The 72,089-nt window shown below is 35.1% G+C and overlaps 5 protein-coding genes across 6 annotated transcripts in view; 4 read left to right on the top strand and 1 right to left on the bottom strand.

Moving 5' to 3' along the window:
- The window catches only part of LOC132037073 (fasciclin-like arabinogalactan protein 1), a 2,844-nt gene extending 840 nt beyond the window's left edge, over nucleotides 1-2,004 (top strand). The window contains exons 2-3 of the mRNA XM_059427511.1: nucleotides 305-712; nucleotides 1,206-2,004. Coding sequence (XP_059283494.1) covers nucleotides 305-712; nucleotides 1,206-1,612 — 815 coding nt within the window. The 3' untranslated portion in view covers nucleotides 1,613-2,004. The remainder of the gene's footprint in view (nucleotides 1-304; nucleotides 713-1,205) is intronic.
- Nucleotides 2,005-5,078: 3,074 nt separating this feature from the next.
- Nucleotides 5,079-8,828, bottom strand: LOC132036322 (nudix hydrolase 2-like). The gene is made up of 9 exons (XM_059426638.1): nucleotides 8,617-8,828; nucleotides 8,259-8,441; nucleotides 7,619-7,684; nucleotides 7,140-7,277; nucleotides 6,499-6,576; nucleotides 6,358-6,408; nucleotides 6,167-6,201; nucleotides 5,605-5,713; nucleotides 5,079-5,519 (listed from the first exon to the last, which is right to left on the bottom strand). The coding sequence occupies exons 1-9, from the start codon at nucleotides 8,656-8,658 to the stop codon at nucleotides 5,310-5,312; spliced, it is 912 nt and encodes a 303-aa protein (XP_059282621.1). The 5' UTR covers nucleotides 8,659-8,828; the 3' UTR covers nucleotides 5,079-5,309.
- Nucleotides 8,829-26,705: 17,877 nt separating this feature from the next.
- On the top strand, nucleotides 26,706-37,664 carry LOC132036341 (NAD-dependent protein deacetylase SRT1). Its single transcript, XM_059426663.1, has 14 exons — nucleotides 26,706-26,985; nucleotides 28,408-28,437; nucleotides 28,528-28,620; nucleotides 29,634-29,753; nucleotides 30,978-31,078; nucleotides 31,253-31,361; nucleotides 31,641-31,720; nucleotides 31,873-31,951; nucleotides 32,913-32,966; nucleotides 33,703-33,799; nucleotides 34,290-34,372; nucleotides 35,135-35,202; nucleotides 36,001-36,106; nucleotides 37,142-37,664. Exons 1-14 carry the CDS (start codon nucleotides 26,887-26,889, stop codon nucleotides 37,433-37,435), a joined length of 1,413 nt encoding a protein of 470 aa, XP_059282646.1. The 5' UTR covers nucleotides 26,706-26,886; the 3' UTR covers nucleotides 37,436-37,664.
- Nucleotides 37,665-50,307: 12,643 nt separating this feature from the next.
- On the top strand, nucleotides 50,308-54,738 carry LOC132037425 (nuclear transcription factor Y subunit B-6-like). 2 transcript variants are annotated; one of them, XM_059427941.1, is made up of 3 exons: nucleotides 50,308-50,492; nucleotides 53,685-54,186; nucleotides 54,437-54,738. In XM_059427941.1, the coding sequence occupies exons 1-3, from the start codon at nucleotides 50,453-50,455 to the stop codon at nucleotides 54,537-54,539; spliced, it is 645 nt and encodes a 214-aa protein (XP_059283924.1). In that variant the 5' UTR covers nucleotides 50,308-50,452; the 3' UTR covers nucleotides 54,540-54,738. The 2 variants fall into 2 exon arrangements, with proteins under 2 accessions (XP_059283924.1, XP_059283923.1); XM_059427940.1 differs by having other exon boundaries at nucleotides 50,312-50,492; nucleotides 53,658-54,186; nucleotides 54,437-54,737.
- Nucleotides 54,739-58,015: 3,277 nt separating this feature from the next.
- Nucleotides 58,016-61,831, top strand: LOC132037642 (nuclear transcription factor Y subunit B-10-like). The gene is made up of 3 exons (XM_059428179.1): nucleotides 58,016-58,151; nucleotides 60,967-61,501; nucleotides 61,699-61,831. Exons 1-3 carry the CDS (start codon nucleotides 58,112-58,114, stop codon nucleotides 61,802-61,804), a joined length of 681 nt encoding a protein of 226 aa, XP_059284162.1. The 5' UTR covers nucleotides 58,016-58,111; the 3' UTR covers nucleotides 61,805-61,831.
- Nucleotides 61,832-72,089: the final 10,258 nt, after the last annotated feature.

The following is a 72,089-nucleotide window of genomic DNA, read 5'->3' as shown; positions in this document are numbered from 1 at the left end:
CTTATTTTAGAACACAAGTTTTAAAATTCTTATTTTTTTCTTAAATTATGTACATAGTTAAATTATATCACATAAATCGAGACAAAAGAATTATAAGTCACCATACTTAATAGGAGTAATTTAAAATATCTAAAAGTCATATAAAAAAATTACTGTAAAAAAACAACTCGTTTGACGCTTAAAAAGCGAAAAGTGTCGCATAAATTGAGACGAAGATAGTAAGAGTTGGTACGGCCGTGAGTTTTCTTTTTATGTGTTGCTTTTTTTGTTGTTATTGATTTCATACATTGTTTTATCATAACAGGTAAAGTCGCGTTCAGCCCAGCTGATTACGATGGTGTTCCTCCCGCCAAATTCGTCAAATCCATTGACGAGATTCCTTACAACATATCCGTTATTCAGATAAGTACGATTTTGCCCTCAAACGAAGCTGAAGCTCCGACTCCAGGACCAAGCGAGATGAATCTTACTTCTCTAATGTCAGTTCATGGCTGCAAAGTTTTTGCTGAAACTCTTTTGGCTAATCCAGCTGAAAAGACATTTGAGGACAATGTTGATGGTGGATTAACAATATTTTGTCCTGGTGATGATGCAATGAAGAGTTTTTTACCTAAGTTTAAGAATTTAACCAAGGAAGGGAAACAGTCGTTGCTTGAGTATCATGGAGTTCCTATTTATCAATCGATTTCGAGCTTGAAATCTAATAACGGAGGTACTTGAAGGAAAATATCTTATTTATAAATTTCATGAATCTGAATGCTCTCTAATTTCCGCAATTCTCCCCACTAGCACCCGTACTCCCAACATTTCAATTTATATGACATCTTTCAGATTTTATGATTCAGCCAATTATTTTTTTGACCGAATTTTTTTTATATGCATCTGAAATATTTTAAGCTGTTAATTAGTGAGATTTATAGCATTTTTTTAACGTAATTTTCAAATATATAATTTTTATTTCAAAACACGTAAAGCTTCTATGTCTGAATTCTAGATCAAAATTTTAAAATTTAAATCTCGAAACTCCAACCGTGTCACATAAATTGGGACAAATAAAGTATAATATTACGAAATTTATTTTAACTCAAAATAGAAAATCAATTCTTATATAAATTTGACTATAAATCCTAACTAAAAATGAATTAAAATATCAAATACTAATCAATTTTAATCTCTTACGGCTTTGAATTATTTTTTCCTAACAGGTATGAACACGTTAGCTACCGATGGAGCTAAGAAGTACGCTTTCGTAGTTCAAAATGACGGTGAAGATGTTACTCTAAAAACAAAGGTTGTTACGGCGAAAATCACAGGGACTTTGGTTGATGAACAACCACTAGCAATTTTCTCGCTTGATAAGGTATTATTACCTAAGGAATTGTTCAAACCTGCTCCTACTCCGGCACCAGCGCCGGCACCGGAACACTCTAAGAATAAACACAAGTCGCCGCCGGCACCTGAATCTCCGGCGGAATCTCCAGCAGATTCACCGGCGGATGGTCCTAGTGATGATTCAACGGCAGATGAGGATAACGGCGCTGTTAAGTATAACGGTGGGGCATCGATTGCTGTTGTTTTAAGTATATGGTTTGCCTTCAAATTGTTGATGTAAGTTTTAATTTATTTTCCTTAGGAATAAAAGGAAAAAAAGAAAAAAAGTTTGTTTTCTTAGGTTTTTAATTTTATTTTTTCTTTGTTAATTCTAAGGGCTTTTAACTTGAAACAAGTTGAGCCAAAATCAAAGTTTGCAACTGTGTTAGAATAGCATAGGTTCTACACTTTCTATCAGGCTTTATGGTTGTTTCTTCTTAAGTTTTTTTAGAGTGATTTTCTTCTTTGTTAGTGTGTCTTTGATTATCCTTTCTTAAGTTGATTTTTAGACTTGGGTGTTGATTCTGTAATATGAATCATCTTTTGCGTGTGAACCATTAATTATGGTAAACTTTTCATATATTTCCATGACCATCATATTATATATTGTCATAAAATTTTACTTTTTCCTTTCCCGTTGTCATTTATCAGACTCTGGTTATTAAATGATTGGACAATTGGCAGAATTTATTTACGATACTTAATTGACATTCATAAAAAGCATCTAATGAATTATGAGTTCAATTCAAGATTCGTTTGATTGATGGTTTGAAATAATTAATCTCTGCATACAATAGTTCTTCACTAGATAGTGTAGTTAATAGTGTTTGATTCGCCTTAGAAAAGAAATAATCACCGCATAATTAATGTAGTGTTTGGTTGGTAGTATTAAATAATATTTTCATTAAATTATGTAAGAACTTACATCTTATGTTATGCACATAGAATGCAGAACAAGGATAAGAATACATATATTAACAAGTAAGTACTTCCTCCAGATTAAAAAAAGAGTTCACTTAGCTTTTTTTTTTTATCAAAAAAAGAGTTCACTTAGCAAATCAAGAAAGAATTAACCTTATTTTTTCATATTTGCCCCTATTAAGTGTTATATGATCAAATCCCAATGCCTATTTAATTAGAGGTAGTTTAGTCAAATTATCTATTTTTATCTAAGAGTTAGTATTTTTTTAAGGGGTGTGCAAATGGCTAAGTGGGCTCTTTTTGTGATCCGGAGGGAGTACCAATTAACCTATTTGAAGACAATATATCATTTTCAAATTAAGTAATTCATGTATGATAATTTGCACATAATTAATCATTGCATACAATTCCTTTATCATTAATAAAAATAAATAAAGCACGCATTAATAATCGTTACATTACAACTCGATCTAACGAGATATTCAGTTACTCGGTGACAATTTTTGGACCGTTGTAACAAATTGTTTATTTATACTTTCTACCTTGCTTTTTACGCTTAAGAAATTTCGCGTAAGCAAATTAATTGCTACATTAACAAATCGATGAATTCTAAATTCATCTTTGGCATTGGGGTTGCGGAAAATGAAAGAGATGAACTTTATTAGTGCTAGTTTTTGTACTTTTAAATTTGGCACACTGATCTCCATGTTAAACTCAAAATTTGAGATTCTAGAAAAGGTCATTGAAATTAGAGCGCTGAGTCACTTGTCTAGAGAATTCTGACTCTTCAATGTTTGACCACGGGATTAGCAGTTAGTTAGGCACCGTTGCAAATCCTGTGAGGGACCTTTTCCTTTTCTCTTGTTCGGGCTCAGTATTCACATTGAGACTAGATTAAATTGAAGTTCTCACCGAAAAGTCCCATATACCACAAACGACTTTACACCACGGGCTGAAATTTAAAATCTTTAGTTAAAAATTAAAAATGAAAGAATATTTACACCCTTCAGTAACCTTGACTTGCGAGGAACTATGACTTTTGACAAAGTTGCTAAGGCCCACTAACTGGAAAATGTTGAGCCTTGCTAAGGCTCATTTTTAGTTAGCAGTTCATGTGACTGATGCAAGTTGCAAAAGTAGATCCTACTGTGGACCAGGCTGCAGCCACATTTAGAATAGCCTCCCACTCCCACTACAGTATTATCATACCTATCAGTTCAAAGTTGGATATGCATTTACTCTTCAAACTGTCCTCTTTAATGTACATACGAATGATTGACTTTCGGATCTCCCAATGTTGATTCCCAAAAATTTCATGAATCATTACAGATTCACGAGCTTGTCTTTACCAAAGCTTTTGTTCACCAACGAGGCCCAAACCAATAGTTTGGCTCCTAAAGACTCGGATCAGATCAATCATAAGAGTAAAAGTACAGCAATCTGAAATAGTAGTCGGGGATATGCTTAAGTCACTTTTGGTTTATGTAGCATTAAGCACACTAGATAATTTTTTATTATCTATGTAAGCATAGCTAATGGGAGGTAATATACCCCATGAAACTAGTCAAGAGGCTCATAAGCCGGGCCAGACACCATAATGGTAAGAAAATGGTGAAAACTAACAACTGTAACTTTTTGAAAAGGACGGTAACTTTGAAAGAACTACCCAAACATAATATTTTTTAAGAAAACATTGCTAAAAAACACTCTTAACAAACATGTGCTAGAAACGCCCAACGGCCACTCTCCATCTTACATCAGATTATCATTGGCTGTAGTAGCTACAGTCAGACCTCTCTATAGTTGTGTTCATCCTTTATAACAATATTTCACTATAACAACCATGTAGCCCTAGAACCAGAGGCGGACCCAGGATTTTAAGTCGACGGAGGCATCATTATCTGAACATAAACGCCAACAAAAATTTTAATGACGATTGAGGGATAATATCGTGTCGAACCGATCACTAATAACGTAATATAGTATATATATTAAGGCATAATACAATATATAGATCAACTTGTGTAATAAATAAAATTTAACACATTGTATAAAATGAAAGAGATAGCCCGGTATATATAACATATACATATATATGTATATATAGTATATATATTAAGTTATACCTATATATGTATATATAGTATATAGACAGTGCGTATATCGATATCTATATATATTAAGCATATATTTAGTATATATATTAAGCTCATTTATACGCTATATTATATATCAAAAAAATATATTAAAAGTGACATTCGGTTCGAAAAATCCGGTGACATGTAAGAGAAGCAGCAGTATGCTATAATACAAAAAAATAAAAATAAAACAACATCCCCAAAAAAACACTTTCGTTTGTTAGATCACAATTAAATATATACTAATTTCTCAAGGTATATACACATATACATAATTTTTTTACCAGTGCACTACCATCCGGGTCCTAAGCCCAGCCTAGACCAGGCTGCAGCCACATTTAATATTTCATATTATGTTATAATATATGCTCTTTATAACAACCAAAAAATATCCGGACAAACAACGCTTTTATAGAGATGTTTGACTGTATATTATCCTTTTATACATTAGACCTCATCAGAATTCTCTCTTTTTGTTTTTCGTATTAAGTGCAGTCAATAAAATTATAATACCTCAAACATGTATTCCGTAAGTTCCAAATGGGGCAAGAATTTTACATGATAAAGTAAATGAATAAAGAATAAGAGACGAAAGCAAGCAAATTGGAAGAAGATATGCTTTCTGCGTTTCATCGGATTTACATAACATACTTGGAAAGTACATATTGTTTGAGTTTACGAGCAATCGATCGAAATAACTATAATTAAACACCAATTATCAAATTAGGTGAATATAATTACACAGAACTTATGCAAGCACTTATCTTACGTCTTTAGTTTTGGAGGACGCCTATAACTAAATGGACCTAAATGGACCTAAATAGATGAAAAGGAGACGTACAGTCAATCTGGCAATTTTGATGGACCTACTCTGTTACTTCATAGATTAATTGCAGAGTTTTCCTGGACCAGATCATCCTCGTTGAAATAGAGGTAACTCGTAGGATTGCCAAAATACGATTTAATCGGCACAGGCGTAAACCCCAGGTAATCCCCTTCTGCCTTTGCCAAGCATAGATCTTTGATGTATTTGAAAATGCCATGTTTCTGAATAAAAGGTTGAGAAGCATACTGTTCTAGTGACATCCACTGCAAGGCAGTAATATTGCGAAATATTTGTTAATTAGGACTTGAGGATAGTGTAACACATCCGTAAAATAATCTCTAGAAATACCTGAACTGCCTCAATTTCTAAATCTTGCTTTTGTAAGTTAAACGTAAGAGGGCGCATCATGCAAATGAAGAACAAGTCTGACTTTCCAAAGAATGACTTGTGCATCTGCCTGCCAACAAGAAATGTCATGATCCCATATATTCTAGGTTCTGAAACATCAAAAAAATTTACATCAATTCTCCAGATACTCCACCTAGTCAATAAGTCCATTTAATCGTACATGAATTCTCTAACGCATACAAAAGTTGCAACTTATAGAACTTTTAATAGTTTAAACATATGAACATTTCATTTCAAAAAGCTATTTAATTATCTTTTGATTTTCACCATGGAAAGTGGTTAACCTCCTAGGTAAACCAAACAACATAGTCAAATTAGAGGAAAGGCAGTAGTTGCAAAATTGTCTGCACTTGCACTATTTTTCTCTTTCTTTACACATGATATATCGAAATGAGTAAACCCGCGACCAAGTGAACAAACAACTAAGGTATATCACATTGAACTTGAATCAATTCCTTTCTATTCCCAGTCACAGAATCAAAGAAAGACACGAATTTCCTACCTGAATGCAAGCACTTCCAAAAATTCTGTTTCAATCTGCATCAAAAGAAACCCAGGATAATCTCAGAGAAAGGATAATGGTCATATGTATGACAGAAAATTTAGATGCATTGATTGATTGATTATGTAGCATTTCAGGTCAACTTCAACTGCTGAATATTTCGGTCTTCTCTGTAGTACTTATATACTTACTCCTGTTTCTTCTTTCACTTCCCTTACTGCACCTTCAAATATATCCTCTGCCTGCAGGGCAAAAATCTTAATCAGTTTAAGATTTCAAGTTGATATATGACTTCTTTTTAAAGCTGACTTTAGCTTCAACATTGAGCATACCTCTTCAACAACACCAGTAGGGATCTTCCAGATCCCTGTTCCCTTCATTCTGCCACTACTTTCTTGGACAACAAGCAACTGAAGCAAGAATTTGCAATTATAGAATGGATGGCGAATCTACGAAATAATTAACTCCAAGATGCTTAAGCATAGTAGTCCAAGACGAGAGATGTTTCTAATGATAAAGATATTTTCATGGAGAGTTACCACAGAGGGCCAAAAGATCTAGTTAGACAGAGATATCTGCAAAATAGGTTAGTGGAATTCACCAACTATGATGCTAAATAGCTCTTTCTTTTTTTAAATGCTAATTAGTGGCAGGTGCATTCACAATCATTATTCTTTGACTAAGAAGGGTAAGATGTTTGCAGAGAAACAGATTTGACAAGTAGGCAGTTAAGTGACCAAATATATCAAATGACAATAATACCAGCTCTATCAGAATGGCAGACTTTAAAGCAACCATTAGACCATCTTCAAAAATCATTTGATGCATCAAGACTATGATATACCATTTTAACATAAGTCTGAGATTCAAGGGAATGTCATATTGAGAATTGGAACAAACACATTCTAAGTGAACTACTATCATGTCCACATGGGTAAGTACTAGAGCAGAACGAATAGCAGCTTCTAACTACCTCTCTTTTCTCATTCAAGACAATAGCACCAATACCCACTCGATGTGAAGCATTTGCAGGGATCGTATTCTCAGTTTCAGGAATCCAATACACAAGCATCAGGTAATGAGGTTCTGCATGGTGGTACCAGAACCCTTCCTGCACCCAATGTTAAAGATTTGGATCAATGACTGCACAGTTAATAAATTGTTTCGCAACTGAGCATTAGATAAGCGGCAGTTTTGACTTTTGAGTTTGTGAAATGATTGGTAAATACTTTCTTGCAGTGGATTTCTAAGGGCAAAGTTAAGTTCAGAGTTATAGTGATTATTACACTTCAATTTGGATCAAGAAGACAATGTCTCATCATGCAAATACTTGGGATTTGAACTTTATTTGTGTGTAATAATACGTTGAAGTATCTTAGCTGGAATTACATGAACTTCATATATCAAGATAAACTATATCATCCAAATTACAAGAAGTACAGAATACATTACCTTAACTGCAGTTTCAACCAGATTTACAAGTTCAATCGGCATTTTAATCCACACGCCTTTTTTCCCCTGCAAGATAATAAATGTCAACTACTTGAAAAGAATTGAAAGAGAAAAAGGGAACCCAAGTCAACCATGTATACACAAGTACCCAAGCACACTGCTCTCATTGACTATATCATCTTGTTTATGTGTCGCTATAAAATGCCACAACGTCATGCAAATTGAAAATTTTCAAAACAGCCGTAAAGAATGCAGTTCCACACATGCCAATGCACAGAGTCATTTCTTGTAACAGCTTAAATCTTGTAGCCAAATAAGAAAATACTGGTATCTAGCTGATTTGATGCTGCCGTGACAGTCAAAAGAAAACATTTCTACTTTATATAATGCGACCCACAAACTCAGTGGTTACAAAAGTTCCCCGTGTAGGAGAACATTTGCTTAAAGCACGCTTTACAAATAACTCGTTTTGAAAATCCTCCAAATGGTAGTAAATGGAAGACGTGTAGCCTATTGAACTTGCAAAGAAGAGCTAAGGAAAATTTAAAACCATAATTAAAAGGGCAGCTCTGATCTGGAGCAGAGTTAACAGAAAAATCATGCAAATCTTTGCTCCTAATAAGACTAACAAAATATATACCTGCAACTTCCATTGACGTAATGAACTTCTAAGCATGTTATGGAAGACATTTGGGTCCATAGGCTCCTCTAGTTCTATTATAACTCCTCCATGATCATCATTTACAGCTGGAAGCAACTGTACCTTCTTAACACAATTTTGAACTAACATCTGCTCCATAAGATCTGAATTTAGTCCCAAGTTCTGCAGCCAAATTTCCTAATTAAGCACCTAACAAACACAACAGGCTAGAAATGCAAGGAAATTCACGTGCCAAATCGACTTCTGATAACAATCTTGCACCAAACTAATTGAAATTGGCAATAAGCAAAAGCCAGAACCAAAGCTCCTGCACTAAACATTTTCTCGAAATATATACCATTAATGACAAGTTACACATCTCATGGTGCTTATGAACCATTAAAATAGGACTATACTGTTGAATTGACTAATCTGAACAACCTTGGTCTACTATATTAAACTTCTAGAGGAGGTATACTTAATCAATTTTTTTTCTTTTAATGCCTGCAACACACTCTCAAGTGAGAACCTGATTTCCATCCTTTTTTTATTTTTATAACCAAGCATGTAAATCTCTTTTTAATTTTTCTTCTCTTGACAGGCGATGGTGAAACTCTAACCAAAGCATCTGTCACGTTGAATGGGTGATGAAATTTAAATACAACAACAACTACATACCCAGTGTAATCCCACAAGTGCGATCTAGGGAGGTAGAGTGTACGCAAACCTTACCCCTACCTTCCAAGGTAGGGAGGCTGTTTCTGAAAGACCCTCAGCTTAAGGTAGGGAGGCTGTTTCTGAAAGACCCTCAGCTTAAGAAAAAGTAAGGCAAAAGGTCAGATAAGAAGTGACGAAAGTAAAGGAGTCATGGCACACTACTATAAACAAGCATTATGAAGAAAAGTAACAGTAACTGCAGCAAACTAATACGATAAACGAAGTACAAGAGATAGCAAAGAATCAAAGCGCAGAAAACTATAAAGATAATACTACGCCAACTAGTATGCAAGCATACACGAGACAACGCTCTACGCTCAATTAAACTGTCAAATTTAAATATGACAATTTAATTGACATAATGAAACATATAGTATAGCAGCAAAGACAATTTTCATAGGTGTTTTCTGAAACAGTAGAGATTACATAGTTCAAAAAGAGCAAGGCAGATGATAAATTTCGAAATGCCAACTATTTGATAAAATTGTTCCAAACCTAATGAATTATAGACTGATAAGCTTGAAGAGTACCTCCAAAATGGAGCTGATACGCACTGTTCGTCTCTCACAAATCAAACTGCTCAGAACCTAATGAATGAAAGTCACACTGTTCGTTAGTCACAAATCAAATGTACTTCAAGAGGTAATAAAAGCAAAAAAAAAAAAAATCAAATATAAAAAAAAAAAAAAAAAAAAAAGAATGATATACTGTCATACTGATAAACTTGAAGAGTACCTTCAAAATGGAGTTGACAGCACGGTTCTGTCTTTTCACTAATCAAATTGCTCGGTACCTAATGAATGAAAGTGACAGTGTTCGTTTGTCACAAATCAAATATACTTCCAGAGATAATAGAAAAATATCAACAAGTAAATCAAGGAGAAATTGGAAGAATTTCATTAAGCATATATTCCTCGAAGCTAACTAGACCAAGTGTTTGAACATAATTGTCAAAAGGCGCGTGACAACTTAATTTTCCCTTCAAAATTTCGTCTATATATGACAGCTGACTCATTAATTTTGAGGTGTGCTTGGATAGATATTTGGTGACAGTTCAGGTTGAAAAAGTAAACACCTAATAGTTTCAAGTAGAAAGTTCATAAAAAAGTGATATTTCAGGTGTGTTTTTTATCACAAACAAAAAACAGAACAATGATGCTGATCAGCACGGTTCGTCTCTCACAAACCAAATTGCTCAGAACCTAATGAATGAAAGTGACACTGTTCGATTCTCACAAATCAAATATAATTCCATAAGTAATTAAACAAAAACAAAAACTAGAAAAATGATATATTGAAAAACTTGAAGAGTACCTTTGAAAATGGAGCTCAACAATTTGAAAATGTGGTGAGTGCTAATATGATAGTGGTGCAAAATAAAGTTGAAGACGAGGAGTTTAAATAGACAGTGACTATCATGCGCCGTGTCCGTAATGATGGGCTTTCATTACCCGCGCTCCTTTGTCACTTCTCCGTTCCATAACAAATGTCACATTAACAAAAAAATTACGTATATTAAAAAATTAATAATACAATACAAAATTTATTAAATTATCCCTATATAATAAAAATAAATTACCCCTATACATAAAAAGTAAATCTTTTGATATTGAGAATTGTATAATATCAAGTTACTATATGATTTTTCTAATCATCATTTAGATGTTACTATATTATTTAAAGATAGAATTAAAAAAAACTAATCAATTTATATCTTGATTTTCTAAGATGACACTTATTATGAGATATAAAAATTTAACTAAAGTGACTCTTATTATGTGACGGATGGAGTAGTTGATTGCGTCATGTGGACCCAATTTCAAAAGCCGCCAGTGGAAGACGTGGTGGGGGGTTTATACGCAATTAAAACAGGCCGCACTCGAATTTTTGAGATATTGATTGGCCACACATTTATATCCCTTCTTTTGTTTGGGCCTTCGGGGGAATTGCACGTATAACCGATTTCAAGGTAAAAGATTGAGGGACAACCTGTTTTGATACCAGTCATTTATAGCCTGTTGTGGCCAAGCTTATTTTTCTCCCAAAAATATTTATTTTTTTAATAAGTATTTATTTTTAAAAAAGTAAGGTATTTCATCAAGCTTTTGGAAGAAAATAAGTACTTTTGAGGTATAGTAGAAGCAGTTTTTTAGAAGCTAAAAAAATAGCTTTTGCCCAAAAGTATTTTTTTAAAAAGTACTTTTGAGAAAAATACACATAAAAGTACTTTTTAAAATCTTGATCAAACACTAATTACTGCTCAAAAGTACTTTTTAAATTAATTAGCCAAACACAAACTGTTTTTAGCCAAAAATACTTTTTTGAAAAGTATTTTTTAAAATAAGTTATTTTTAGAAGCTTGGCCAAACAGACTATTAATATGTATCCGTTTTTAAAAACAATTTACATGCACCAACTTCAGATTTCCGGTAACTGAATTTAGGCTTGACAAAATCAAATTTTAACTAAAATGTCTGAAGTTACAGCATTTCTATTTGGAGTTCATTCAAAGATGGTTGAACTTCAGTCATTTCTGCCTTCAGTCTTATGCCCATGAACTTCTGATAGAAATAGCTGAACTCCAGGCAAATGAAACTTCAAATATTTTATCTGAAGTTAAACTTTATCAAGACTACTTGTAGACATTGTATGTCTAAATTTGTTTGGAAAAAAAAAAAAGAGGCACAGGTTAAATGACAGCGCCACATCGGTATCCGTGCACTTCGCTGGATTTCAAGACCCTTATCTATTGCATAACCAAAATTCATAATTTTCTTAAAAATGTTGCCGCTTTGAATTTATTTTCATATGCGTGAAACTTTAGACATATACGTTTAAAGTTGAGTTTGCAAGTTCCAAACTTCAGGCTCGTGCTTGAAGTTTGAAGTATTAAACATAGAGAGTTTTTACATGTTGAATTTTGATTTCAAGATCCTTCAATCCACTTTAAAACTTGCTTCACGATTGAAAATCATTATATGTGCACGAAAAAGAACATGAATAAGCAATTAGATATTGAGCATGAGATCCAGAGAGTACTGTCTTAAAGCATTCATTTTCATGCTTTTCATTTTTCAAAAAGCAGTCAATTAATTCAAAGTTGGTACTTTAGTGTTGTTGGGTTTAAATGATAGATTGAATGGAAAATGGAGGGAAAATGAGTTGTTCACTCTTTTTTATGAAATGAGCGTTGTCCTCTTACTTGGTAGTGGAAAGAAAAGTTATCCTCATTTAAAAGTAGAAAGCTTTCCTACTTAAAAGTAGAAGTACTCTTCTTGTTCTTCAAGGGTTAAGGAGAGGATCTCCCTCGCGCATCGTTGCTCGGCTTCGAATTTGGATTTGGATTTGGATTTGGTCAAATGATCTGATTGATTGATTATCTTTTTGGACCAAATTTTCTTTAATTTTAATTATTTAATTAATTATTATTTATTTAATTAATTAATTAACTTATCCAATCCTACCCGTTAGTGACCCGGATTCGCGTGTCTGACCCGCGACCTGGTTTTAAAGTGACTATTCTGAAGGGTTGCAAACCTTCAGAAACAGTACTTCCATGGCTATAAATTCGTTTGATTCCTCAAAATTTTCTGAACTTCAAAACTTCTTCTTCTTCTGCACAAATAAATTCCAGTGTAATTTACTGCCGTTGAGTGGTTCGCTGACACCGTTGTTTTAGGTACCGATACACCGAGTAAGATTGTTCTATCCCGAGGAAGATATATTCCATTAACCTCGAGTACTTGAGGGGAATAATTTCCTTAAGGACACACCGCATTCAAATTACCGATTTTTATTCTTAAATATTTTTCGAGACTATTCTTACTTTTTCAATTTCTCGTTTTCCGTTTTCTCTCGGTTTTTCGAATCGTCAGATTTTTTGTTTTCTGTTTTCAGAAATTATTTTTTACTGTTTCAACGTTTTTGCAATACAGTTTAATAACAAGTGTTGACCGCCAAACAACTCATCTACGTACCATGTAAATTCATTATCTCAATGTCATACTTATATGTTTATGCCAGTACGTTAAGTTTCGTGAATCTTTTATATGTTGGCCAAGGTGGTAGCAATGTCGAAAATCGTTGTTATGTCTCGCAACAATTAACACATCTGGATATAACAATCTGGATATGGTGCATGTATTAATTGGAGTAATATTTAGTAGCATATGTTTTCAAGAAGGAAAAGAAGGAGAAAGAGGAGAAGTGGAGGAGCAACAACAACGTTTTTGTATGAAATTTGTTAATATTAACTACTCCTATATGTTAAATCATTTTAAGAAATTGAATATAACTTACATAGCATGGTGAAAACTGACTATATGATGCAATTTCTACAATTATTTTGAAAAAGCTGGGGTGCTTGGATTGGATTTAGTTTTACAAGTTTTAGGGAAATTAGGTCTTTCGGGAAAGTACATAGTAATTTATTGTTTTATTTTACATGACACTCCATTTCTTGTTACTAAATTTATGGCATATTTTTTTTCAGGACTTTGCAAACCTAAAACGAAATCGAATTCCATCAAAAATTTAATTTTCGCAAGACCGAGTATTTTCGGGAGGAATATAAACAGCTGGCCATGTCTTATTAGTTGTATACGTTTAGGAGGTGTAAGATAATTACTGCATATAATAGTTCTAGACTCTAAGCGAACATGACTCATCTTACAAATATTTTAACAAGTCATCTTTTAATTTGATTAAAGTTATAATTTTCCTTCACTCCTCTTTGTATTGTTAACTACAACTTTCATAAAACTTCTTTCGCTTGGACCATACTCCAAAACGAGACCTTATCCAAAATAAAAAAGGAGATAGTAAAAGAACCGGTAACCAGCACATGTTAATGGTGAAATAATAATCATCATTTTGAAGAATTCATACCCCAAATGAGTGGTCTTATGTAGGGCTCAGCTTTTCAAGTCAAGAGTCATTAGTGGAGTGTCACAAGATCCAACTAGAATCTGTCTGTTTGAATGAAATTCAACGATGTTTGAAAATGGAGACTTGAGACTCACGGTAAAAATTATTTGAATGGAGAGACGTTTTGCATAAAAGTAATACTAATAACACGTTTTGCATAAATGGAGAAATCTTCTTAGTGAAAAATTCAAACGTTACACTTGAATGGTGTAGGGGAAAATGGAAATATTAAGCCTAATAAATCACTTTGTTTCCTATTATAAAAAGGTGCTGATTTTAATCTTGCGTGCTTGATGAGACAAAAGAGTTCTAACATTCACGAAATTGGGTAGAATGAATATAAGATGATCATTTCACTTTTAATCTGAAATTTCAAATTTGAGTCTTGAAAATATTTTTTAATTGAGAGGGCATTTTCCTTTAATGAATCTTATACAAGAATAATACTAATTAATCGAAACTCAAGAAAGTATGAACATCGGGTGATAAAATAAAAAAGTGCAAACTTGTATCGTCTGCCGGTCAATTTTGCCCAAGCAAACTTGATTGACAAAACGAAGATCGAAGAAAGTCAATGCTTTACACAGACCTCAACTTCAAGTCATTGAAATAAGTACACAAAAGGAAAGTTGTGCAAGCCATTGAAATAAGTACACAAAGAGAGAGTTGTGCAAGTCATTGAAATAAGTACACAAAAGGTAAGTTGTGCTTCTCATTAATGCGGGGTCTCCTTCTAGATTCATCAGATTCCTGCTGCAAAGTAGGAAAAAACAGTCATAGTAAATGGAAAAAATGGCCCCACAAGAATTAGTATGAAAGTTCATGATTATTTATAGATTGAGATTTATTTACTGAAAAATCGTGATAAAGTAATAAATACTCTTTTATTCTTAGTCAGAAATTTCATGTTTGAGCCCCTAAATATAAAATCGCTTTTAGTAGAGATGTTTTTATCCCAAATCGAAATTTTCCGACACGAATTCTAGTTAATAAAACCGCAAAATAGATATTGAACTACGTTAAAAATCAAAACAAGAAACAAATTAAGTTGTTTAGCTAATGTGTTTGTGATCATTTTACTCTTAACTGATTTTTGGTTCGAGTCTTATGAATGAATAATTTTTCGATAGAAGCACAATTCACTCCCACGTCTATCCGCCACAAATTTGAAATATTGATAACTATAATTAAATCGAAAAAATGAAAAGTATCTAGCACAAGATTAAAATATTATTTACATATTGTACACGTCATTGGTGGGTTGTGGCTCACTTTATCCTTAATTAGGAATTTCGAATTCAGGAATTTTTTGACAAAAAAAACACTTCAACCCCCTTAGTAGGTTTATACAAATGCGAGTTCGAATTAATTGGGTTAGTATATTTTAGATATTGAATGAATTATGGAAAAACTATATATATATATATATATATATATATATATATATATATATATATATATATATATATATATATATGTTAAGTAGAAATATTTACGAAACGTGACGATAGTTTTGCTTATTTACAAAACATAACGTATTTTACGAAACATGACGGATTTTCAGATATTTTTCATTTTTTTATTTTATTTTCAGAAAATAATTTTTTAAAAAAATATTTTAAACTTTTAAAAAATATTATAATTTTTTTAAAAAAATTTAAAAATAAAATAAATTTTTTTGCTCAAAGGCTTTCTTCCGGAAACAGCCTCCATACCTAAGGTAGGGGTAAGGTCTGCTTACACTCTACCCTCCCGAGACCCAATTGTGGGATTCATTGGGTATGTTACTGTTGTTGCTCAAAGGCTTAAAAAAAAATTGTGTATGAAAAATGAATGAAATGTGTATGTATAAAAATTTTAATATAGTTTTTTCATAATTAAATGCAAAAAATGAATATACACATTTCATATCATTCTCATACATAAAATTTTGAGCGTAATATTTAAGCCTTGATCGAAATATACGCATTTCATACGTTTTTCATACACAAAATTTGAGCGAATTTTTCAAACGTTGAGCAAGATATACACATTTCATACACAAAAAATTAAGCGATTATTTTAAGTCTTGAATGTTGTATCAAAGTTGTATACAATATTGTTGTAGTTGTATTAATTTTAGAGAAATCTAACATGAAATTTATACATGAAAATGTGAGTGAAATTCTAAGCCTTGAGAGAGATATAAATTTCATACCATTTTCATACATACAATTTTGAGGTGATTTTTTAAGCCTTGAACGAGATATACAGTTTTCATACACTAAAGTTTGAGCGAACTTTTTATGCTTTGAGCGAGATATACACATTTCATATAACTTTCATACATAAATTTTTGTGCGAAAAAAGATAAAATAAAAAAATAAATACCTAAAAAAAGTATATTTGTTGTAGGGTTTGTAATGTTATATTTTGTAAATTAAAAAATATCGTCACATTTCATAAATATTTTTCTTTAATACTTATATATACGTACTTTACCCATGATTAAATTGGGAAAATGGGAAGCTGTTTAGCAGAAATTTTGAACTAATGTATACTTATGGTAAAAGTATGGTAAACGGTTGTGGGCCTTCGCTCATCATTGTGTCCCTCATTCTAGACACACTCCTAGACCTCTGCGCATTAGAAGAAATTGCACGAATTGACCTTCAAATGAGCTGGTATTTAATTTTGGGAAATCTACATGGTGTGGCAAACATTAGAAGTTATTTATATTTAGTAGCTATACTTTGTTTTAATTACATCAAAATGCTAAATTTTGTATATCAATTACACAATGTATACTAATGCATTTTAATATACTTTTCTTCCCATATATCATTCTTTTCCTCAATCCTCTCTCTCTCTTCTCCTCAACTCTTTCTCCTTTAGCAACCCTAGTTCTTTCATTTTTCTTTGTACTACTTCAATGGAGTCACTTTCCGTCCTTTACATTTAAGAAAACTCTTTAGTCAATGCCTTAAGTATAATACCACTACACATTCGTATTTCTATTTAGGTTGCCTAGATCCAATATGCAAGCCTCAAGGTCTCTTCATGTTGAATCTCAAATAAAGCTTGTATACTTGCTAAGTGTGGACTCATGTTGTTGTATTAAAATTTCTTCCCGAGTCGAAAAAATGATTCACAGGGTTTTAGACTCCAAAATGTTTTTCATTTAAGAAATCCAAAAAAAAAAAAAAATTTTGCCTCGACCATTTTGAAATGCATTTTATTTTTATTTTTTTTTGTTTGTATTCATGATTTATAATCATCATTTATGGGTAAAAATCACTATATTTTGTTGAGATCCTCTATCACGTGCAAGGCAATAGATTGGAAGGGGAGATCGGGGATATACAATTCGATAGAAAAATCGTAATTAGTTCTTACAATGATAGTCGCCTATAATTTTTTAAATACATTTCTTTTTTTTTTTTTTTTTTTTTTTGTGTTCGTTATTTGAGTGTATTCGTTAATTTTTTAAATAAAAAAATTCAACTCAATTTGCAAGTTAAATACATTTTTTTTTTGTATTTATGTTATTTGAATACCACCCATTTTTAAATACAATAAAGTGAATACAATGTAAAAGTAGCTATAGATGAATAATTTTGAATACATACATGAATACGAAATTTGAATACATATGACTAATACGGTAAAAGAATTTTTGAAATTTTTTTATTCGCCGTATTCATGAATACATCATTGTATGAATACAACGAGCCATTTTTTGAATACAACGAGAAACTATAGCTACGCAATGTAAATATTGAAACTGTAGTTATGGCAAACTTTAAACCCCCAAAGTGTAGTCATTTATGTAAAATTCCCTTTAATTTTTGTCCTTTAAATGGGCTGGTATTTAATTATTGACCTTTAGCAATTGAATTTTTATCTAATGGACATAAATTATTTAATGGTGTGTGACATAATTAGTGGGAAATTATGATATGAAAGTATAAATTTATGCCCCGTAAAACAGTTGTTTATTACGAAGGACAAAAATTAAAGACTAGCACAAATTTAGAGCATAAGTGTCAATGACTTATGGTCACATTTCCAATCATCGTCACTCTACTACATCTCTACATTCTACTTGGAGAGGTGACTAAATATTTAGTTTCAAATTTTCGTTTTTCAAATTCAAAGAAACAACCACTCAAAAATTAGTTGTATTTGATTCTCGTACTCTAAATCTCATTATTCCTTTTTTAGGAAGAAGGAAATATTGTGAGGGGTTGAAAATTTGTTTAATCATCAAAGAGTGTGGCGAAATGAATGAGATTTATTCACTATTAATCGGGCGTCTTTGGTTCAAGCTTGGGAATGTAAAAAGTCCTAGTCAGGAGCGCTTCCATTTTAATCAAAGATATATTGCGCCAATCCGGATTGTCCATTTATTAAATTTTGCATACGAAGTAGGTAAACTAGAAAAAAGAAAGAAACTTATTTTGTTATTCTTTAAAAAAAAAAAAAAAAAAAAAGGTAGAATGGCTCGTGAACAAAATAAGAGGGAAATTAAATATTGTGGTGGAGTGGTAAGTACTACTGATGCATGTTTAGGACTGTGTGAAGTAGTTAAAGAGTTAGTTAGATATTTCCCAGAATTAGTTACAAATTCCCAACGTTAGTTAGAGTAGTCAGGTTCCAGAAATTAGTTGCACTGTTCACAAAATTAGTTAGAGTTGAGCTAGACAGTTATGTTGATTGTATAAATACCCATTGTAACTGAGAATTAACATTCATTGATTGTGATTCATTGTTGTGATAATAAAATCTTTTTCTCTCTCTTCTATATCATTCTTACTTAGCTATAATCTCGGATTACTTCCCTGACCTAGCCATCATCTTCCTCAAGTTCACTCCTAGATTAACAACTATACATTTTAATTTGATTGTACATCAATTGGTATCAGAGCTACTGATTCTCGGCAGTAGAATAATGACCAGAAGCAGCGAAATTGTTACTAGAAGCAAAAATCAAGATCGACCAGTTGAGGAAATCGAGGATAAACTGACACAGATTCAAGATCAATTACAGAAATTGATGGAGGGTATGAATAACATGAATGATCGCAATCTTATGGTTGATAAGGAGGTGATGGAATTAAGAACAACTATCAATCAGTTGAATGGGAAACGAAAGGAACAAGAAGTTAGAATGGCCGAATCTTCATCAGTGGATAGGAACTGCTCTGTTGAAGTTTTGCCAGAGATGAGGAAGGAAAATCACGCTAATCATACTCCCACACATAATGGTAATTTCTTTACAAGATATTCTAGGTTAGAATTTCCCAAAATTTCTGGCCATGACTTGAGAACTTAGCTGTACAAAGTAGATCAATTTTTTGATATGGATGAAATACCTTTTGATCAAAGGGTTAAGGTAACTTCCATTCATCTGGAAGGAGAGGCCATAGTTTGGCATAGATCATATATAAAGGGTAGAAATTTAGTCTTAGATCCAACTTGGACTGAGTATGTGCTAGCTTTAAATGAAAGATTTGGTGAGGAGTTTGAAGATCATATGGAATCCTTGAAGAATTTAACTCAAACTGGTAGTGTTAAGGAGTATCAGGCCAAGTTTGATAGACTTTTGACAGTTGTGAATTTGGCAACTGAGAATACAATCAATTGTTTTTTAGGAGGACTCAAACCTGAGTTGAACAAAGCAGTTAAGATTTAATCACCAAGAACACTTATGCAAGCTTATAAGATTTCAAGATTACAAGAGGAGATGTTTGAAGCTCAAGCCAAGACTTGGGGTTTGAAACCTGTAACTAAACCATTTCAAGGTGAGCTTTTGCCCACTCCAAGTCACTACAGACCACAAAACTTCCAAAAACCTTCCCTACTAAATTCCACATTCAAGAAACCTCTTGAAACCAATCTCAATAGACCCAACAAATTCAGTTCTGGTAGGAGATTAACCACAACTGAAATGGATGAAAAAAGAGCTGCTGGGTTGTGTTTTTTCTGTGATGAAAAATATATGTGCCAGGGCATAATTGTAAAGCTAAGAAATAGTTATTCTTAGTGGATGTGGTGGAGGATGAAGGGTTGAATGCAACAGATGAAGGAGAAATGATACATGACTTGCTGGATGTAACTGATGAGTTTATGGCTATATCTTTGCAAGCATTCACTGGAGTAACAGGTTATCAAACAATTAGAGTAATTGGATATCATGAAAAGAAGCCCTTACAGGTGCTTATTGACACTGGTAGCACACATAATTTCATTGACCAAGGGGTAGTTTCAAGTCTTGGATACAAGGCTAATCCTATCAATAAACAATCTATTAGTGTGGCTGATGGAAGAAAAGTGCAGACAACTTCAGTTTGTAAGAATTTACAGTGGTTACTGCAAGGTACCACATTTTCTTCAGATTTCTTACTCTTGCCCCTAGGTAATGTTGATATTGTACTAGGAGTGCAATGGCTGAGTACTCTTGGAAGAATTCTGTTTGATTTTAAAAACAGATCCATTGAGTTTGTATACCAAGGGAAGAAACATGTGTTAAGAGGTGCTGGTTCTCAACTCAAATCTGCTAAGGCAAAATCTTTGCCTAAGGATGAAGGACAAGATGCTCAATTCTTCATGATGACCTTAGTCAACACTAAAGTAGAAGGATCTCAATGCCACAACATTCAAGATGCTCAAGGTACTAAAATTTCACAAGAATTATCTACTTTGATAGATCAGTATTCTTGTATCTTTGAGATGCCTACTACATCGCCACCAAATAGAGGTTCATATGATCACAGAATTCCTCTCTTAGACACAGCTAATCCTATTGGTAAAAGACCTTATAGATATCCTGGTGTCAAAAAAGATATTAATGAGAAAATAGTACAAGAAATGATGGATCAAGGTATGATACAACATAGTACTAGTCCTTATGCATCTCCTGTGGTATTAGTGGGGAAAAAAGATGGCAGTTGGAGACTTTGTGTTGACTACAGAGATTTGAATTAAGTTACTGTAAAGGATAAATTCCCCATACCAATGATAGAGGATTTATTGGATGAATTGGGTGGTTCTATGATCTTTTCTAAAATAGATCTCAGGGTAGGATACCATCAATTGAGAATGGCTGAAGAGGACACTCACAAGACTGCATTTAAGACTCATGAGGGTCATTATGAGTTTTTAGTCATGCCTTTTGGGTTGACTAATGCACCCTCATCCTTTCAAAGCCTTATGAATGTTGTGTTTAAACCATTATTAAAAAAGTCAATGCTTGTATTTTTTGATGATATACTGATCTATAGAAAATCTATGTCTGCTCATATAGATCATGTAAAGGCTGTGTTTGAACTAATCAAGCAGTTTCAGTTGTATGCTAAGATGTCAAAGTGTGCTTTTGGGTGGCTAAGGTGGAATACTTGGGACATTTCATAAGTGCTGAAGGGGTTTCTACCGATCCCAAGAAAATTATAGCAGTTCAACAATGGCCATGTCCTACCAATATCAAGCAGTTGAGAGGATTCTAGGCCTTGCAGGGTATTACAGAAGGTTTATTCAAGGTTTTGGGGCAATTTGTAGACCATTACCCGATCTGCTTAAAAGGAGGGGTTTATATAGTCAGATGAGTCTACTACAGATTTCAGCACATTGAAGCAGGCCTTAATTTTCGCTCTTGTATTAGCTATGCCAGATTACTCTAAACCTTTCTTGGTGGAAACAGATGCTAGTGGTAAAGGCATTGGGGCTGTCTTGGTGCAACAAGGGCACCCAATTGCTTATATTAGCAAATCTTTAGCTCCTAGACATCAGGTTTTTTATGTATATGATAGAGAATTACTAGCACTCATCTTTGCTGTGACCAAATGGTCACATTACTTACTTGGCAACCACTTTGTTGTCAAGACTGATCAGAAAGCTTTGAAACATTTACTCGATCAACATATTCACACAGACTTTCAGGTTGCTAGGATTTCTAAGCTGATGGCATTTGATTTTCAATAGAATACAAGAAGGGTTCAGCAAATAAAGCTGCTGATGCTTTATCTAGGAAACCTGATGCTGAGATTTTAGCTATTTCATTGCTTACTCCTAATGATTCTTTGTATCCTCAAATCAAGGATACTTGGGAGTCTGATCCTACACTACATGAAGTTCTTACCAAACTCCAAACACAATCTTATAAATCTTACACACAGTGCAATCAATCGGCGAGAGTGGAAAGGCGTACTTGTAGTAGGAAATAACCAGCAGTTGAAACAAACTATCATTGGTTTGTGGCACAATACTCCTCAATGGGGGCATTCAGGTATGGATGCTACTGTTAGAAGAGTTCAAGCACTGTTCCATTGGAAAAATCTCAATCAAGACATTATAGATTTTATCAGCAAATGTGACATCTGCCAAAGACATAAGTATGATGCTGCTGCTTACCCAGGGTTGTTACAACCTTTGCCAGTTCCTGATGGTATTTGGACTGATGTGTGTCTTGATTTTATTGAGGGTTTACCCAAGTCCGGTGGGGAGAATGATTCGGCGGTAGTAGACGAAAAGCAAGTATGTGCATTTCATTAGTTTCGAAGATCCTTCTTGCTCAAACTATTGCCTAAAGTTTCTTAGACAATGTGTTTAAGTTGCATGGTATGCCAGTTACTATGACTAGTGACAGAGATCCTGTGTTCATGAGTGCTTTTTGGCAAGAATTGTTTACCTTACAAGAAGTGCAATTGCAGAGATCATCTGCATACCATCCACAAACTAATGGTCAAACTGAAGTGCTAAACAGAACCTTAGAGACTTATTTAAGGTGCTTTTGTTCAGATAGTCCTAAGGAGTGGGCTGCTTACTTACACTTGGCTCAGTGGTGGTACAATACTACCTACCATACTACTATCAAATGCACTCCATATGAAGTGTTGTGTGGTCAAAAACCCCCTATACATCTTCTTTATCTCACGAGAAGAACGATGCCGATATAGTGGACGGATCATTAGTTTGCAAGAGAAGCCGTTATTCAACTTCCGAAGTTTCATATTGAAAGGCTTTCGATGAGAATGAAGGATTTACGAATAAACACAGATCCGATAGGGCTTTTGTGGTTGGTGATTGGGTATGTTCGAATTCTGACTTGGCAGACGTATTTGGTGGCAAATTAGACCGTTCAATAAGCTTGCAGCTAAGTATTTTGTGTCACGCCCCGAACCTGGGCCTGGATGTAACACGGTACCGGTGCTGATCGTATGTGATCGAGGCGAACAATGGGTACAGTTTGAATCAACATGTGATATCAAAACATAGCCGAATGTGGAAACAACAAAACACACGCTAATATACTAAAGGTTTGATCGAAATCATAATGCGAAAATACTTAGACAATACGGAAATATCCGAACGTATGCCCAATACGGCTTAAACCAAAACAACCGAATAGCCGCCAACAAGGCTAACATAATAAATATACTGATCGTCCGAATCGTGTCTATCTGAAGCCTCTAAGAATCCGAATAATAGAGACGTCTATGAATTGAAATAAATGATACCGACAACTGCCCCGAAAATTTGGGGCTCAGTGGGCGATACGTGTACTCCTAAATAGCTGAGTCGTCAACTTTTGTATATCGCGCTTCGCATCGGCGAGATCTGTGCCCCCTACAATAAAAGGGGACATCGAAAGACATTTGAATCAGACCGGTATGTAAAGCAACCGAAGCGATAAAAATACCGAAACCGAAACCGAAACTCGATAACCGTAATTGTAACTTAATAACGAGTGAAGCAGAGATATGAATACTCCCTCGCTCGTATCCGAATCATACGTATTATCTCGTGTGTTTGTATATGTGGGGCTCCCCGCCCAATAATAAATACACGCTGGCTCGGCTTTAGTAGTGCGTACGATCAATGGCCTCGACATGTATACGTATACACAAGACCGCGCCGTTACTTGGGCAAAATCACATATGTTTAATTATGGTTAATTAATAAGGACCGAGACCATAATAACAATGAACAATCTTGAATCGAAATAGACATCTTTGATCGAACCGAAAACAGGACCGTTTCGAGCATACTAAATTTCTAGACTGAGACTCATGTGGTAACAATACATAAGTCTATAAAGATTACGTGCTGAGTTCATGATATTCAAATTGACAACCATGAACGAATTCTGTAACTGCAACCCTAGAAGATAACAGTTCTACAACATATCATAAAACTAGGGCTAAACTGTATTCTGAGTCAAATTACTGACAAGTATGAAGAATGAGGCGTAGGGAGAATCATGAACATTCCCTAACGTAGATAGTTAGCCTCACATACCTTAATTCCAGCCTTTGAGCGTAACATAATGTTCGTCACCCCTTTCAACTTTGATCTATATCAATACAAGTCAAAGGGATTCTATATTAGCAATAATATTCATGCTTTGGTCATCTAAGCATTTTATCAAACACTTGGTGGGCATGAAGCTCCACAACCTTCATTAATGGTGTTTTCTTCACCCAATCCCCATTCTATTACTTAGCCGATTCTACAATCTCAATTAGGTGTAATTAACATCATTCTCCATCACCCATATGATTATAACAATCTCAAGTCAACAATCCAAAACCCTACTATAGTTCGTGTAATTCTCTTTACTAAACCCATTTACTATTCTCCCAAGAACTCATCAATTCACTATGAATGATTAGAGTGTAGAAGCATTACCTTTTTGACGTTCAATCCTCTTGAATTTGGGTTCTAGGGTTTCCACCTCCAACAATAATGTTCCAATCACAACACTATGGATTAGAAGGGTTTACTCAAGTTAGAAAGAGATTAGGGACTTGAATTCAATCTAGAATCATGATAAAACTTACCTTGGAGGGTTCTTGAGGCTTGGGACTTGTTCCCTCTGACTTTAGGGTGATTTTTCGTGACTAGGGATGTTAGGGAAATAAACCCCAAGCTTAAATATAACTTAAAACGCGAAATCCCAACTTTTGACCCGAAAACCGACCTTTTGCGCGTTGGGTCCGTGATGCACGGGCATTGCGCGACATTCTGCAGCTAAATACTCAGATTGAGCGATCAGCCCGGGATGCGGAGCCATCGCACGCGCCCGCACGCGCCCACACGCGCGACACGTATCGGTTCTGCATAGTGTTCGGTAAAATAGGCATAACTTCTTGTACATAGCTCTGTTCAAGGCCCATAATATACCGTTGAAAAGCTATTTCAAAGGGCTACAAGTTTCATGTTTTAAGTTTCCTGAAATTCCCAACGGATTTTCACGAAATTTGACTGGAAGGCAGACGTATCAAAAACTTAGCCGATTCTATAGACTTTTAAACGCCTTACTATTAGCCATATTGAGATGATCATATCTCCTTGCTCCAATCTCTGATTGGCCTAGTCCTTATATCGTTAGAAAGCTATTTTTACGTACTACAACTTTCATTGAGGTACTTTACCAAATTCCCAACTAATCAAGGAGTTATCACCGTTCGAAGTAGGCCTATCAACCATTTTCGCAAAACGTTCAAACCTTCAATTTTTCCACTAAAACTCTAATGATATGAGTCTAACCTTAGTTCTAAGATACGGGGTGTAACATTTTGGTCCCTACCTTGTTGATGCTAAGATTGGTGCTGTAGCATACAAGCTTCTGATGCCAGCTGATGTTTTAATTCATCCAGTTTCCATGTCTCTCAACTGAAGAAGTGTCATGAAGTACCTCATTCTATCAACCACCCACCGGTGTTTCATTTATCCAGTCCTTATTGTCCTACTCCGGAGTCTGTGCTAGAAAGAAGATTGATAGGGCAACAAGGCTGTTTGTCAAGTTTTAGTTAAGTGGAGTGGAATGGATGCTAAACAAGCAACTTGGGAGTACCTAACTGAGATGTAGCATAGATTTCCTACTTTTCATCCTTGAGGTCAAGGATGTTTTTCAGAGAGGGGTATTGGTACACGTTTAGGACTGGATGAAGTAGTTAAAAAGTTAGTTAGATATTTCCTAGAGTTAGTTAGAGATTCCCAAAGTTAGTTAGTTACTTGGTTCCGGTAAATTAGTTGCACCGTCACGTGATTACTTAGAGTCGAATGATAGCTATGTCGATTGTATAAATACCTATTGTAATTGAGAATTAACATTAATTGATTGTGATAATAAAATCTTTCTCTCTCTTCTATATCATTCTTACTTAGCTATAATCTCTGGATTATTTCCCCCCCGACCTAGACATCTTCTTCCTCGAGTTCACTCCTGGATTAACAACTGTACATTTCAATTTGATTGTGCATCAACTACTCCGTCCTTAATCAGAAGTCTCGAGTTCAAGCTTTGATTATAGAGTTGCCTTTGTAGGGAATCCCCAAAGGAAGTCTTTTCAAGGGAAACTTACGTAAATGTACCATTTGGCCAACTAGTTTACCAACATGATCGAAGTATAAACTACTGACACACCTCGAAAGTATACATTGTGTACACATTTTATAAACTAGATGGCTGAATAATATTCGACTGTAATTTTCCCATTTTTCAATGTGAATGTAGATTAGTCGGGCCCACAGCCGATATATGATAACAAGTGGAGAAAAAAAGAGAGAATAATAAAAGGCAGAAAAGAAGAGTCTTTGATTCAATGAGAACATTTACCTAAGAAGGTAAAAACTACCAATTCTGGTAATTTGGAGCCTCATTACAAATAAATTAAATAGGCAATTGGGCCCTCATGACAGTATGCTAAATACTTTTTGGGCACCTTGAAAGATACATAATTACAAACAGTATCAAGAATATAGAAAAAAAATTAAATTAAGCAAATAAAAAAGGAATAAATGAGCAAAGAAGGGAACAAGGGGGGCAAAAAAAGCAAGTCCTTCACCATCTTTACTAACACAGCAAACTGAAAAGGCACTTCTTGTATATTATTCCTCTGCTTCCATTGTTCTTCAGTGATCAATCAAACTTTTTTTTAACAAAAAAAAAAAAAAAAAAAAAGATTGTTACTGAAGAAAGAAAAAAAAAGAAAAAAGAAAAAACATGTCTTTAGGTTATGCAGAAAAATTATCTTTTATAGATGATGTTGGCAATGTTGGAATGACTGAATATTTCGACTCACCTATCGTTTTGCAAGAAAAAGTGAGAATTTTTTTTTTTATATTTTTTATTTTTGCATTTTTCTTTGCTACCCTTTACTATTTTTGTGTTACTTGTTGTGTTCTTTTAGTTGTTGGATCATTTTATGTGGCTGCAAATATCAAGAACTGTTTTTTTATTTTTTAGGTTTTTGTGCTTAATCAAGAATGGAAGTTTAGGAAGTGGGGTGTTATTTAATTGCTTGATTAGTTTGCATTTTAGATGTTTCATGAGATCTAGAAGTAATTCCCACATTACTGAGTTTGAAAGGACCCTGATAATTGCAATTTCATTAGTCTTATTAGGGATTGTTAAATTTTAAGGGGTGCAAAAATGAAGCATTGGGAGTTTTCTAATGGTTTTATTCAAAATAATTTTGATTGTATCATGCATTGTTTTGGTAATGAGCAAAATGTTAAAACATTTTAGGATGATAAACTTCTAAGGTCTTTAGTCTTCTCGATTTGATAAAAATACACGGTTTACCATAAAAATTAATATCAGTGCAAGGAGGACTATATTTGGAATATTCATGTGCATTAGGGCTTCAATATTTCCTTTACGTAATGAGGAAGTCTTTCTATTAGCAGCATTATTGCAGCTTGTTGAATATCCATGTGAATTATGTATTTAATGCTGCGATCGTCGTTCCTTTTGCTTTATCTGCTATGTTAAGGGCTTAAGGTAGCATTAGTTAATCATTTAGAAAAAAGGATTAGTGTTAGGTAGTCAGTTGATGATCCTATTGCTAACGTTTACTGTCAGAAACCTTCTGATAAAACCGATTAAAGTAAGAAATGAGAAGCAGCATTTCAAATCATATGCTGCCTACCTCTAATATAGTATTTCTTAGGAAAAAGTTGGACTATATAGAATGAAGAGACGAAGGAATTAAGGAATAAAGATATCAAATCTAAAATAGGACAAGCTAAGAGTACCGGGATAGTACTCAAAACTTATCGTTGTTCATTTGGGATGTATTTGGAATTTTGAAGTTCCCACTGCTGTAGAAGATGTTTCCAGCTTTTCGTTATCTGTGTCTAGGCAACAGAAATGAACTTAATTTTTTTTGGCAGATATATAGCAATTGTTTCAAATATCATCAGCGTTGTAATTTCTAATTGTCATGCCGTACGTTGTTTTTTCTTTGTTAGAATTCTAGGACCCAAATACATTCTCTTGTTGCCCTCATGTTAAAGTGAAATCTTATTCTTAATAATTAAGGAAAGAATGTGAAGTAGATTTTTATCGCTGAATATGTAGATTCTAGCTTTAATGTCTATACATAATGCCGTTAAGATTTTCTGGTGCTAGAGTATCTTCTGTTTCTTTCAGTTGCTTGTCAAAGATCAGTTAAAAAAGGCAGAATCACTTTATATTTCCGTGTTCTTACTAATGCTAATTCTTTTTATATAAAATTTTCAGATTGAGAGACTTGCCGTGATGATACAAAAGGTGAGTCCTTAAACGGTTGCGGTCTTAGCTATCCCATGCATAGCTTTTCCCATTAGAAATAACCCATTCTAACTCTTGTTTCTTCTACAGAGTAAGCATTTAGTGGTGTTTACAGGAGCAGGAATATCCACTTCTTGTGGTATACCTGATTTTCGTGGTCCCAAGGGCATTTGGACTCTTCAGGTAATATCGTAGATATATCAGTAATTGCAAGCCCCTCTTTGTGAAAGCACATTGCTTGACATGTTTCTACCTTTGATAATGTTAAGACCTGTGAATTGAATGCTGCCCCTTCAACCTAATTTTAGCTTATTTGTTCATTCATTATCTCCAATCCTTCTCTTTCCGCCTGCAATGTCATCTTTTAGGCCAGATGTCGGCAACTGAGAGGAGGATGTCTGTGGCTCTGTGGAAACCTTCTTTTGTGTGTATTTGATCCGGAAAGATTATATAAATAAGTGGAAGAGAACCCTATGTACGATAAAGTTGTTTGCTAGGTCTCTCACTTTGCTTGGTAATAGTGATATGAATAAATAAAGGTGGCCTTGAAAGCATGATCTATCTTGCGTTGGGGGAGCTGTTTTCTCCCACATGAGTTAGTTAGATCTACCCACATGCATGATACCTTCCACGGTTGAAAGAGAAATAATATCTCAATTTCTGTTGTTTTATGTGGTGTCGTTTGTGTATATTGTCTAGTTCTCTTAATTCATTTCTAATATTGTATTGACTATTAATTTTTTCACTAAGTAGGAAGAAGCTGAAAAAAACACTATAGTTTATACTTCCATAAGGAAAGAGCACAAGTTATTGTAATTTTTTTCATTTTCTTACTTTTTTATGTTGCCCGAACTCTCTGAAAATGTTGTCACACCCGTGTTGGATATCCAAAATGCATAGCTTTTGGAGGATCCAACACACACCTAGCTGTATTTATGAAGAGTTCGAGCAACACAGGTTTTTTTTTTTTTTTTTTTTTTTTTTTTTTTTTTTTAAATTTATTATGGTAGTATCTGGGTTAGCTTGCGTGCACCTACCGCTAATGTTGTCAGGATAAAACCATGTCTATGATGTGAATGGCTGTATATAGCATTGGAGCATTGTCCACGAATTAAAATTCCATAATAGTTCGTTACAGCAAAAGAATTATGGGCTATAATCTATCTTCTTATCCCTTTTATTCAATTGACTTGTAGAGAGAAGGGAAAGCGCTACCAGAAGCATCATTGCCATTTCACCGTGCAACGCCAAGCATGACACACATGGCCCTAGTGGAACTAGAGAAGGCGGGTTTTCTAAAGTTTCTTATAAGTCAGGTGTGGCATTATTGGTTTTCTTACTATATGGGGTGCTTAACGTTTGTAGGGTTGTTAAGTATTTCACTTTCAGCATTTGTGTTTGTAGCTAGTGCTGCTTTTTAAATGAACTCACAATTTCAACCCCCGATCGCGCTTCTGTTTTTCATTTCTTGTGATTAGTCATTTAATTGTCCATTTCCATTCCCGAAAAATCCCTGTTCTACCCCTTCCAATTTCCTATGTGGTTCCTCTCCGTTAAAGTAGGAGATGAGCTCCGCTCACTCTTCTTGTACCTAAAGCCGCTCTCCTTGACAGGCTAACCGATAGCTAGGGCTGTCAATTGAACACACCCATTAATCGTCGACTTAGATTTAAAATAGTTTTGATACTGTTACTAGTTGTATTTGGCTCTGGTTCCAATTTGCACGTCATTCAATGTAACATGTTACTAGGAAGACCATGCTAATTCAGGTAAACTACTAAACTTGTGTTTTGCATAATTAAAGGCCTTTTGAGCTTGCTTTGCTAATCGATGGATCATGGTCTACCGATATATTACAGTTTTGGATGATGGCGAGATTGAAGATTTAATCATTGAGTTAAATACAGCTCCTTTTACCTGTTCTTGTAGCACTATTTGACTGTATGCACGGTCAACTCTCCTTTTAGCCAACTTCAACTAATCCATAGTGACATATAATTAACCAGCAATTGAATGAACACCTTCACGGTTATCGTTCCACCCAAAAGAGGGGTGATATAGAGGATTCACATAGCCAACCTTAACTAGTTTGGGATTGAGTTGAAGTTGGTAAATTGATGTCTCCATTTATGTTTTGCTCTGTTCTGAGTGTCTTTACTGTTGTCCTTATATAGAAAAAAATATGTTTACTGTGACCTAACGGAAGCAACAGGACAAAGACAACACTCTTAGTTCCAATTTAATGTTGTGTTGGGTATACTTTATGCTGGTGGTGTGGATGCATTCCATTACTCCATTTCCTTCCATTTCAAACTTTTTCCATACCCCTCCTCAGGCCGACAAAAATTAGTTCAACCAATTAGAGAGGAAAGAGAGTTTCTATCTATTTGTGCTTAAAATATGACCTTTCACTTGATCAAGAGATGTTTATTCTACTTAAATGCAAAGACTCAGATTCCATTTATGTGCTTTCAACTGTCTACTCCCACAAAGGTTCAGATTTATCAAGTGTCACATCATTACTCATTTAAAAATGGTAGAACATTGATGGCCTCCATCTTCGCTCTGGAATTCCAAGGGAGAAGCTTGCTGAATTACATGGGGATTCTTTTATGGAACGATGCCCTTCTTGTGGAATTGAGTAAGATTTCATCTTTTTCTATAGCATGCTATCCTCTGCTATTATGCACGTTCCCACAGTTCATGTGACTCTTTTCATATATTCACATTCATGCATCTTTTTATGCATGTAGTCTTCTGATAACAATATGGTGATTGCTTATAAGAGTCTACTTTTATGACTTGACCCATGAAGGTATATGAGGGATTTTGAAATAGAAACTATTGGGTTGAAGGAAACTGCACGGCGTTGTTCCAAGGTGGGCTGTGGTGCAAGACTTAAAGACACAGTTCTTGACTGGGAGGTAACCATAAGCAGCATTGTGTTTAATTACAAAGTCCTTGTATCTGCGCTTCTCTTTACAGTTGTAAAGTTATATTCCGTGGCCCTTTAGTAGTGACAGTTAAAGATATAGCCAGGGTTGCACCCTCATGAGCATCCAGTTGTAACAGTGTCGATTTTTTTTTTTTTTTTATTACCAGCTATTTGGGTCAAATTGCCAAACGTTTTTATGGCTAACAAATGATTCCACCTATCACTCTGCTGTTGACCTCATCCATTCCCCTCCTATTTTCCTCCTCAGGATGCTCTACCTCCAAAGGAGATGAATCCAGCTGAGAGGCACTGCAAAATGGCTGATGTTGTGTTATGTCTAGGGACAAGGTAAAGCCCAATTTTCTATTTGACTACCTCCATAATCTGGAATTTTGATACATGATGCTAAAATAATGAGTTCTTACAGTGTTGTTGACTCTCAACTGTTAAACCATTTACTTCCGTCATTATTTGGAATGTGACTTGTTCTACTCTTGCAGTTTGCAGATCACCCCTGCCTGTAATTTGCCTCTAAAATCACTCAAAGGTGGTGGAAAGGTTGTAATAGTAAATCTTCAGGTACATTATTCCTTGTCCCTAATGTAACATCAGCTAACAAGTATCCCATATTTCCATCGACCTAGTTGTGATGACAAAAAATGCGCCAGACCCTCATATTCCTTCCCCCCCGCCCAAACCCAACCCTCCAAAGAAAAAGGAATAACAACCACCATGGAGATGTCAGTTTTTTAACTAGTGATCTGTAAATAAGGGTGCCAAAATCACTTTGCAGCATCATTTACAGTTTGCAACTGTTGTTAGAGGGTAAATGCTTTTTATTTCACCTCGTGTTCAGGAGACATCTTTATGAAGGAGACTAAGGTTTAATTTTCACATTTCAAGATGCGAGGAACCAAAATTGCAAGACTTGAATAAACAACAATAATAATGATTCCACAAAAATTGAAGATGAGCCGACAAGGACAAGGAAGTTTCCCTATGAATTGTCAACTTGACTTTTTGATCATCCTGTACTGCCATGGTTTAACCAAAAATAACAAATATTACTCTCTATTCTCAAATGAATGCAGTTATTTCTTCCTCAATCACTAAATCATGTAGGTAAAGCAATCATTTAGCTGATTAGTCTGCGGTACTTTGCCATGATAAAGGATTCAAGACTTGCTTATCAGAGCCAAAGAAAAAGAAGATAAAGACTTTCAGGTGCTGTTAAGTTTGAATTTTCTACTAGGTCAAATATAAGAGGATCTCCGAGGCAATAAGAAAGAAAGAAAAGCTTATTAACCTAAGGATGAAAATTTCACAAGCTCCTTAACCAAAATGTTATAAAAGATAGGTGAATATCTGGTTTTTTCGAGGAAGGAAGATAGGTGAATATCTCTTGCTTTTATATTGTGATACCCTGTCAATGACCATTCTTGAAAATACTCTCTGCCGATCAAGCTATGGACAAAGATGCTTGATTAGTAGGAGCTCATCTGTCACTTAGCTCTTATATCCCTTGTCCATTATTTTGCAGAAAACACCCAAGGACAAGAAAGCAAGCTTGCTGATTCATGGCCTTGTAGATAAGGTATCGTATTCGTGTTGTTGTATCACCCTGGAACTACTATGCTACTGATAGTTGTTATCATGTTACATAGTTTCTGTATAAAAAATATTACTATTGCTTGGCGAGCTTTCAATGTAGAATCACTAAATGGAATATTCAACCTTCATCTGACTACTTGGAATTAGCAGGTGCTAAACGGCTTGCTAGCCCAAAGTCAATGTTGATTCTTTAACCAAGTGCTTATAGAGCAATCTTCATTCATCCTGCTTGGATGTTATGGGACAATTAGGGTTATCACAAGCACCACCCCCCCCCCCCCCCCCCCCCCAAAAAAAAGCACCACCACCAAAATCAACCTCAAAGTGACTTAAAATGGTTTTCTAGGACATGTCAAGTGGCTCCCATTGATCGCAAATGTTACTAGTAGACCTATATCAAACAGTAGCTCTGGAACTTCCAGCTGGGCCAGCTCTAGTACCACTTTTGATTCCCAGGATTCATGTTTTTGATAGCTTTAGTCAACATATTGGGCTTAGGTTCTCATTATGTTGTTGTTAGTTTCTCAGAACGTTAGGATCACTAGTTGAAAGATGACGTTGGTTCTTTTACTCTACCTAGTTCCCAATGTGGGAAGTAGGGTGTTGCAAGCTTTGTTCACATGTTCGCATATGTTTTTCAGACGGTATTTGATCTGAAAAAGATTGTTACTTTTGATTGATCTTGTTTCCAGAATTTTTACCAATATGGTTATGAACAGGTAATTGCAGGAGTCATGGAATTCCTCAGTCTGCGAATCCCGCCATTTATTAGAATTGATCTTTTCCAGACCATTTTTACTCAGGCCTTAAGTCTTGGTAATATCACTGAATTTATGCCTATCTTCTTTTATTTAACTGTCCATTTTTAGAGCTCAAAAGACATTTTCACTTGCACTGTGATTTTTATTTGCAAGCAATCTCAATGCGTGTGATTGTGCAAAAAGCAAGTTACAATTTGGCCAATTCTCTTCATCTTTTGCTGATACTAGTGAAAATGAAGAAAAAATTGCACGTGTATATCTTAGTTCTTGTAGAATGTTAGGAAAAGAGGCTGACAAATTTAGTTATTCTTTTGTTCCTCCAACTTGAAACATAGGATTTATGTAGGAATTCCTTTAAATGAAATGAAAAATACAACTTGTTTCTTTCGCTATGTTAACATATCTGGTAAATTAATATTGGATGTGGTCACAAGTAGTAGTACTATTAAAAAAATAGATTATAGGTCTGATCAAATTTCAAAATATGGTCCTCTTTTGAGTGGTTCATTCATTAAATGATCTATCTGATTTATTTGTTTTTGCAGATAAAAAATATTTAAATTGGACCCTAACGGTGACAAGTGTTCATGGAAATAGGGCACCGTTGCCTTTTATCAAATCTGTAGAGGTGAGTTAATAGCTTTGTCCACAGATTCAGCTGATTATGTAGAATAAGCATGTATGTGTTTCTAGAAGATAAAAATGTTGCTGTGCATTTGATAATTCAGCATCACATCCCCCACCCCACCCCTCCCTTACTTACTTTATTGCCCCTCAAGAAGTGAAGGAATATTTTCTAGCATGCCATCCCCCACTCCTCCCCTCGTTTTCTTCCAGGATCAAGGTTATTAAGCAGAACCCAACAATTTTCTTTAAGGAGAAGATCCAAGAAACAATCAAATAGTAAGAAAATAATCATGGAAAATTAAATAGCAAGCAGTAATGGTGGAGTCCACCAATGATAAATGGGCTTTAGGAATCTTTTGTGATAACCTATCTTCCAAGAGTCCACCAATGATAAATGAGCTCTAAAAATGTGACTGGGGATGTGCTAAGTAAAAAGGAGTATGAATAGTCCTACCATAAAAAAGAGTATTAGCGCTACTTCGACTTACCTCTTGAGTTTTTCTGTTACTTGATTTAAGCAATTATTTTTGCATAGACTCTGAGTAGCTTAGAGACCTTTTTGAATTGTCAATGACTAATGGAAGTTGTTTTGTTATGATGCTCGTTATAGTCGTTTGTCTCATTTGCAGGATTCGTTTAATAAACAGTTACTTGTCTTCTTGTCAGTCACTTGACGTTTGTCATCAGTACTAGTCCTAAACCCTCATAAACTCTCTGGATCCACTATGGTAATATCTCTGCTGCTTTTGAAATGGAATTGTAGGTTTCTTTTTCAGAATGTCAAAACATGAAAGCAACTGTTCTGGATAAGCAACCTCTTCAGCTAAAAAGGTAGTTTGATAATTCTTGAAGCTCTATTATTCAGTGTGAAGTATAATCTTGATGTGTCTCTGTTATCCATTTTCTTTTGGCATAGTTTCTCCAGTATGTTCAAAATATTTTGCTCTTGTATTAGTTACTCAAGATTTTCTACTTGATGCGTTAAAATATCACGTAGAAAAGGATGATTAGATCCGACAATCTTGATCAGACATTTTCAGAAGTTATGGATATTTTGGAAAAGAAAGATGTTGTCATTGTCAGCAAAGAGCTGTAGCATCCAAAAATAATTCTCACAATCAATTACCTTTTCCTCTCTCTTGTATACCTACCATTACTCTGAACAAAGTCTTAGCTACTTAAACGGAAAAAATGAAGAAATATAAATTGGACACATAATAAAATGAGAAAAGGACAATGAGAAGTAATATGAAAATCATTTCAACAGTTTCCACTTTTTCTAGCCAAAAAAGGAAAAAGAAAAGAAGACTCAAAGTTGATATACAAAGCCAGTATGTTAAACTCAAATTTATTGATGAGGAAAAAAATCTAAAAGAAAATATATAGCAAAGTAAAAGGTGGAATCTTAAGCATTGATTTAAGAAAAATATTGAATTTGCAAAAGTAAATTAAAATGGAATTTTTTTTTTGTTTTTTTGAGACTGGTAACATATTAAAATTTTGAATTTATCTTAGTGGTATATGCTAGTTTTCCCTATTAATTATTGGTGAGGGTTTATTTATATGCTTACTAATGTCATAAGCTCTCTCAACTTGAGACATTCTTATTCAACACCTATTCCTCGTCAGGCGGACAGTTAAGAGTGCAGATCCTTTTAATGTTATGATGAAATTGAACTTCAGTGATGGTTGCAAGTGTTCATCGGCTGAAATCAAGATTCCTATTGATTTTAAGGTGAGAAGACGATTTTTTTTTCCCCATCCAAATCATCACTGATTTGATTAATCTCTGGCCAGATTGTTATAATGCTTTATTCAGATAAATGCATAGAAAATTACTTTGTTATGACCTGTATATTCATTTTATATTTGATAAAAGATGCCTAGCCAATTCCATGCTAGCATCCATTGTCCTTTGTGGAAACTGAAACATGATAAATTGATAACGCCATGCTTGTTTTAACTTCGAAATACTGAGTGTAGATCTTCTGCAGAATCAAAATGTTCTAGACATCAAAAAAAAATGTTTTACCCTGTGCGCACTCGAAGGGTAGCGGCTGCGGGTTCCCATGTCATAAAAAAAAAAAAAATGTTCTAGACATCATTTTTATGTCCCACTGTCATTTTCCTTAGGCTTAGGCCCTTGCCTTCAGATTTTCTGCAGTACGTCTCTTGGTAAATTTGGTGAGAGGCTAGAAACGATTTCCGCACACTTTGGTGGAACTTTGACGCCAAGAACTCCCAGTCAACTATCTAGCTATAGCCTTGGCCACTAATTACTGAACCAACGCTTTATAGCTCGAGTTATTTATGGCATGATTCATGTTACATATATTTGCTTGGCTTTTGTGAGAACAATTTAATGATCTGATTAGAATCAATATCTGAATCTGCTTTATGTTCTGTGCATTAATGAGAGACCACTTGTCAAGAATCAAATTGTTCTACTCTTTTGTTCTTTTGTAGAATCACAACTGCCTTAGAGACCATTAAAACAGGGTCAATATAGTAGTAATTGAATAATAAAATCTCTTCAGAACTGACCATCGTTGTAAAGGAATGAACTTTTGTATTGCCCGGTGCTATCTTAATGCTTGACTGTAGTAGTTAATGAATATCTTTTTGATTAATGATCAAAATAAGTTGTGAAACTAGAAGCTGGAGACGTACGAGAAACACGATTGGATAACATTTCAATAGATATATTCTTGTTTAAGAAGAATGTTGATTGTCCCGAGAGATGATTGTAACGTTTTATTCTATTGTGCAGATTTCAGCGCACGTGTTCAACGATGATAAGGATTCCATATTACAAGATCTAAGAGAAAGCGCCATCGTGGATCCTAGCTGTGGACAGACCGCAGTTATTGAGAAAAAGGTCATTATGGTTCCTAAAAGTGAGATCATGGTTCATGCCATCGTAACAAACATCGTCAAGTTTGAAACAACTTGTGGGGATTTAAATAATGGCGCATTGAAACGGAAATATGAAGGTTTTAACGGCATCATTCCATCTCGAAAGCGATCCAACGGCAGGAGACCCAGAGTTGTAAATGGAAGGTGACCTCAGGGGCCATACAACTACTGTAAATATTCGTGTAGTAGTACTCTCAGAAAAAATGTGTTAATATGTGGAGACTGGGTGAATTTTGATAGTTAATACACTCGGTCTTGCTCATGATAGAAATCTAAAATTTTACCCATTTCTTTTTTATTAGGCCTAAAATTTGACTCTCATTTCTTTCTAATCCATTCTTGAAATTCGTATAAAGGGTGTGATGTTGCTGATCTAATTTGTTCTTATCTATCATGCATATACTGCAATCGAAATTGACAATGTACCATTGTAACAAATAGAGTTAAGATTCTGATGGAGGGAGAGAAACAAACCATTTTGGAGTATAAAATCTTAGGATAGAGTTTTTATTCAATAAAAACAAACAAACAAAGTTGACTCGTGGTTTGTGGTTATTTCTTCTATAGTTTAATTTACGTCTAAATTTGGTGTGTAGATTTTTAGGGAGCACAATGCATTCTAAGCCACACTGTTTATGCAAAAGAAATAAAAATTTGAATATTTATTTGTCTTGAGAGATCACTGCTATTGAATGATGAGTCGATGTCCGTGTAAAAATCATGGCAAAATACTATAAAAATCATGATAAAGTTGATTGGAAAAAGGAGTCGTAACTAATAACTATCACAAAATATTACTACTATAATCGAAGTACAAGATAGAAATTGAAGGACAGGAAACTCCAAGAATAATATTACGACTATTAATATGAAAGGACAAGTAGGACAACACCTAACTATCTACTAACCTTCTACCCTAATTTGTGTCCTCCATAACCTCCTATTTAAGTTCATGTCCTCGGTAAGCTAGACCTATGTCATGTCATGTTTAATATCACTCCCCAATACTTATTCGGCCTACCCCTACCTCTCCTAAAACCGTCCATAGCCAAACTCTCATACCTTCGCATTGCGGCATCGGTGCATGTCCACTGCACATGCCCGAACCATCTCAGTCTCGCTTCTCACATCTTATCCTCCACCGAGGGCCCTCCCACCTTGTCCCAAATATCTTCATTTCTAATCCTCTCTCTCCTAGTATGCCTACACATCCATCACAATATTCTCAACTCCGCAACTTTCATCTTCTGAACATGAGAGTTCTTGATGGCCAACACGCCACCTCATACAACATAATCAGTCTAACCACCACTCTATAGAACTTTCACTTAAGTTTTGGTAGCACCTTCTTATTACACAAGACTCTGAATGTGAGCCTCCATTTCATCAACCCCGCACCATTACGATGTGTGACATCCTCGTCAGTCTTTCCATTTCATTGGATAATAGATCCAAGATACTTGAAACTAACTTTCTTTTGAATGACCCGAGTACCAAGCCTCATGCGTAATGTTACTAAAATTGCACTCCAAATTCTCTGTATTGGTACTACTCAACCTGAACCCTTTGGACTCCAGAGTCTGTCTATAAACCTCCAACTTGGCATTAACTCCGTTGCGAGTCTTATCAATCAAAACTATGTCATCCGCGAATAACATACACCATGGCGCTGCACCTTGAATTTGGCGCGTCGGTCCATCCACCACCAAGACAAATAAAATTGGGCTAAGAGCTGATCCCTGGTGAAATCCCATCACCACTGGGAAGTGCTCTGAGTCTCCTCCTACTGTTCATACCCTGATCTTGGCTCCATCATACATGTTTCTGATCGCCCTAGTGTACACAATAGAGACACCTCTAGCCTCCAAGCAGTTCCAAAGAACTTCCCTTGGGACTTATCGTATGCCTTTTCTAGGTCGATGAATACCATATGCAGGTCCCTCTTCCTCTCCTTGTACTGCTATACCATTTTTCTTATAAGATGAATGGCTTCGGTAGTAGTGCGTCCAGGCATGAATCCGAACTAGTTCTCAAAAATAGACACGTCTCTCCTCACCCTCATCTCCACCACCCTCTCCCAAACTTTCATAGTGTGGCTTAGCAGCTTGATACCCCTATAGTTGTTGCAACTCTGAATGTCCCCCTTGTTCTTATACAAAGGAATCATTGTACTCTATCTCCATTATTCACGCATCTTCGCCGTCTTAAAATAAACATTACACAACCCGGGTCCCATTCCAAATGCCTTGCTCCCAGGTCTTTTTCCAAAATTTCACTAGATTTCATCAAAGCCGCTTTCTTCTCCTATGCATCCTGTGAACAAACCCCTTAACCTCCCCAACCTTTATACTCCTACAATACTCAAAATCGCGACATCTCTCAGAGTGCTTCAAATCTCCGAACACAATGTCTTTGTCCCCTTATTCGTTTAAAAGTTCATGAAAGTATGACAGCCATCTCCATCTAATGAGAGCGTCCTCCATCAGTACTTTGCCGCCCCTGTTCTTGATGCATTTCACTTGATCCAAGTCACGTGCTGTTGGCTCCCTTGCCTTGACTAACATGTGCAATAATCTGAGAATGTGAGAGAAGAAGTTAAGTAGAATTAGTACAAGTATAAGATACTAAAGGAAAGATGTTTTCATAGAATTTGACATCTCTAGAAACAAATATCTTATGAGAGGAAAGATCAAGCAGTTTAAAACCCTTTTGATGATAGGTATACCCTATGAAAACACATTTTACTGCCCTAGGATCTAGTTTGCTTCTTAAGTGAGAAAGAGTGCTAGCATAGCAAAGACAACCAAATTTTTTCAAAGAATTGTAATCTGGTTTCTTCCCAAATAGGACATGATATGGAGTTTTGAAATGAAGAGCTTTGGAGAGTAATCCATTTATCAGGTGAGTTGCAGTTAAGAGACATTCCCCCCAATAGATTAACGGAAGATTGGATTGACATAGTAAAACTCCACATCTCTACATATTTCTAAAAGATGTTTATACTTTCTTTCTACTATCCCATTTTGTTGGGGTGTGGCTACACAAGTTGTTTGGTGAATGATGCCTTTGGAAGCCAAAAAATCAGAATTATATAGACTTTTACCAATTCCTTAGCATTATCAGTGATAGACTATGTAATAGTACACGTAAATATTGTAAATATTCTCTTCCTTATGTATTGTAATCAGGTCCTATAATTTAGCCTAGTATCATTCTGATAGGAGATACCTACTTTGTATATAATGACTTTTATACATCAATACAGAACACCAATTGATTTCCTACATGGTATCAGACTAGGTTTCTCCCAAAAACCCTAGCATCCCAAACCCTACCGTCCTCTCTCTCTCTCTCTCTCAAACCCTAACCGTAGCCGCCACCCCTTCCTCCTCCCTCTTCTCTCAATGGCTGACAACAAAAATTTTCATTCGCTTTAACCGTCACGAATGTGAAATCTTTAATCCCAATCACTCTAGACATGGAAACCGGCCATTATCACGAATGGGCGATACTATTCAAAGTTCTAGCCCGCGTCCACTCCGTACTTGAACACATCATACCACCAACTGACACTACTGAACTCACCGCTACAACGCAACAAAGGCGGCTAACCTTCCGCTCTGGAAACGGCTAGATGCGGTGGTCCTTCAATGGATATACGCCACCGTCTCCCATGATATTCTTACCTCTATTCTCGTGGCGGATGATGTTGCGGAGAAGGCTTGGAATCGCGTTGCTCTAACTTTTCCAAGATAACAAGCACTCAAGGGCGGCGTACCTGAAACCGAATTCACCACCACAAAAATGGCCGACTTCGGCTCGGTTATGGCCTATTATAATAGGCTCGGAAGTCTCTCGCGGATCGAGCCTGCCAACGTGGGGTCGGGGTGTCCGACCAACGTCGGTGCTTGCGTCTCCTCACCGCTTTACCGGAGACATATGCACACTTTGTCACCACCATCCAAACGTAAGGATGTGTTGCCCTCTTCTCTAAAGTGTGCTCTGGACTCAAGCTCAAAGACGCAGCTGGCCAAAACGTGCCGCGATTCCCGATCCCGCGCGCTCTCTTGTTGATAATGATACTCCTCCTCGCTACCTGGCGGTAACAATAATTCAACTAACCGTCGTGATAATAATCGTGGAAGGAATTCCTAACGAGAATGAGGAAAGTGGTAACAATAACAACAACAACCGCGGGAAATCTCGGCGGCGGCGCAATGCGTAAAGACGAACGGTGGGCGGCCGACGGACGCACCGACCGAGGGGCTACTACTACTTTGCGCAGCCGCCCCAAGAAGGGCCAATGCCCCTTCCCGTATCCGACGAGACGAAGGCGAAAGATCCCACCACAAAGGCGCGGCCGGCGGCGCATTCTCGGTGCGTCCACGACCAAGAAAGCCTATTCCAGCGTGTTGCTCCGACCACCCTGGTGACACTGTTCCGAGACGTGGGCGGCCATGCACACTGTCCCATGCATCAACCGGATGATAATTGGTACATGGACATCAGAGCGACTTCCCACATGACTGCCAACTCAGGTACTCTCACGTCTTATTTTAATTTGAGCAATAATTCTGAAATCATTATTGGTAATGGTAGCACTATTCCAATTCGAGGCTATGGTCATACATCCCTTCCCCCACCTAATCCTCGATTACGTCTCCGAAATGTCTTGCATGCTCCAAAACTCATCAAAAACCTTATTTCCGTACGTAAATTCACTAAGGACAATAATGTTTCACGTTGAGTTTTGATCTCTTGGTATTCGTGAAGGATTTATCGACGGGAGCCGCTTAATGAGATGTGAGAGCACCGAGAATTGTATCCTATCAATGCCACGCAATGGGCCACTCCACCATCCACCTTCATTGCCGCATCACCTAGTTTGTGGCATTCCCGACTCTGCCATCCGAGAAATGCTATTCTTAGTTCTCTTCGTAGTAATGCCTTAATTGAATGTAATAGGGCCCGAACTTCTTTTTGCACCTCTTGTCCTTTGGGGAAACATGTTAAATTGCCATTTTATGATTCATTGTCATTTACTACTATGCCGTTTGACATCATTCATAGTGATTTATGGACATCTCCTGTTTCAAGTTCTAATGGGCACCGCTATTATGTTTTCTTTCTTGATGATTATAGTAATTTTCTTTGGACTTTTGCAATCTCTAACAAGTCCCAAGTCTATTCCACTTTTCTATCTTTTAAAGTATTAATACGGACTCAATTCGAAAGAGACATTAAAAACATTCAATGTGATAATGGGCGGGAGTTCGCCAATGGGCATTTTCAATCTTTTTGTGCCTCAAATGGTTTAAATTTCCGATTTTCTTGCTCCCATACCTCTCCTCAAAACGGCAAAGCGGAAAGAAAAATTAAATCCATTAACAACATAGTGCGCACTCTTCTTGTCCACTCCTCCGTCCTCCTCTTTTTGGCATCATGCTCTCCAAATGGCCACATACCTCCTTAATGTACTTCCCACCAAATTCCTGGGTATAAATCACCGACGCAAGTTCTCTATCAACGAACCCCCTCCTATTCTCATCTCCTAAGGTTTTTGGGTGTCTATGCTATCCACTTTTCCCATCTACAACTATTCATAAGTTACAAGTAAGATCCACCCCGTGTGTCTTTTTGGGCATCCGTTGAATCATAGAGGATATAAATGTTATGATTTATCCACCAATAAAATCATCATCTCACGGCATGTCATCTTTGAAGAACTCAATTTTCCTTCTCCAAATTGCACTCCCCAACCCCAACTTCTTATGACTTTTTGGACCATGGGATTTCTCCATATACCCCGCATTTTCTGTCACAGCCTACTCCACCCGTCGTTCCCTCGGTCCAGCCCCTCCCCCCACCGGCCGCACCCCGTGGGCCACCGGCCGCAGCCCCTTCCCCCTCGCCGCTCCATCCGTCACCGCCAAAGCCAGCCCCTTCCCTCGTCGCTCCATCCGCGACCGCCCGTGCCAGCCCCTCCCACCCCCCACCGCCCGGGCCGGTCCAACCCCACCCCGCCGTCGCCGCCGCCACTCTTACCCCCCACCGCCCCCACCCGGGAATCGCCCAGCAGCCCACCCGCATGGTCACTAGAAGCCAACATGGGATTTTTAAGCCCAAACAACCGTTCAACTTAAATACTTCCAGCACTCTCTCTCCATCTCGCTATCCCACTAAATCCCGTCGCGCTCTAAATGACCACAATTGGAAAGTCACCATGCTTGATGAATATAATGCTCTAATTAATAATAAGACGTGGGAGTTGGTTCCACGTCCCACCGATGTGAATCTTATTCGCTCTATGTGGATTTTTCGTCATAAAAAGAAATCGATGGTTCTTTGAGAGGCACAAAGCCCGTCTTGTCCGATGGCAGTGTCTCAACAAAGTTGGAGTTGATCGGCGACGAGACTTTTCTCACCCGTTGTCAAACCGGCTACTATTCGCTACTGCCTTGAGCATCGCACTTGCACACTCTTGGCCCATTCATCGCTCGGACGTCAAGAATGCTTTCCTACAGGTAATCTTAATGAGACCGTTATATGCATCGACCTATTGGGTTTAAGGATCCAAAGCATCCCCATCATGTCTCGTTCTCTTGAAGAAATCGTTGTACGGACTAAGCAAGCTCCCCGTGCATGGTTCCAACGCTTTGCAGACTATGCCTCCACTATTGGTTTTTCACATAGCCGATCTGATCACTCTCTCTTTATTAATTGTCGAGGTTCTGATATTTCTTACATTCTGCTATATGTTGATGATATTATTCTCACAAACCTTTCTCGTATGCTCGGAAAATCCATCATGTCTCCCGCTAGCGCCGAATTTGCTATGAAGGATTTGGGCCCTCTAAGCTATTTTTTCTCGGGTATCGTCGTTACCCGGACTTCACGCGCATGTTTCTCTCTCGTAAAAATTGTAAAGCAGAGATATTATAGAGCGTGCGGGCATGATTTGCTCGTAAGCTAAGTCGACACGGTCCGACACCAAAGCCAAACTTGGTGCCACAGCCGGGCCTCCTTGCGATGATCCCACCCAATATCGTAAGTTGGCCGGCGCATTGCAGTACCTTACATTCACAAGACCAGATATCTCCTATGCGGTTCAACAAGTATGCCTTCACATGCATGATCCTAAGGTTGCACATATGCATGCTCTTAAATGCATAGTCCGATACATTCAAGGTACTATTGAGTTTGGTCTCCATCTGTACAAATCCTCCATTGCCTCTCTTGGCTCTTATACAGATGCAGATTGGGGTGGTTGTCCAGACACTCGCCGATCACATCTGGTTACTGTGTCTTCCTTGGCGATAACCTCCTCTCATGGTCATCCAAACAGCAACCTACTATGTCTAAGTCGAGTGCCGAGGCTGAATACCGTGGCGTCGCTAATGTCGTCTCTGAGTCCTGTTGGCTACGCAACCTTCTTTTTGGCTCGTTGTCCCATCCGGACAGCTACATTGGTTTATTGTGATAATGTTAGTGCCATATACCTATCGTGTAATCCAGGTTCAAGACCAACGCACTAAACATATTGAGATGGACATACATTTCGTACGTGAGAAAGTTGCCCGTGGAGAAGTTTGTGTTCTTCACGTCCCGTCCCGTTACGGATCGCGATATCTTCACTAAAGGTCTTCCGCGTGCTCTTTGATGATTTCAGGGACAGTCTAAGCGTACGACAACCTCCCGCTTCGACTGCGGGGGTGTGATAGACTATGTAATAGTACACGTAAATATTGTAAATATTCTCTTCCTTATGTATTGTAATCAGGTCCTATAATTTAGCCTAGTATCATTCTGATAGGAGATACCTACTTTGTATATAATGACTTTCATACATCAATACAGAACACGGATTGATTTCCTACAATCAGATCTGATTATCTTAACTTTGGTGTTAAATTGTCTCTCAACTAAGGCCAAAAACTGTTGTAAAAGATGAAAGGCATTGCTCTTTGTTTTCAAAAGGTAAGTCCAAGTTCCCCTACTAAAATCATCTACTATGGTTAAAAAAATATCTATGTCCATCATGATTTGTGACTTTGTAAGATCCCCAGGTATCCACGTGAATTAGTTAAAAAATGGCTTTAGTTGAAATAGTACTAACTGGAAAAGAAAGTTTTGCTTGCCTTGCTTTTGCACAAATATCACAAGGATTGATAGAATGAAGTGAAGCAGAAGAAAAATTAAAATTAGATATATTTTTCATACTAGATATGGGCAAATGCCCCAACTCTTGATGCCATAGCATTACATTGAAATTAAAAGCACTAGAAATGGAAACAGACTCTGGGACAGTATTAATACTAGAATTAAAAATCTAAGACTTTGAAACAACATCATTGCATATTTGCTTTCTATTTGTTTCCTTCAGAAACACAACTACTACTTGTCTAAGTTGAATCCTGTGTTAGATAAAAGCAACATTGAATTTAAGCCTTTGGATGAAATCAAAGCCCAAGATTTGGCGTGGAGTCTACTTGGTGATGTCTTCATTGTTGGATTTTTTTGTGTGTGAATGGGAAATGAAGAGGTTCTTTCCTGGAAAAACACCAGGAGAAAGGATGCAACCCATTGAATAGGTTGTGACTTTTCCGAAAAGGCACAATTGCACCCGTTCACACTACCCTTTGTCGGCTATAAATAGAGGGTCTTCCCTCATTTTTCTACATTCTGAAATTCTAGAAATACTCTTTGCATACTTTCTGCATTCTGCATATTTTTACAAACAAAAACTGAGTCAGTGTCGTGTATGATTTGTTGCCATCTTTGAGTTCGCTTGAGGTCAAAGGCGTTTGAGGTACCGCTACATCTTTGACAGGTTTATCCGTTTTATCCTGGGAGGAAGTAATCCTTAACCTTGGGTACTTGAGGGGATTAAATTCCTTAAGGACACACAGTGAATTCGATCTGTGGACTCGGATATTTATTTTCTGAATAGTTTTAGCGTTTTCAGTTTCTGGTTTACTATTTTTGTCACTTTCTTTTCTCAGTTTATTGAGATATGAGTTTTTGCTTTCAACATTGTTTTACTAACAACGTTTATTGTTTTGAGCACAGATTGGACAACATTCATTATATCGGTATCATTTCTAAACATTAAATCCTAATAGTTTCAGAGATTGCAATAGAGGTAGTTTCCAGTAGTTTCTGAGGGAGTAGTTTAAGATCAAGTGTAGGGGTAGTGCAAATAATAGTAATTCTGTATTTAGAACAAAACCTTATCTTGCTATTATTTAATTTAGTTAGATTAATTCAAGTTAATAAGATGTTAGCCATATGTTTGTGATACAATCTGTTGGATGTTGTTGTATAAAATTTTATTTACTAATATGAAAATGTTAGTTGTTTAATTCTAATTCCAAAATATTTCAACTATAAAAAGTAGATAGTTTTTCTTTATTTTACCAAATTCAATATTATCTAAGCAAAACCAAAAAAAAAAAAACCGTTAAATTCACCACTACTTTAAAAAAAAAAAAAATGGGGCCTCTGCTCAAGTGATAGAGAAGGGGTATGGGAGGGTAGGATGTACGTAGACTTTACCCCTACCTCGTGAGGTAGAGAGGTTGTTTCCTTAAGACCCTCGGCTCAAGTGATATGTCAGCATCAAGAATACGATTAAAATATAAGTACACGAAAAATTCCTCATAGATTTTGTATAGAACTATAATAAAGTTAACTGTGGCTTCTTATCCTTTGCGATGTTACTTCAAAAAAGAAAGTAAAGAAATACATAATTTAAAACTAGTAACATTCTCCTTTTTTTCTTAAAACATTCTTGAGTTTTTCTCTCCATACAGTCCACCAGATAGTTGCTAGATTGCATTTTCCAGATTATTAAATGGTCTGTTATGCCATCCTTGTAGCAACTCCAGTGTGGTCTTTGAGATGCTCCACTTTAGGCAGAAAATGTTTTAAAAAAATGTCTGCACTTGTGCAGTAATTTTGCCATGTAGAAACAGGGGCCCTAGGTGGGCAAGTGTAGCATGCATTTAGTTTAAAGACTAAAAACTACAGTAGTTAATTACTTGCACTATTCATTCATGAGTTCTCGCACTACCATATTTCAATTGATCTGCTTCAAATTCTTTTTACCTGCACTCATCTTGTCATCATGATGCCAGTATTCAATCGTGCTGCCCTTGTGTTGAGGACTATATCAAAGCCTGTAGCTTCTGACTTGAACCCCAGATTCCAATGAACCATCACAGTCACAGGAATGGCACAGGTAAGTGAGTTATTTCGTATCTTGGCTTGAATACTAAAAAGGGATCTTCAGAAATGTCCTCCAGCCATGGTTACAGAGTTTTTAATACATCTTCAAATCAACAATTCCACTTTCAGTTTTGATATGCAAACTACCAACTTGTCTTTTTTTTTTTTTTTTTTTTTTTTTTGTGTGTGTGGGGAATTCAGAGAAACCAAGGTGAAAATATCATTGAAGTTGGTCGTTTGGACAGGAAGGCGAATGATAGTGGAATGGCCAAGTGCATTTTTGCAGTATTCCTTCGCATCAATCTGCCAATTCTATTTTATTTTTTTTTGTTGGTAGAATAATGCTGTTGCAATTTATTTATTACTACTATTTTTCTTTGTGTAGATGATAGGTCTTGCAATATTCAATCAAAAGAAAGAAAATCATGCACATCATCAGAGAAAGATGGCATTTTTGGAAGGATTCTAGGAGATACAGCAAGAATTTTACTCTCATTAGGAAGTGTGATAAATACTTGGACACCTCTTTTTGTTTATGTGGATCATGCTTATGCCATGCATGTTGGAAACCACATGTTATTTTGATCTCTTAAATCTCATTATTTTTACAGGCTATGCAACAGGAGACTCCTAAGTCTGGTGAACTAACGTTATATTATCGCGCGATATCGAGCGCGACCCCAAGCGGTGTGATGTAGAGGGTGAAGCCATTGTGTCTAAAATAATGACGAAGAAGCTGTCTAATAGTTATATCTCAACTATAGGAGTTTGATTAATATTGGAACTATTGTATTTTGGATGTTGAACTAAGTTATTTTAATTGAAAATTAATTATTATAGTACTGGAATTATAATTCTGTATATATTAATTTTTAGTTAATTCAGTGTCTTCAGTTCTGGCTTCAAGTCTCTCTGACACGGTGTCTTTTTTTTTTTTTTTTTTTTTTTTTTTTCTTTTTTATTTGTTGGCATTTTTGCCTTTGATAACACAGTATAGAACTCCTTCGGATGGGGTTATAACTTATGACTTATACGCCAAAAATCATAAGTTAGGAATTCTAGCTTATAACTTATGGCTTATTTTTATTATTTTGACTTAAAAACGAGTGTTTAAAAGTACTTTTTTTAAAAACCAGTATTTATAAGCCAAAAACATAAGTTAGGAATTTTAGCTTATGACTTTTGGCTTATTTTTATTATTTTGACTTAAAAACGAGTGTTTAAAAGTACTTTTTTATTTTACGCAAACACTATAAAAATGCTGAAAAGCCAATCCAAACAAGCTCATAGTCTTACATCGAGAGTACAGTGAAAGTTGGGCCTTCTGATTCTTTTTTTAGTTCATCTTCTTAACATATATTGTTGTTAAACATACACCTGTTAGAAACTTAAGTGGAAGACTAAAAGGGAGCCGATAAACTTAACTCCTCCTTGATGTATATTTCGTAATTGGAGTGCCAACAGCATAATTAACCTAAAATAATACTACTCCTATATATCGATTAAATTTAGTGAAACTGATTAAAAGGAATTGGTCAGAAACTCAAAATAAATGAAAGTGGAAATGAAGAATCTTTTCCCATGAGTTGTGGAGTTGAACCGCAAGAAAATCTTTAATCTCGATTTATTCGTATGCCCTTTAAATATTTTAATTGTTATTTGTTGTGATTTACAGTACTTTTTATGTATTTTCTGAATACGTAAATTATTTTCAAAAAACTTAAAGATGTATGCCCGAATTCACGGTCAAAATAAAGAAGTTTGACTCTCGAAATTCGAACTGTACCACATAAATTGGGACAACGGTTGCCAGGTGGATATAAGAAATTACTGGAAGAAAAATTCATTTTGATTATTTGCTCTGCCCCTCTTCATGGGAAGCTCTAAAAAAAGACTTGAATATATCTGCCTATTGTTATCCATTGAAACCTTTGTGGACGAGAGGTATCGTTTACAAAATACCATTCTTTGAATTATTTTTATTTTGGTAAATTTTGTTGTGACTGTATCTTAGTGAAGTTGCGTGCCAATGTTATTGTTGTTTATGGAGATTAATTAAAACAATTTGGAAGGCAAAATCTATAAACATCAGTATCAATGATAATAAATGTAATTTCTGGATTGTGACTCATATACAGGTATCTTAATTGTTGATCTAATTTCTTTTGTTAATGTAATTGTATTTTTGCTTTAATGCCTATGTTATGAGGACAAATATTTTTGCTGAAATTGCTTATTCACGCCTTTGATTAAAAAGGAGATAAACATTTTTAGAGACATTTATATTTCAAACCTCTTAAATAGGAAATAATCAAATATTACTTAAAGAGATAGCAATATTAGTGATAACTTTCGTACTTTAGACATGTATATCATTAATTAGTACTGTTCAAAAATTTAAGATGTTTTATCATATAGGAACTTTTACTTTACTTATTTATTGCTCTACCTCCAATTATTTTAAATTTACTTAATTAGATGCACACACTTTTGGTATAGGATGCATATTTATTATACAAGGGGTTTATATACTTTTAGAAAAATAGGGATAATGTAACATCATTATATTTGTGCAAGATTTCCATAGATATGTCTTTATTGTGTTATATTACATGTGAAAACCAAAAAGGGTTTTTCAGATAAGGGTTTTCTTAATTTGCATATGAAAAAAGTTAGAGCAAATTTAGGAAGAATCTCATTTGGGTTGAAACGTTTATTGCATGAGTGTCATTGTTGAGAAAACATGCATAACTTTATAAACTAAGCTAGGAGCACGAGAAAAAAACAATAAAAACAAGTGCAAGTGGGGTCTCTCCTAGTTTAAAAATTGTTCTTGTCCATTTGGAAGAAAAAAAATGCTTATAAAAGTTTATTAAACTTAAGTGTACTACAATTAGAACCTCAACACTAAACTCAAAATAAATAACAACTTAAGAAAATGTCTGGAAGGAACACTATGAATCGAGCTTCAAACTCAGGTAACTTCTTCACTTTTTTTCTACTGTGAATTCGTGTTCTGAAACATTGAATGTCTTGTGTGTGATTAGATCGACCGGATTAGATCATCAGTGAATAAACAATAAAAAATTACAATGGTGGTTGATGTTGTTGTTGTGTGTGTTTTGGAACCTAAACCACTTAATTTTCTTCTTTTCCGTAGCTACTAAAGTTTTGGTTGATGAATTTACATGACGAAGAAAACATAGAGGAAAAAAAAAAAAAGAAAAAAAGTTGAATTTTGCATGTGTTGTGTGTTTGATCATATACCATTTGATTGCCATGATTTATTTATTTTCGTTAAAGCCTTTTTCATACTCCTCCGAATTGCTTGTTCTTATGCCGAGGGTCTACCGGAAACAACCTTCCTACCTCCCAAGGTAGAAGTAAGGTCTGCGTACACTCTATCCTCTATGTACTCCACTTGTGGATTTCACCGAGTATGTTATTGTTGTATGTGTTGTGTGTTGATATATATATATATACCAAATTCTTCTAGTCTATTCACTATTTTCCTCTAGAATGTACCTTCCAAAATTTGAAAATCTGTGATTGAATTACTAAGACCTGATCATGACTAAATAAAAAATCGAAGATGACTTTTTAAATTTTATTTACTAAACCACATTTAAAAAGATCCATGCATGATCAACAAAATTATTAAATCGTATGACCATTTCATCTAAAATTTCTACTAATTTGTGACCAACTTCCAAAAATTGAATGTCTTGTGATTGGATCATGAGTAAATAAAAAAACAAAAACTTCAATTGTTAATTTTCAAGCCTTTTTTTTTTTTTTTGTGGCTTGAAGTACCACTTAAGTTTCTTGTTTAATTTTCTGCAGTTCAACTTTTGAACATCAGACCAAAAAAAATAAAACTTTTGAACATCAGTTGTCCACCCTTTGATAGTTTTGCATGACCAACAAAATAAAAGGAAATAAGAAATAAAAAAGTTTGGATTTTTACATAAAGGAACAGTTTAATTTCTTGATATATTTAAATGAATTTCTTGACTATCTAAATTGTCAGTGCGATTTGGTCACTCAGCTTTTACTTTAATATCATACCTAGTTACTGAATTTGTTCATACCATCTGATTGTCGAAACCATCAAAAAGGAAGTTGTACTTTTTGGTCTTCTGAAAATAAAGACAGATCCAAAATTTAATTTGATGAGGTAGTCCATCACACTGTTGTAAGGGCTCAGACTTCAATGAAATTGAAATTTTAAGAATTTTTAACATATACTATATTTATATCTCGTGTCAAATACACTATTATTAGTTGATCTCATTAATTATATGCTACATATAGTGGCGAAGCCACCTTTATTTGAAGGGCGTGATCGATGGACACTCATTCACTGAAATTTCACATTGTATAAAGAGGTTTAAAAAGTTTATGTATTATATACTATATGTTGAAACTCATTAATTTTTGCATGTATTACCTATTTATGTTTTGATCCCTTATATATATATATATATAAACTCATTGATTAAAGTTAGAATGTGATTTTTATGATCTATAACGAAAATTAATTACATTTTTGGGAAGTAATATTTTGTGAGTCCTTGTTTGAATTTGTTCATTTGAAATGCTGGTTTTCTTTCATATATATATATATATATATATATATATATATGAAGTTCCGTTTCATTTCAAGTTCCATTTCAGTTTTTGTGATTTTGTCTGAAACTATTTTGTTTGTTTTTTGGGGGTTAAATAGAAGTCTTTGTTTCTATTTGTTTTATTCGTCCTTTCCTTCTGACAGAAAATAACCGTCTTTGAAACAAGAAGTTAGCCTAGAAGCACTAAATTTTGGTGTTTACGTAATTCATGAAAAAAGGGTAAAAGACAAATGGAGAAAGAAAGATGCTTTTGTCTCTCTTAAGGAATTAATAGTCGGAGAAAACTAAGCTATATATATTATCAATTTTAGTCAAAATACACTGACAATATAAATAATTTTATGCAATTAGCTCATCTTTACCTATTGTAACAAATCATATCTTATTTTCAAGATGCCAATTTTCACATTTTGGAAGGCTTATTTATAGATATTTTTTGGATGACTTGATTATATAAAAAATTATTTACAGTGACGGTGTATAAAATTTGAACTCATATATTATCATTAGTGGTTGTACTCAATTTTTGAGTTTTAATCAGAATGGTTTCCAAATATTTCATGTTTGGTTGCACATTTACATTAGTATTCCTAAGACATATGGCCAGCACTTTAAAGTTTAACATTGCTCTTAATATCGAATATATTTCCTTTTATTAACCTACTATATTTTTATCCAGCGCTTTAAAGTTTAACATTGCTATTATTTCCGTGTTATTGTGCTTAATTCGTATGTTAGCCTTTTAATTTCACGTTGATGTTTAGATTTATTATTTTTTTGTTCTATATCAACTTATATAGTCAGAGATTCTTTTTCATACTTTATAACTTAATGTGCTGATATTTATATTGATTTTATTATTCGTACTATATCAACTTATATTGTCGAGATTCTTAGCCGTACTTTATTAAATTATATGGAGATTTTTACTTCATGCCAACAGTCACGTTTTTAAATTATCTATATGAGCAACAAACAAATCAAGGAGCGTGTGTACGCTTGCTTGAAGATAGCGCATGATACCAATCGATTTAAGATTTTACAGGAAAGAACCTAAAATTGATCGTATCACGCGCTATCTTCAAGCAAGTGTACACGCTCTCCTTAGATACTTTTTCATTTTCATATTTTAAATACTAAGTAATAGAGATTTTTTATTCTTCATGTCCACAAATTAAATATGTCTCACTATGGTACTAGCATCATTTTCTTTTTATATTTAAAAACTCATACTAGTAATTGAGTCATAGTTGATCCAATTGACATTTTGGAAACTTTTTATATTTAAAAACTCATATCTAGTAATTGAGTCATAGTTAATCCAATTGACATTTTGGAAACTAAAACCATTTGGTCTAAGATAGTAAACTAAAGTAGTTATATCTACACAAACCACTTTGACATTTCATACTACTTTTTTTTTTTCTTCTTAAAACTAGTGGTGGATCCAGGATTAATTTAGAAATTGTGCTTACATATAATTATTTTAAACTTTATATATATGTCTGGAAGGTCTACGTAACACTGGCATTGACACAGAGGCCGAGCAACTAGCCAGGCGGCTGCACCATTTGCACCTCCCTGTCGCCAATGTGACGAGAATCATGCGCCAGATTCTTCCGCAGCACGCAAGAGTCACAGACGACACGAGAGAGACGGTCCCACAACTTGTGACCCATTTTATCCACCACATCACTAAAAAAGCTAACGAACGTTGCCAAAGGGAGCAACGGAGGACTGTGACAGCTGAGGATGTTCTTTGGGCAATGAACAAAATTGGGCTGACAAACTACGTTGGGCCTCTTACGTTGTATCTCCACAAGTATCGTGAACAGGAAGCTGAGAGTTCTTTGAACTCACGCAAGTCCAATATTATGAGGCCTAATTTTGAACTTGCTCTTGCACAGCCAACTGGGTCAGCCTCAGTTTTTCCAATTAACTGTCCACCAATGCAGACTTATTCGTCCCCTTATTTTCCTCCGAATGGGTTGTTCTATGATCATGCAGCTGCCACGATGAGAGGCTTTAATATGAATTTCAGGTAATGGGTCATAACTCAATCCGTCCAACATGATTCAATTTTTCATCTTTTGTTTTAATTATTTATGTTTGGATTGCATTTCAATCCGTCAGGTCACACTATTTTTACCCACTAAATTGATGGGTCATGTCAAATGCAACCTATTGGATCAAGTCAACAAATTGATCACAAATTAACCAGTTAAAACTTAGTCGAGTTAAAACAGATTACTAATATATGAATTGATTTTGCCACCTCTATTTATTTACAGGAATGAAATGGTGGTAAATGATGATAGTCCCGCTGAGTCTTCGTCTTCTTCAAGTTCTTCTAACTATGGTTTGCCTGGGATTAATGATCCATATGGACAGTGAACTGATGATGAGTACAAGAAGATGACTGGCATGATCATATATCCCAGCTGGAATAATGCTTTATGTTTTTCGTTTAAACTTCGTTGTGACTGTATCTTTTCAAGTATGTATGCTTTTAATTTTCCTTGTGTACTAATAAGCTACCTGGATAATAAATAAATGTGATGTTAAACATTTCTCTATGTTTGAACCTGGACATGAAGATTGGTTGCATGATGCTAATAACCCTCTTTTTTCTTCTTGTGAAAAGAATGCCACTTTGTCAAGGAAATATACAATCGAGCTTGCACCTGTTTGGGATCCTCCAAAAATGCACTATTTTTCCGACACGGACCTAGTGCATTTATGAAGAGTCCTAGCAGCATAGCAAGTGCCAAGCGAGTAACCAATTATTATGGTTTAAAACAAAAAAGGAAGGGAAGCTGGGAAACGGAAAAGCAGGGAAATTAATGAATCAAAATGATTTTCCTAATATTATAGGATTGGTTGTACTTTTACATTAGTTTTCATCGAGCCTCAAGAAGTTTTAATATCGAATTCATCTTATTTTATTTTATTACCCTACTAAATTGGTCCACGTGGTCGATATTTTTTGTCTCTCACTCTAGAGTAAAAATTATATTTATTTCCATACTATTTAATTCATAGGATGAACCTTTTAATCACGTGTTGTGCACGGATGGTCAAATTGATTTATTTCGATACTATTTAATTTGTAGGATCAATAACCTTTAATCATGTGTAGTGTATGGATGATCAAGCTATTTTATTTCCGTACTATTTAATTCGTAGGATCAATAACCTGTTAATCATGTGTAGCGCACGGATTGTCAAATTGTTTTATTTTTGTATTATTTAATTCATAGGATCAATAACCTTTTAATCACATGTAGCATACCGATGGTCAAATTCTTCTATTTCTGTACTATTTAATTTGTAGGATCAATAACCTTTTAATCACGTATTTAATTGTTTTATCTCCGTACTATTTAATTCGTAAGATGAACCTTTTAATCATGTGTAGCGTACTGATGTTCAAATTGCTTTTATTTTTGTACTATTTTAACTTATACTATCCAGATTCTTGCTACACGTCAAGTTAGTTTAATAATCAAGTCGTTCAATCACGTGATCAATGTTAAATCAAATTTTCGTACTATTTTAACTTATGTTGTCGATATTCTTGCTACACGTCAAGTTAGTTAGGACGGAAATAGTACGAGTCGTTCAATCACGTGCATTGAGCCGTGGTTTTTACTTTTTAGTTTATACACGATGTTAAATCAAATTTTCGTACTATTTTAACTTATGTTGTCGATATTCTTGTACACGTCAAGATCAATAACCTTTTCAATCACGTGCATTGAGCGTTTATACACGATGTTAAATCAAATTTAAGAAGTGAATTTAAATGCTTATTTGCTAATAACTTTTATATACTCCATGTAATTATAGTAGCATCACATACTCCCAAAACCTGTATAGTCACACAGATGTTCTTAAAGTGATTTATCTAATAACCCTCTTTTTTCTTCTTGTGAAAAGAATGCCACTTTGTCAAGGAAATATATTGCACTGTCTCAAAAATGCACTATTTTTCCGACACGAACCTTTTAATCATGTGTAGTTTAAAACAAAAAAGGAAGGGGAAGCTGGGAAACAGAAAAGCAGGGAACATAACATGATGCAAGCAATGAATCAAAATGGTTTTTCTAATATTATAGGATTGGTTGTACTTTTACATTAGTTTTCATCGAGCCTCAAGAAGTTTTAATATCGAATTCATCTTATTTTATTTTATTACCCTACTAAATTGGTCCACGTGGTCGATATTTTTTGTCTTGAGTTTAAAATTATATTTATTTCTATTTAATTCACGGATGAACCTTTTAATCACTTGTTAGGATGGTCAAATTGGCTTATTTCGATACTATTTAATTAATTCGTAGGATCAATAACCTTTAATCATGTGTAGTGTATGGATGATCAATCATTTCGTGTAGGATCAATTGTAGTGTACGGATGGTCAAATTGTTTAATCTCCGTACTATTTAATTAGTAAGATGAACCTTTTAATCACGTATAGCATACGGATGATCAAATTATTTTATTTTTGTACTATTTAATTCATAGGATCAATAACCTTTTAATCACATGTAGCATACCGATGGTCAAATCCTTCTATTTCTGTATTATTTAATTTGTAGGATCAATAACCTTTTAATCACGTGTGGCGTATGGATGGTCAAGTTGGTTTATCTCCGTACTATTTAATTCGTAAGATGAACATGTGTAGCATACTGATGTTCAAATTGCTTTTATTTTTGTACTATTTTAACTTATACTGTCCAGATTCTTGCTACACGTCAAATTTTCATACTATTTTATCTTATACTGTCGAGATTCTTGCTACACGTCAAGTTAGTTAGTACGGAAATAATACAAGTCGTTCAATCACGTGCATTGAGCCGTGGTTTTTACTTTTTAGTTTATACACGATGTTAAATCAAATTTTCGTACTATTTTAACTTATGTTGTCGATATTCTTGCTACACGTCAAGTTAGTTAGTACGGAAATAGTACGAGTCGTTCAATCACGTGCATTGAGCCGTGGTTTTACACGATGTTAAATCAAATTTAAGAAGTGAATTTAAATGCTTATTTGCTAATAACTTTTATATACTCCAAGTAATTATAGTAGCATCACATACTCCCAAAACCTGTATAGCGTCACACAGATGTTCTTAAAGACATGATCAATCAGTTAAATTAACCAAAATGCTGTGTATGCACTGTCGCGCATACTTAGAGTTATGATGTAATGGACAAAGTCAATTTTTTTTAAAGGTGTTCAAGATTTAATACATACATGTATGCTTAGGATAATTTTCTACATACAGAATATAATTTTTTGATAAAGGGTGTTCAACCAGGGGCGTTCAACTAACTATCATTATTTAGGGTAAATTTTACTGTTCATGTACATATATTAACTTTTGAACACACCGCATATATTCCAATGTATATTTAGGTCGATATTTTTCGAACACCCTGTGAAAATCCTCCGTCCAACTAACTATCATATCTACTAAGCGTATCCAAACCATAGGTCTCCGATTCGATCCTTAAGAATGAAAAAGTTCTTGATCGGGAGCCTTTTTTTCAATAAACGTTACGTAGCGCGAGTCGGAATCATATAGAGTCCAAAACGAGTACCGAACACCACTAAAATGGTTTCAGATAAGGATTTTCTTTGCATATGAAAAAAGTTAGAGCAAATTCAGGAAGAATCTCATTATGGGTTTTGGAAATTGCATGGGTGTCACTGCTAAGAAAAACATGCAGAACTTTACAAATTAACAACACGAGAAAATATAATAAAAAAAAATGCAAGTGGGGTCTCTCCTAGTTTTAAAAAAAAAATGTTCTTGTCCATTTGGAAGAAAAACGTGCTTACAACACAAGAACAACCCAGTGTTCCTTTAGACATTTGCTTACAAAAGTTTATATAAACTTAACTCTACTACAATTGGAACCAATACAACACTCAAAATAAATAAAAACTGAAGAAAATGTCTGGAGAGAACACTGTGAATCCAGCTTCAGATTCAGGTAATTTCTTCACTTTTTTCTACTATGATTTTGTGTTCCGAAAAATTGAATGTTTCATGTGTGATTAGATCGATTAGATCAGATCATAAGTGAATAAAAAATTGAAAATTACAATGATTGTTGTTGTTGTGTCACAACTTGTGCATGTGTCTTTTGGGCCTAAACCACTTAATTTTCTTCCTTTCTGCAACTAATAATATTTTGATTGATAATTGACATGACAAGAAAACATAGAGAAAAAAGGTTGAATTTTGTGTGTTTGATCATATACCAAATTTTTATAGTCTGTTTACTCTTTCCCCGTGAATTTTACCTTCTGAACATTTAATGTCTCGTGATTGGAACGACTAGACCAGATCATGAGTTAAAAAAAATGACTATGGTTGTCGTCATTTTTATTTTTTTTGGGCCCTAAACCCCTGGAACGACCAGACCAGATCTTGTTTTTCTGTAGCTAATAAATATTTTTGATTGATAACTTTGCTTGATAAGAAACAGAGAAAGGTTGAATTTTTCATGTGTTGTGTGTTTGATATATACCTAATTCTTGTAGTATGTTCACTACCTTCCTCATGAATTACCTATTAAAAATCGAAAATGACTTTGAAGGGTGTCAATTAACACCCATTCGCTGAAAAATTACACTATATAAATAGGTTTACAATATTTATGTCTATATATTATATGATGAAACTGATTAGATTCTTCGTGTGTTTACTTATTTATATTTTGACCCCCTTAATGATAAACTGATATGCATATGTCTTAAATGTGATTGATGTATAAGGAAAGTTAATTACATTCTTAAATTTTGTGAATTTGTAGATTGTTGCTTTCTTTCACATGTTAGATAGATTTTGCTGAGGTTTCATCTCCAAGTTACGTTTCAGTTTTTTTTATTTCGTTTGAAACTATTTTGTCTGTTTCTGGAGCTAAATAAAAGTATTTGTTTCTATTTCTTTTATTCTTCCTTTTCTTCAAACAAAAAATAACCGTATTTGAAACAAGAAGTTAGATTAGAAGCACTAACCTTTTGGCGTTTACTTAATTCATGAAAAGAAAAGAAATAAAAAAGGGAGTAAAAGACAAATGGAGAAAGAAAGATGCTTTGGTATCTGACTTAAGAGATTAATATTTGGAGAAAAGTAGGTTATATACTTATATATGTTATTAGTGATATACATTGACAGTAAAAATAATTGTCGCTATTATCTAATCTTTGCCTGTTATAGCAAGTCATGTCTTATTTTCAAAATTTCAAATTTTACATTTTAAAAAGACTTATTTGTAAATATTTTTTGAATGACTTGACGATATAAAAAACAATCATAATGGTTTCCTAATATGACATGGTTGCACATTTATATTACTCCTAATATGTATAGCTTTATAAGTTTCAATGACGAATATATTTCCTTTTACTAACCTATTACATTACTTATCTATTTATATGGCTAATATTATTAGTATTGTACTTAATTATGTATTATTATTGTACTTAATTCGTATGGCTACCTTTCAATTTCACGTACTGATGTTTAAATTGATTTTATTTTCGTACTATATCAACTTATACAATCGAGCGCGATTAAAAAAACAGGGAGTTTCGACCCCAAATTTCGACCACATAAGGTTAAAAAAGTCGAAATTTCAACCAAAAGCCAAGGTTGATAAGGGCTTGGTCACAATTTTTTTTGACCTCATGAGGTCGAAATTTTTTTCGACCTCATGAGCTTAACTTAACGTATTGATATTTAAATTGATTTTATTTCCGTACTATATCAACTTATTATGTCGAGGTTCTTTTCGTACTTTTAATAACTTAACTTACTGATATTTAAATTGATTTTATTCCCATACTATATTAACATATGTTGTCGAGACTCTTCCTTCATGTCAAACGATCACGTTTTAAATTATTTATACGAGCAACAACAAAAAAAAAAACGGAGCTCGTGTACACTTGCTTGAAGACAGCGCGTGATACCAATCGATTTGAAATCTTAAATGTTAAATTGATTGGTATCACACGCTATATACTGGCAAGTGTACATGCACTCCTGATTTTTGTTATTTCTCGTATAGATGATTTAAAAACGTGACCGTTGACGTGAAGTACGAATCTCGACAGCATAAGTTAATATAGTACGGAAATAAAATCAATTTTAATATTAGTATGTTAAGTTAATAAAGTACGGAAAAGAATCTCAACCGTATAAGTTGATATAGTACAGAAATAGTATCAATTTAAATATCAATAAGTTAGGTAATAATGTACGGAAAAGAATCTCGATTGTGTAAAATCAATTTAAACATCAGTTGATATCGTAAAAACAATTTTAAACTTTAGAGTGCAAGATAAAAATAATATTAAATTGATCGGTATCACGTGCTATCTTCAAGCATGTATACACGCGCTCCTTAGATACTTCTTTGTTTTCATATTAAATAATAAATACTAATAGAAAACAAATAAAATGTCAAAAATTAATTATAACTCATTTCTCGTTTTATATTTAAAATAGGTTATCCACTTGACATCTTGAAAATTAAAAAACAAGTATAAAAATAAGCTTATATGTAGCTACAATCTTTGTAATCAATAAGAGTCTTAAACATAGTTTAAGTTTTATGTTTGGAAACTAAAACTATTTGGTCTAAGATAGCAAACTAAAGTACGTAATTGTATCTACACAAGCCACTTTGACATTTCATACTACTTAGCTTATTAAACTAGCGGTGGATCCGGATTAATTTAGAATTCGTGTTTATATATGCTTATTTAAAAAAAAAAAATCATTTATATGTATGTAAGGTCCGAGTAACACTGGCACTAGCACGGAGGTGGACGAGCAACTAGCCAAGGGCCTGCAGGATTTGCACCTCCCCGTCGCCAACGTGACGAGAATCATGCGCCGAAATCTTCCGCAACACGCAAAAGTCACCATGGCCACGAAAGAGACAGTCCAAAAATTAGTGACCCGTTTTATCAACCACATCACTAAAAAAGCTAACGAACGCTGCCAAAGGGAGCAAAGGAAGACTGTGACAGCTGAGGATCTTCTTTGGGCCATGAACGAACTTGGGTTGAGTAACTATGTTGAACCTCTCACCTTGTACCTCTACAAGTATCGTGAACAGGAGGAAGCTGATAGTTCTTTGAACTCACACAGGTCCAATATTGTGAAGCCCAATTTTGAACTTGCGCTTGCACCACCTACTGCGCCAGCCCAAATTTTACCAATAAGTTTTGCGCCAACACCACAGTATTCGTACCCCCATTATCCTCCTAATGGGTTGTTCTTTGATCTTGCTGCACCAGCCATGATGAATGGCAACATGACTTTCAGGTAAAGATGGGAAATGGGTTAGTTCGTTCAAACATGAACGGGTCAAATAACGGATCATAACTTAACTTCTGCAACATGACCCAACTTCTCATGCTTTTTATTTTTATTGTAATGTATTTTTATTTTTCTTAAAAAGGTTTTGGTTGCATTTGACCCATTAGATCACTATTTTGATCTTACCGCATCTAAATTTACAGGAATAGAAGGCTGACAAATGATGATGGTCCTGATGAGTCATCCAATTCAAGTTCTACTAACTATGGTTTGCATGGGGTTAAAGATCCATATGAACAATGGAAATGATGATGTGTACAAGAAGATGACGTGGCATGTAATTCCTGCTTTGTACTGTATCTTCTAGTTTCTTGTTTTTTGTGTGCCTTTTAAGTTTCCTTGTTAAGAACTCTATGTTTTGCACTGTGTACTAATAAGCTACCTGTATAATAAATACTAGTTGGGAGATCACAGTTTTTAACGGAAATATTATTTATATTTTGTGGCATATGTACTTTGAAAATTTAACCAGCAATAAAAAAGATGACTATTACAACAGTAATTCATAGCAGAATTTAATACTAATTCACATTCTCATTCTCCACAAATTAGCTAAATTAAACATACCAGTATTATAAGACAACAATTAAGGAACTACTCTCAAATTATCATAATATTATAATAGTTCTTTCTAAATCTCTTCAGCCATGCAACACAAATTTAGTGTCTAATTACTATGAATCATTTATGCTTTTTTTACTGAATGCTTTTTTGATTTCTTCACAAATTAATTAAAACAAGAACTAAAAATCCAAAACAATGATCCTTCAGCCAGTTTATTCATCAATTGAAGCTAACTGCAGTTTATTGTTTTGGTGCAGAAAACTCCTTAACACGATGTACATTATTACTTTAATTTACCTATTCTGCAAAAGATTTACGGACATAATTTAGTACTCGTAAGGTCAAACTAAAATACATAGCTAGATATAGAATAAGGGAGTTGTTGCAAATGTATAGTCAAAATTATTTTGGAAATAACGTCTATAAAAACGATAAATTTTAAGAAGGATATAGATAGGTACCTAAGATAGAGCAAAAAAGTAGTTTCTTTAGCTTTTGCCAAGATTACTCTCCCTAAAATACGAATCTCTAAGGGTGCGTTCGGTATGGAGGAAAATGTTTCCTGGAAAATGTGTTCTTGGAAAATAAGTTAATTTCTACTTATTTTCTCATGTTCGTTTGGATAGCGGAAAATAAGTGAATTTCTAACTTATTTTCTCATGTTCGTTTGATTGGTACAAAACATTTTCAGGAAAATACCTACCCAAGCCCCACAACTCCACCCCAACACACCCCCCCCCCCCCTAAATTTTTTTTTTGAAGTTTTTAATTTATTTATTTTTGAATTTTCTAAACCATCACATCCCCCCCACCCCCCGCAGGGACACATACCACACCAACCCCCCCGAACCCCCAATTTTTTAATTTTTTTTTGAAGTTTAAATTATTTTTTTCTGGATTTTCTAAACCACGTGGACCCATACCACACCCACCAACCCACCCCACCCCATCCCCCACAATTTTTTTTTTTTTTTTTGAAGTTTTAAATTTTCTTTTCTTGGTTTTCTACAAAACCACAACCTCCCCCCCCCCAACCAAAAAAAAATTCTTAAAAAAAGTTTTAAAAGTTACTTTTTTCGGATTATTACACCACCCCCCCACGACCCCACCACCCCCTCCAATAACCACACAAACTTTCAATTTTTATATTTTTTTAATAAAGGTAAAACTAAATAGGAAGTAGAAAATTCGGGAGGGGGTAACGGGTGCGTGCGGGGAGGGGGTGTAGAGAATCAAGAAAGAAAACTTTTAAAAACTTTTTAAAAAAAATAATTCTTTTGGAGGGGGGGGGGGGTGTCGGGAGGAGGGTTGGTCGTGGGGGAGGGTGGGGTGAAAAAAAAAAAGAAGAAGAAACTTTTATTAAGAAAAAAAGAAAAAAAAAATTGGGGGAGGGTGGGTGCGGGGTGGGGGAGTGGTTGGGGGTGGGTTAAGTGGGGGGGGGGGGGAGGGATGTGGTGGTGTAGAAACGAAAGAAAAATTCTTTTTTTTTTAAAAAAAAAAATTAGGGAGGGTGGGGTGCGGGTGGGGAGGAGTGGTTGGGGGGAGAGAGGGAAGGGATGTGGTGGTGTAAAATCCCAAAAGAAAATTTTTTTAAAAAAAAAAATTGGGGTGGGGTGGGGTGGGTTGGGGGGGGGGTTAGGTGCGGGGGGTGGGGATAGGGGCGTGGGGGGAGTGGTGCATGGGTTGCGGGAGTGGTTGGAGGGTGGGGGTGATGCAAAAAACCAAAAAAAAAAAATCAAAACTTTTTTTTTTTCAAAACAAAATTAATTTTTTTTGGGCAGGGGGTGGGGTGGGGAGGAGTGGGGGTGGGGTGGTAGGCGTGGTTGGGGGAGGGTTGGGTGGTTGGTGGAATGTACTTGTGAACTTGTTTTCCCTACTTTTATTAGGGAAATCATTTTCCCTATTTTTGAGGAACTTATTTTCCTAAAGAAAATGTTTTTCAAAATTTTTGACTAAACGAACATGAGAAATAAAATTAGATGTTTTCCTTCATACCGAACACACCCTAAAGCTCTCTCCTTCCGAGGAACTTCAATGGCAGATTTAATTCCACCCTCCCTAAAACTGCCGGATCCAAACCAAAACATTTCAAATTCCAAAAGAGTTACTTCATCTTTCAAAGAAAAATTACTAACAAACACCTATGAGGAAAACAAAATCCTCCAAGAAAACTTCATCACCGACACCCAGATAGAGGCGGTGCAATTGGAATGCGAGACCCACGACAAGGAAAATTCAAAGTACCAAATAGTTCTCTCCAACGAGGATTGCCACAGGATCTATCATCCATGCAGATATTCCGTTATTGTTAAATAACAAGGAAAGAGGATCTTACATCACCTTCTTAAGAAAAAAATTCAAGATATGTGGAAAACAACAGAAAATTTCCCATTAATAGATCTAGGGGAAGATTACTATATTGTCAAGTTCGAGAAAGAGGGAAACATGGTCAGAGCTTTACAAATTGGACCTTGGTTCGTCTTTGGGAACTTTCTGTCAGTGGAAAAATGGAAACCTAGTTTTGTTGCCTCCGAGGCAGTACAAAACCTAACGGTGGTCTGGAAGTTTCCATGAAAAATCTTGTTTTACCATATGTGTTCATCGGGTCCTACAAACAAAGTATACTTTACGAAGAGGACAAATTCCTATGTAAAGCGTGTGGGAGATTAGGGAATTCTTCCACTACTGGTGTTCGAAATCCTCCACCCCACACCCAAAAAACACATGTCCAAACGAATTTCCAAATCAACAACTCTGAAAGAGACAAGACGGAAGGTAAATGGCAAATTGTGACTTTTCCAAAAAATAAAAAAGCCACGTTGGACTCTGGTAACATTAACTCGAAAGTTATGCCCGACTCAGGTATCAATGTTAAGATTTATGCTGCTGATATAGGTAAGCAGGGGCGATTTTAGGCACTATTTTTGGAGCACGTGAACACATGGTCTCGCCGTAAAACTAGGTATTTTATGTATATATTTTCTAAAATTAGTAAAATACTACTTACTGGAACACATACTACAAAAGACTAAATGGTGCGCTTGGTTGAAAGTTGAGTTATTTACTTTGGGGACTAGGGATCAATTCCCGCTTACTACATTTTCTTCTTCTTCTTTTTTTAGTGATGAACCCATCCTCTATAAATCCTAAATTGGCCTCTACAGGTAAGTAACTTAAATATTAGACTCGTGTGTCTAATGTTATTGTTCCTAAAAATTTGGATCCTCAGAAGGCAGGACAAGGAAACCACCTCTCTTCCTTGGTCCCCACAAAAAACCACTTTTTGGCTCTTGCAAACCAGCCACTCGTTTTGAAAAATTCTAAAGATTTTTCTGAAAAATTGGAAAATCATAAAATTACTTTTAAAAAAAATCCAAATTTGCATGAATGATGACTATGCTACTACCAACACGTTAGCTACAAACGTGTCACAATACCAAGAACAAATTTCCCAATAGTAACCTTGAATTAATGGATAATGACTCTTAATTATACCAACATGCAGAATCATGATAGTTTTAAATCACACCCTAATAATATTCTTAATTTTAATCCTTGTAACCTTCCTAATTACCACCAACATTTTCCCCCTAATTACCATCCTTCTACTGATAACTTATCTCAACAAGTGTCCACTCCTATTCACCACGTGTATAATGAAAAATCAAGTATGGATCTTCCTATAAAGAATACGCTTACCCAGTCGAACTCCATGCAAACTGACAACCACATCATTAGCTCTACTTCTTCTACTACTACTACTACTACTAGTTCTTCACTAGAAGCATCCACTAGTATTACTACTATAAATCATATAGCTTCCACTCAAAATGCCAAGATTTCCATCCACCCTTCAGAGCAGATACAGGCTAATTCAGCTCATAAGACACCAAAGGGTACATGCAATGGAAAATCTACCACCCCAACATCCCAGTTACCAAACCAACCATTGATCGTCACATACCCTCCCCTACCACAAATCCATCAACCATTATCTTGGGTCAAAATGGGGTTGATGGGTCATGCATTCTCATTCAACCTAGTGATCAATGGGCAAGAAATAACGGTGATCATCCAAAATCCTCACTATCTTACACAACTGATCAGCGAGGGAATGAGGATTACCATGAACAATTACTTCAATCAACATTGGATACAGAATATCCTGCACCATCTAGCCCTAAACACGAACAACAACTTTGTTCAGTTAATAGGTCAGCAATGGAACAGGCATCAACCTATGAACTTGAACATGTAAGCCAATCGACTGATGGACCTGCCTTTCTTTCCACCAGAAGAAATATCTACTTTGAATCCTATCTTTGTCCCCTTGGAGGAATTAGAGGCTCCGATGCCACAAGAATGACCAGAGGTGCAAAATCTAGAGAACCAAGAGGATCTCCTAAACCTGGGGAATGAATTCTTGGTGGAATTCTCAAACCTAAACGAGGTAAAAGTTTTTCTCTTCGAGGAAATGCAAGAGAAGAGGCATGTGCTTATTAGTTGTCCATTTGCACTGTTCAAGTGCACAACGGACATGAGGCCACCTCAGGATCCAACAATAGGAACCCATGCAATGATACTAGTTCCATCTCTGAGAAGGAACCCTACTACCAGGATGGAGAGAATGGAGAATGGAGTTCTTCTAAACAAAACATTGATCATGAATAGGCCCACTAGCTACATAATCTGGAATGTGAGGGGAGCAAACAATGATATATTTAGGAGGAATTTAAGGGAGATGATAGACACTCATCAACCTTGCCTAGTCACTCTTATAGAAACTAGAATGGTTAATCACTTGGGGTTGCTGTATGACTTTGGGTTTACAGAAATGATAGAAATTTCTGCTAATGGTCAGGCTGGTGGAATGGTGGTAATGTGGAATCACAATATTGTGAATGTCAAGAATTTCATTAGGAGGAACCAGGAAATACATGTTGACATTGAGGTTAGGCCAAACTGTTTTTCTTGATTATTTTCTGCAGTTTATGCTAGCACCATTAAGAGTAATAGGGATGTTTTATGGAATAATTTAAAAAGTATTTCTGTTTCTCATAAGGGACCATGGGCCATGGCTTTTAGGAGGAGACTTCAATGATGTTATGTCTAATGAGAAATTTGGAGGAAACCTCTTAACCCTAGAATAGCTACTAAGTTGTAGTCTTACCTTAATAGTTGTCATTTAATAGACCTAGGGTTTAAAGGTTGTAAATTCACTTGGTCAAACCATAGAGCTAGAAAGAGGGGGTTAATCATGGAAAGATTAGATAAAATATTTGCAAATGAGTTCTGGATTAGACAGTTTCCTCATGCTTCTATCACTCACATTTGTAAATTCACTTGGTCAAACCAAACTGCAATTTTGCAGTTAAGTCCTGTTGTGCACTAATTTAGCGCGCAATATGGGTTTAATAAAAACCCTACATGCTTCATTTTTTCAAGCTACTCTTCTTCACCTCCTCCATTTTCACTCTTTCAACATACTTTAGCCACCCCTCCCCTCTCCCCCCCCCCCCCCCCAACCCCCAAGAATCATGTTTCAAAGCTCTGAAACGTCAAACTTTGCTATAGAACCCGATGTTTGTGAATGTGATTGTTATTGTAAGCTAAAAACATCAAGGACCAAAGATAATCCAGGGCGTCATTTTTGGCGTTGTAAAGTGCCTGAAGAAAGTATTTTTACAATTTTTTAGGCTTTAAATTTTTTTACATTATATACATATGTTACTTTTAAAAACTGATTTTCTTGTAATGTTTATAGGATGTGGGCGGTTGCAAATATTTTCATTGGGAAGATAGCATTTCCGTGGATAAAATGGTGGCGGCAAAGATTAAAAAGCCTCATGTTGATAGAGATACCGCAACTTCACGTATCTCAAAAGATACCGTGAAGTTTGACTTATAATTTAAGCTTATGGAAGCTAAAGAAAAGATTGACTTATTGGAGGTCTAGCTAAAAGAATCCAAAGAAAAATAAAGTTTTCTTCAAGGCTAACCTTAGAGAAACTCAACACGAGAAACATGCTTTGAAAGAAAAACTGAAATTTTAGAAGATTATTTGTGCTATGTTGTTGTTGTTTATTATTTCTATGTATTTTGTTTATTAAGTTGAATATTTCTATCTATTTTGTTTTTCTATATATTTTCTATTTATTTTGTTATTTTTATGTACTTTATTTTTACTAGTTGCACGTTTTCATTTATTATGTAATCCTCACCCTTTATGTACTAATTTATCTGGGTTTTTTTTTTAAATTGTGAATTGTTGAACTTTTTATGTATTAACTCTAAGAAGATTATTTAAATTAATAATAGACTATAACAATCAAAGAAAATTAAAAACATACTAAAAATTAAATATTCAAATTGGTGACTTCATCATAAACTAAAAATACAAATTAACCGCACAAGTCCGAAACTTAAATGACCCCAAAATCTAAGAGAGTGAACCAAAATAACCCCTAATCATCATCAGAATAGAAGTCCTCAATATCGTCCGCAGAACAATATTTTGGGATTCTTAAGACATATCTTTTTTCTATAGATGTTAATTCTCTACTTGTTGATGATGCTTGTTCTTCGGCCAACTTTAGCATGTAAAATCTACAACGTCTTTCTAGCATTCTGTTATTTTCTTTTCTAATCCTTTGTAAGGCAAGCTCGCAAGTTTCTGGACCTACTCGAGGCATGGTTATTGAGTACCTTGTTGAAATTTGAGCGTTGAGATTTTTCAAGTCACGAACAAGACATTCTGATTCGGCATGCCGATGTGCCCATTCTCGGCGTAACCCGCAAAAATATTCTCGTGGATCTAAATATTTCACATTGCAAAAATCACCATTACACTCTATAAGAAGGTGGGGTTTCATATCGTCTAGTTTGAAATCATTGTTATCAAGAAAACTTGATTCACTGGAATAGCTGCTATGATTTGAACTATCATCACCACCGCTATTCGAATCCTTTGGAAGGAATAAAGACCAATCTACATTTCTACTACTCGACATTGAATATGTTGTAGTCTAATAACAAATGAAAGGCTACTTATATAGATGGAAACCCCCAAGTACCCTCGGGGGTGTCATTATGACCCATAAATGGCACGCATGTATATGGTGCATATGACATCAAGCTACTGATTGCATTCAAAATGGATGCCAATGGGTCGATATTCCCTCTTTCTTTCGCAATTACCGCTAATGAGAGCAACGACATATGGGGGATGCTTTGGACATATTTGAGGCAGCATATTATTAAGGATCGTATGGGCATATGCGTGTTATCTGATCGCCATCAAGGCATAATGCACAACATGTCTACTTTAGAGGGGTGGCAGCCTTCCTTTGCTTACCATCGCTATTGTTTAAGGCATATTAAGGCATATTGTCAAATGAAGTTTGGAAACGGCACACTCAACAAATTGATGTGGGCGGCTGCGATGGAGCATCAACAAAAAAAAATGGCTTGTGAGGATGGAGACGATCAAGGCAGTGAGTCCAGAAGCATATACTTGGTTGAAGAAAATCGAAGTTGAAAAATGGACATTACATGATGATGAAAGAAGGAGATGGGGGATGCTCATAACAAACAGCTCGGAGCCATTCAATGGTTTGCTAAAATCTGCTCTAGGACTACCCGTTACTGCAATGGTAAGAATGACTTTCATGCAAGTTGTGGAGCAGTTTGTGACAAGAACCAAGAAAGCCAGAGCCATATTAGCAGAGTGTGGGAGATGGATGAAAAACCTTTAAAAATGATGGAGCATCACAGGCAAAAATGTCAGCTGCACAAGATGACCAAGTATAGCCTGGTTGAACGTGTGTATGAAGTTAGAACAGTTTATTACCAAGGTAGGGGAGGAAACATACATACTGTTTATGAGGGCACGAGAACCTACAGTTGTGGTAAGTGGCAAACATACCACATGTCGTGTTCTCATGCCGTCAAGTGTTTCAAGGCAATGGGAAAAATGGTATCAAGTTATGCAACATCGGAATACAGCGTCAAAAGTTACGCTAAAGCATATGCCGGCCGCTTCTACCCACTTGGTGATCAAGCTTATTGGCCAAACGAGCCATTTTCAATGGTTGCTAACAAGGAGTATATCCGTAAAATTCGGGTTAACGCACGAACTCGGATTCACAATCAAATGGATGTCAATGATAGGACATACTTTCGCAGGTGCTCTACGTGTAAGGACTTTGGCCATGATAAGCGTTTGTGTAGCCTACGAGGCCGTGGTGGTGCAAGTACGTCTCGAAGTAGAAGAGCCTCCCGTACTTGATTTATTGTTTTAAATATTTTGTTATTGTAAATAATGATGTATTATTTGGTTATTGCAATGAATTATTTTGAACATCTCGTATTGGATGAATTATTTTTTCATATAATATTTTCATTTGTACATTCGAAAAAAAAGTAATGCCTTGACTAAAAAATAAAACACTTAAAACAAAACCTTATAAAATAAAAGACTTAAACCTAAACATAACAAGATTCAAACAAACAAAACTTACTTCGGGGCACTTTACAACCCCTGAAACAACGATCTAAACGTTTAGGTAAACTTAATGTAATGAGCCGACATTATTGTCCGCAAAAAAAGACATCAAGTTCTATATAAAATATTAATATTTTGGAGTTTTGAAACATGACTGATCTTGCGTCAAAGTATGAAAAAAAGGTGAATTTGAGAGCTTTAAAATTGTGTGGAAAAAACTTTGCGCACTAAATTAGTGTGCAATAGGACTTAACTGCAAAATTGCAATTTGGTCCTATTGCGCACTAAATTAGTGCCCAAAGGTTACTTCGGTCACTTTTTTTTTACTGGGTTATTTTGGTATCTTTGGATACTTTTTGGGTCATTTAAGTTGCGGATTCCACATAGTTATGCCTCCTCCCAAAATTTCCTAATGCAAACAACCTTAAGAATTTCAGGCCTATAGATCTTTGTAACACTGCTTATAAAGTATTTACTAAAATTATTAGTAACAGAATCAAACCTTTTTTACAACATATCATTAGTCCTTCCCAAAGTAGTTTTTTAAAAAAATTTAAAAAAATAGGAGAGCTTATGATAATGCTATAATTATTCATGAAACCATTGATCTTGTAAACAAATCTAAAAGTCAAAAACCTACTATGATTCTTAAAAGGGAAAAGGACACTCTGTGTCCACTCTACCAAACTAATCTCACATTTAACCACTGTTTGGGCTTAATCCCACCAGGAGTTCGATTGGCCCAAATTAATGCCAAAAAATGGCCGGGCGGCCCAAAATAATGCCAAGGTTGGACTGCCCAACAGCCCAGCGCTTAAAAAAAAAAAAAAAAAAAGACATTTTGTGCGACTAAGTCGCCATAAAAACGTCGCCACTAAAGGGCTGCTACAACATATATACATATGTTGGAATTATATATACACTTTATTTACAAGAATGATACAATTTATATACATATGCTGGAATTAATCATACATTTATTATACATAAATTATACGTTAATTATACATTTATTATACACATATTATACAATAATGATATATATATATATATATATATATATATATATATATATATATATATATATATATATATATATATATATATATATATATATATTTTTACATATACAATAGTGATACATATTATATACCACAATGATACGATTTCTATAATACATTTTTTATACGTATGATACACTTTCTATACAAGACTGATACAGTTTATATACACATGTTGGAATTATATATACACTTTCTATAAAAGAATGATACAATTTATATACATATGATACATTTTATATACATATACAACGGGATACATATTATATACACATATGATACAGTTTCTATACATACGATATATTTTATACACAAATGATACACATTAAATACAAAAAAATGATACATACCTTAGTGATTCATATTTTATACGGTTCTATACATTACGGATATGTCGATATATATT

Source organism: Lycium ferocissimum, chromosome 11 (assembly GCF_029784015.1).
Source record: "Lycium ferocissimum isolate CSIRO_LF1 chromosome 11, AGI_CSIRO_Lferr_CH_V1, whole genome shotgun sequence".
Taxonomy (NCBI): domain Eukaryota; kingdom Viridiplantae; phylum Streptophyta; class Magnoliopsida; order Solanales; family Solanaceae; genus Lycium; species Lycium ferocissimum.
The sequence above is the reverse complement of the archived record's forward strand: the minus strand, read 5'-3'. Positions and strand labels throughout refer to the sequence as shown.

What these genes read in the sequence shown, in the direction of transcription:
- LOC132037642 (XM_059428179.1), top strand. Translation starts at nt 58,112, where the DNA reads ATGTCTGGAGAGAACACTGTGAATCCAGCTTCAGATTCAG. An exon ending in GAATCCAGCTTCAGATTCAG is followed by an intron (nt 58,152 to 60,966) that starts GTAATTTCTTCA and finishes TATGTATGTAAG; the next exon opens with GTCCGAGTAACACTGGCACT. An exon ending in AATGGCAACATGACTTTCAG is followed by an intron (nt 61,502 to 61,698) that starts GTAAAGATGGGA and finishes CTAAATTTACAG; the next exon opens with GAATAGAAGGCTGACAAATG.
- LOC132037425 (XM_059427940.1), top strand. Translation starts at nt 50,453, where the DNA reads ATGTCTGGAAGGAACACTATGAATCGAGCTTCAAACTCAG. An exon ending in GAATCGAGCTTCAAACTCAG is followed by an intron (nt 50,493 to 53,657) that starts GTAACTTCTTCA and finishes TATGTCTGGAAG; the next exon opens with GTCTACGTAACACTGGCATT. An exon ending in GGCTTTAATATGAATTTCAG is followed by an intron (nt 54,187 to 54,436) that starts GTAATGGGTCAT and finishes ATTTATTTACAG; the next exon opens with GAATGAAATGGTGGTAAATG.
- LOC132036341 (XM_059426663.1), top strand. Translation starts at nt 26,887, where the DNA reads ATGTCTTTAGGTTATGCAGAAAAATTATCTTTTATAGATGATGTTGGC. An exon ending in CTATCGTTTTGCAAGAAAAA is followed by an intron (nt 26,986 to 28,407) that starts GTGAGAATTTTT and finishes TAAAATTTTCAG; the next exon opens with ATTGAGAGACTTGCCGTGAT. An exon ending in TTGCCGTGATGATACAAAAG is followed by an intron (nt 28,438 to 28,527) that starts GTGAGTCCTTAA and finishes TTTCTTCTACAG; the next exon opens with AGTAAGCATTTAGTGGTGTT.
- LOC132036322 (XM_059426638.1), bottom strand. Translation starts at nt 8,658, where the DNA reads ATGGTTCATAAGCACCATGAGATGTGTAACTTGTCATTAATG. An exon ending in TACGTCAATGGAAGTTGCAG is followed by an intron (nt 7,685 to 8,258) that starts GTATATATTTTG and finishes ATTATCTTGCAG; the next exon opens with GGGAAAAAAGGCGTGTGGAT. An exon ending in CTACTGGTGTTGTTGAAGAG is followed by an intron (nt 6,409 to 6,498) that starts GTATGCTCAATG and finishes TTTGCCCTGCAG; the next exon opens with GCAGAGGATATATTTGAAGG.